The 70478-nt window shown below is 33.8% G+C and overlaps 9 protein-coding genes and 1 pseudogene across 10 annotated transcripts in view; 5 read left to right on the top strand and 5 right to left on the bottom strand.

Annotated features, from left to right (window-relative positions):
- The window catches only part of LOC120254808 (lachrymatory-factor synthase-like), an 828-nt gene extending 354 nt beyond the window's left edge, over positions 1-474 (top strand). Inside the window, exon 1 of the mRNA XM_039262835.1 lies at positions 1-474. This exon is cut by the window's left edge and continues 354 nt beyond it. Coding sequence (XP_039118769.1) covers positions 1-215 — 215 coding nt within the window. The 3' untranslated portion in view covers positions 216-474.
- A 693-nt stretch (positions 475-1167) lies between these two features.
- On the bottom strand, positions 1168-5973 carry LOC120254807 (monoacylglycerol lipase). Its single transcript, XM_039262834.1, has 7 exons — positions 5413-5973; positions 4185-4223; positions 3740-3810; positions 2514-2578; positions 2160-2249; positions 1985-2077; positions 1168-1801 (listed from the first exon to the last, which is right to left on the bottom strand). The coding sequence occupies exons 1-7, from the start codon at positions 5814-5816 to the stop codon at positions 1385-1387; spliced, it is 1179 nt and encodes a 392-aa protein (XP_039118768.1). The 5' UTR covers positions 5817-5973; the 3' UTR covers positions 1168-1384.
- A 3227-nt stretch (positions 5974-9200) lies between these two features.
- On the top strand, positions 9201-15442 carry LOC120254805 (phosphoribosylaminoimidazole carboxylase, chloroplastic). Its single transcript, XM_039262828.1, has 17 exons — positions 9201-9463; positions 9823-10038; positions 10147-10258; positions 11030-11092; positions 11164-11302; positions 11383-11438; positions 11564-11637; positions 11742-11889; positions 12044-12217; positions 12713-12800; positions 12897-13007; positions 13608-13705; positions 13820-13937; positions 14054-14148; positions 14817-14923; positions 14999-15111; positions 15187-15442. Exons 1-16 carry the CDS (start codon positions 9267-9269, stop codon positions 15090-15092), a joined length of 1890 nt encoding a protein of 629 aa, XP_039118762.1. The 5' UTR covers positions 9201-9266; the 3' UTR covers positions 15093-15111; positions 15187-15442.
- A 6541-nt stretch (positions 15443-21983) lies between these two features.
- On the bottom strand, positions 21984-22517 carry LOC120254803. Its single transcript, XM_039262827.1, has one exon. The coding sequence runs from the start codon at positions 22515-22517 to the stop codon at positions 21984-21986; it is 534 nt and encodes a 177-aa protein (XP_039118761.1).
- Positions 22518-40168: 17651 nt separating this feature from the next.
- LOC120254801 lies at positions 40169-40979 on the bottom strand. Its single transcript, XM_039262826.1, has 2 exons — positions 40881-40979; positions 40169-40807 (listed from the first exon to the last, which is right to left on the bottom strand). The coding sequence occupies exons 1-2, from the start codon at positions 40977-40979 to the stop codon at positions 40169-40171; spliced, it is 738 nt and encodes a 245-aa protein (XP_039118760.1).
- A 1364-nt stretch (positions 40980-42343) lies between these two features.
- Positions 42344-43719, top strand: LOC120254800 (annotated as a pseudogene).
- Positions 43720-46562: 2843 nt separating this feature from the next.
- On the top strand, positions 46563-50001 carry LOC120254809 (glutamyl-tRNA reductase-binding protein, chloroplastic-like). Its single transcript, XM_039262836.1, has 5 exons — positions 46563-47110; positions 47952-48032; positions 48215-48319; positions 49130-49279; positions 49600-50001. Exons 1-5 carry the CDS (start codon positions 46694-46696, stop codon positions 49822-49824), a joined length of 978 nt encoding a protein of 325 aa, XP_039118770.1. The 5' UTR covers positions 46563-46693; the 3' UTR covers positions 49825-50001.
- A 38-nt stretch (positions 50002-50039) lies between these two features.
- Positions 50040-52487, top strand: LOC120254810 (N5-carboxyaminoimidazole ribonucleotide mutase). Of its 2 annotated transcripts, none has more exons than XR_005534760.1 (6): positions 50040-50166; positions 50774-50871; positions 50970-51087; positions 51174-51268; positions 52123-52235; positions 52309-52487. XR_005534760.1 is itself a non-coding variant. In XM_039262837.1 (6 exons), exons 1-5 carry the CDS (start codon positions 50058-50060, stop codon positions 52002-52004), a joined length of 474 nt encoding a protein of 157 aa, XP_039118771.1. In that variant the 5' UTR covers positions 50040-50057; the 3' UTR covers positions 52005-52047; positions 52123-52210. The 2 variants fall into 2 exon arrangements, 1 of the variants encoding a protein (XP_039118771.1); XM_039262837.1 differs by lacking the exon at positions 52309-52487 and adding an exon at positions 51951-52047 and having other exon boundaries at positions 52123-52210.
- A 55-nt stretch (positions 52488-52542) lies between these two features.
- Positions 52543-53140, bottom strand: LOC120254799. The gene is made up of 2 exons (XM_039262825.1): positions 53093-53140; positions 52543-53007 (listed from the first exon to the last, which is right to left on the bottom strand). The coding sequence occupies exons 1-2, from the start codon at positions 53138-53140 to the stop codon at positions 52543-52545; spliced, it is 513 nt and encodes a 170-aa protein (XP_039118759.1).
- Positions 53141-59301: 6161 nt separating this feature from the next.
- LOC120254798 (thioredoxin-related transmembrane protein 2 homolog) lies at positions 59302-68604 on the bottom strand. The gene is made up of 10 exons (XM_039262824.1): positions 68402-68604; positions 68273-68317; positions 67043-67099; positions 66731-66800; positions 65248-65289; positions 64350-64423; positions 62742-62812; positions 62406-62488; positions 61972-62072; positions 59302-59512 (listed from the first exon to the last, which is right to left on the bottom strand). Exons 1-10 carry the CDS (start codon positions 68576-68578, stop codon positions 59450-59452), a joined length of 783 nt encoding a protein of 260 aa, XP_039118758.1. The 5' UTR covers positions 68579-68604; the 3' UTR covers positions 59302-59449.
- Between the last annotated feature and the right edge of the window lie 1874 nt (positions 68605-70478).

The raw sequence follows: 70478 nt of genomic DNA, 5'->3' as shown, positions 1-70478 counted from the left end.
ATGAGATCACAGAGAACAACATGGGTTTCACAAGATACGTGGCAACGTTGAAGGTGGTAGGTGGTAGTGGTGGTGGTGATGATGATGGATGTAGCTTGGAATGGTGTTTTGAGGCTGATCCAGTGGATGGATTCAGTGAGGAGAGTCTTGTTGCTTATCTTCAGAATGGACTTGATGGCATGGCTGCCAAGGTTGAAGATGCTCTTCATGCATGAATGATCATCACATCTTGTGAGCTTTGATTTATGCACTTGATTACTTGCTTTAATGGTTTGAGAGTTTTTTCTTCTTTTTCTTAATCTGTGTTTGTGTGTGTGTTTTTTTAACTTAAGTCTGTTTTGTTGTCTCTGTTTAGAATTCTTCTCTCTTAGTTTGTTCTTGTTTTAGTTTCTTTGGTCTGTGTACTCGTTCCTATAAATTATGGTTTATTTACTGTAAAAAAAATTAAAAAAAAAAAAAACTGTGTTGGAGATAGCTTTTTTTTATCTTAGCTTTGTTCATGAATTGCACTTTGATATAAATTTGTAGAGGTATATGATTTGGTTTGGGTGCTTGGGTTACAGAGTTCTAAACAGCTTGTAATTGATTTTGGGAAAAAATAATTATTGATGATGGAAAAGGGCAACAAGAAGGAGAAAAGAGATGAGGAGGAATATGCTGTCTTTGTCTTAAAAAAGTCTGAAGATTAGGTAGTCAAGACAGTTACTGTACCTTGATTTAAGTGTCAATGGAATCTCATGATATTAAAAGACTAAAAAAACATGGCAGACATGATGCTTACGTTTCATTTTGAACCAAAAACCATTAAATGATCATTGGCTTTTTATCATCATCATAATAATAATAATCACAAACAAACATGCAAATCACTGAGCATTGGCCACAAATCTTCATCCGTTCTAAACCTCATATTTTCAATCTTGATAATTAACGTGGACAACACTCCTTGATTCTCATGTCATTGTCGCAACAAAATTAATTTGGACCTTTATGGTTTATATCTCATTTGATATATCCACAATTTAATTTTAATTGTTTAAAAAGAAAAAAACAATTTAAATTTCAAAATATAATTTAGAAAAAGTTGCATGCATACCCCTGTTCAAATAGGTGATTGTCAAGCACTTTCCTAATCTGAATCAAACAAATACAAATTACGAAGATACATACATATATATATATATATATATATATTGGTTTATATTGTTGATGTTTCAGAAATGAATTACAAGCCATTTCATTGAATTGAATTAACAAAACACATAGAACAAACTTGTACAGCATCCAACCTAACCCTACACTTCAGTGTCACCACCAACAACCTGGCCACTTTGTTTTGACAGTGGTGAGGTCTGTAACCGAGAGGGATGTTCATCTTGACTTATTACAGGCACTGGTGCTGGAGTTTCTTCTCCATCCAGTGAATGATGTCGGTCCCGATCTCGTCACGCTCCGGCTCAAAGAGAAGATCGTGTAAAAAGCCATCATAAAGTTTAATGTCCTTATAACTAGAGGAAGCCACATTGTAAAGATCCTGGGAAGCCAAGGGATCGGTTACTCTATCAGCAGTTCCGTGAAGGACTAAGAAGGGGACGGTAACCGATTCCATGTTCTGCATCAGATATGATGATATGCGGAGGATCTCGTGGCCGGTTCGGACCCTAATAGGCCCAGTGTACACCAATGGGTCTGAATACTTGGCTAACATGGCAGCAGGGTCCCTTGATACAGGGATGCCTCTCTTGTTAGCCCCCTTGAACTGGAATTTGGGGGCGACCATTGAAAATAGTGGGGCTACAGCCTGCAACAAATAAGACAGCTGGATTTAAGTAATTGTTGTTAACTTTATATATATCTCAGAGCACATAGGAACTTCCACATGTATATAGGTGTGTTTTGGAATTATCTGTTGTTGATATCTAAGTTTAGAAAGCAATGTTGGGAAATGCACACACGGAAGATGTTGTTTGGAAATAAATGTTACCCCAACTATAGGATGGGCAGGCTTCACACGCAATGCTGGAGAAGTCAGCACAACTCCTTCAAGCATGCTCTTGATGTGTGGATGCATTGCTGCCTGTAGATATAAGAATTGATAAAGAAACAAAGAAAATGATAAACAAAACTGAAACAGTGTCCGATAGCTTTGTTAATTATACCTTTAAAACCACAGCTCCCCCTGTAGAATGACCAAAGAGGAAGCATGGAATATTAGGATTTTCTGAATTGATTTTCTCCAGAAATATTCCCTGTAAAAGTGGAAATAACACAATCATTAGGAAAGAGTAAAACAAAAAAAAAAGTACCATATATCAGGGGGTGAATGTACCCGATTATAAAAATAGCATCAGGTTGGATAACATGAACTTATATAACAATCTGTACATAAATGCATGGAATAGCGCAAGTCAAATGCCAAATGCCTTGATTATAAAACCAAAGCTTACAGCATCAGCGACAAAAAACATTCAAAGATAAGCAGATTAAAAGAATATGGCAATAATTAAACTTACAGTGTCTGCGGCAACATTGTCCAAGGATGGCACATAGCCATGCAATCCATCACTGCCACCATGACCTGTGTGAAAGATAATCAGAAGTACATTATTGGCTTGTTTAAGTAAATCTGGAGAATGTTTTAAACTTGAAAACATTCTAGTCATGAACAGGAAGCATAATCACTAACATCTTGGAGGTCCATTTATCACTTCAAATTGAGAAAATGAGCATAAGCAGAAGATGATAGCAATGCACAATATACCATGGGCAAATTGCTCAAATGATCAATTAATTGTAAGTAAACAAGAAAGTTTTACTTGGAAACCTATACAAAGTGTCAAATATCTAAGTATATAAAAAAAAAATCTGACTCTAGAATTTAATGAAAAATGCATACATATGATACACGGACATGGGTGTAAATACACACATATAAATGTATATATGCAAATACATCACTCACATTATTTTCATAAGAATATTATATCAAAACAAGTTCTTCTTAGCTGTCCATATATTTATATATAGACACTGTTAATCATATTGTTTTTTAAGTGCAAAGAATATTGTCATAAAATAATTTGTTTAATAGAAATATAACTTAAGACAAGGGATGTAAAGTAAATAAAAATCAAAATTAAAGCAAAATACAACTCTTAAAATCATGAAAATCATTATAAAATAATTTGAAAGATAAAGATTCAGTTTATAAACATAAGAAAATATAAAAATCATGAAGTTTTAAAAGATAAGATAAAAATAAAATCATTAAAACAATCATGATTGAAATTTAGAAGCAAAATTAAAATAGTGTAGAATGAAACTGTGATAAGTGAGCTATTGTTCAAATAAACTAAAGAAAGTAGGATCCCATGTGATACATAAATTTTTCTTGGAAGAAGATCGGCATCTCTTATAGATACATAAATATTTCTCGAAAATACCCGGACAATGCTGACACAAGCACAAATGCAAAGACTAATTGCTAGTGCCAGGAAACAAATGACTCGCACTAGGCTGCTTTTGTTTGACAGAGGACATATTTAAGCATCTAGAATAAATTCTTACAAGCTGGACTCTGATCTTTACATCATAATTGAAATAAAAAGCATCAGCATTTTATTCCTAAACCAATTAGGTTTTGTGGGAAATCACATAGCCTAAAGACAAGACAACAAGGGCAACAAATATAAATGAATTCTAAGAGACAATCAACAGCCCAAATAAATACAATACTCACCTGTCCAATCCATTGCATACACTCCAAAGTTGCATGAGGTTAACTGCCTGGCAAAATGAGCATATCTTCCACTGAAAATCAACAAGAACACAGTCAGATGTTAACGGTGAAACATAGCTGATTAGTGGCTATCTTCCCCACGAGCTGGCAGGTAGCAACCACCTAGTGCACCTAGCATACAGTTATTTGGTGATCAGTGGCTCAACCAACTGACCCCACAACAAGAACACAAAAAACATTTAAGGCAACCAAAAATGGCAATAAACAGACTTTTAGATCAGGTCAGATTGGTGGTTATCAAGTTTTAAATACTGACACAGTCAGCTGTCTACTTTGAATTTTGACTGTGCTGAGAATGGCGCTGTGTTTGTGCCAAATGAATAATCAAGCTAGGAAAAGAGGAATGCAAAAACTAGAAAACAAAGTTAATTGACGCTCTTCTAACCTGTGCTCATTAAGGCCATGAATAATCACCAAAATGCCCCTGCAAGGTAAAAGGAGATTGTTAAGAGTGAAAATCACAACTTGCATAAAAAATGATTGTAGGAAGTTAACTATTTATTCACAGTATCATGCTAAGACATGTCTACCACATGCATATATTTACAACAACCTAAAATCAATGGCTCTGTTTATGTAGAATGCTAGACAAATGATGAAGACAATAAACAGGTCCTGCAAAGTCATAAAAAAAAATGCAAGAAGGAAAACAGAGAAGGGGATAGTGACAGATACCCCTAATAGGTAAAATGAGGAAAACGTTACTATGGCACAAAATAGGTAAATAAGCAATTCAGAAGAAGTCAGGACATGAAATTTCAGCACAAGTTCATTTCATATCTTTCACAAGTTAGAATCACTGGGCCAATGGCACTAAAATGCAGCAAAAAGTGAATAAGAAAAAAAAATAATATCAACTGTATTTTGGCATAACATAACTCGATTTAAGGTATCATATTGACCTTACACAATCCTAGATGCACAAAGTTTCTTAGTCCAAACTTGAATCAAATCGGTCTACCGGATACAAGTAGAACCTTAAGGTAGAGCATATTTACATCGCTAAAATTATATATCAAATAAATAGTGGTCTGGAAAACAAACAATTTTTCTTTCTCTTTTTGGTTTGTGAAAGAAAGAAAACTATTTTCACCCGCTGTTGAGGGCATCCTGAAGACTAATAGCTGCATTATCAGGCGGGCAAGAGAAACAATAGATTTATATATGAAAGCGAAATGTTCCAGTCTCCCATAAAGAAGTAAACCCAAATTCTAGGCCCAAAAAATAAAAATAAATAAAAATAAAAAATGAACAGTTTAAATTTCACAGATCTCTTTTTTTTCTTTCATAGAGCAAATCATCAAAATACTAAATTTAATCAAAGGTTGACAGTCCCTCAACACCCTTCATTCCATAGGGACAGAAAACCATCGCTTTCAATTAACCCAAAGGAATTATTCAAAATAATCAAAGCATGTAGAAAAAAAAAATTAAAGCAAAAGAAATTCCAGATCAATCCGATTATTGAAGACGATCACCAGCAAATCAGCAGAAAATTGAAAACCAAAATCAAAACCCCAATCACCTTCTCCGTTAAAAATAAATCCGGGATCGCAGTACTAAACCAAAACCAAAATCCCAAATATGCAAATCAAAACCGGAAAAAATCTTACTTCATCTCTCCAGAAACCGGCACCCACGACCTACAAAAGAGCGCGTTCTTCCTCGTCCCCAAGAAAACCGACGTCTCCCAACGACACCCTTCACAGCCATCCATGTCCACCATTTCAGCCAACGCCCTCCTCCTCCTCGCATCCTCCTCCTCCGCCCCAACCCTCCATCTCCCCCCTCCCCTCTTCCTCGGCGACGACACCGACGCACCAGAATTCCTCACCAAAAAGGGACTCCTTGCGATTCCTCCGCTTCTCCGGAGGAAAAGGAGGAGCCACAGAGCGAGAGAGTGGAAGAAAAGGAACAAACGGAACAGAGAACGCCGCGACAGCATGGAGCGGCACACAGGGATGATCCGGCCACTGGCGCCGGACGTCAGCTCCCCCACCGGCAAGCTCCGGTCCATCTCCGTCGTCGTATTAGGGTTTCGTCGATGCTTCGCGGAGGAGACGATGATCTTTATAGAGAGAGCGCAAAAGACGGAAACGAAGAAACGCGGGGCTTTAATATCTTTATTCGAAGAAGAGAATGCATGTTCGATGTCTCGCGGAACAACATAACAACAAGAATCATTTCAATCATTAAGATGACACCTGGATCTTAAGCTTCGGGGAAAGTCTTTGAAAGGATTTCTTAAAACTGTTCCGCAGATGCAGTGTATCGTGTCAGCCGGACCAGGATTACAAAGACTAATTCTGTGATTAGTGAAGGCTTTAATTATATAATTTTAAAACTGAGCTTTTTCTCAAAACACCCTTGGGAAAGTTTGAAATTATTTTTTTAGTACTTTAATTTCTTAATTTTGGATTATTGAAAGTAAAACCCCTTTCTAAAATTTTGAGAAATTGTATTTTATATATATTTAAACCATTAATTTGAATTATAAATTTAAATTATGTTAGTCTAAGTCTTAATTGCAGTCTTTGGGTTGGTAATGGTAATGAAATTGTTGGTTGTGGTTGACCAGTTTGTTCCAGGCGTAATCATGGTGGACCAGGTTGCTTTGAAAGCAAGCCAATCTTTGCTCCTTTTTTTTTTTTCTAAAAACCAAGCCAATCATATCTTTTGTTTTCAAATGCGCATTCAAAACTTATATAATTATAGAAACTTTGATTTATTCATTTATTTATTTATTTATTTAAATATTGTGTGTAGCGATGCCCTTCTAACTTTTTTTAATTACATGGGTCCGCTCCTCCATGATAACAGTGATTCAGGAAGGTTTCAGTTTAAAAATAAAATAATATTTAAACATAAACAAAAGTGGAGTTTTAAAAATAATATGTATATATATTTACAAAATATAGATAAGATACATTTTGATAGTGCATAGACACAAAATTAATCTTTTAATTGAGCGGTGTTTTTATCTTAAGTGAGTTAAAATTCAAATATCAGCATATAAATATTATAAACAGGGGATTTGTATTAATAAACCACATGTGATCTGCTTAATAGCAACATCACTCTATAAAGAATTAATTTTTTGCAATAAAAACAGTTTAGGAGTATTTATTCATATTTTGTAAGTTATTGTATGTCAATGACTTTATTTTTTTTAATTTTAATGTAAAATCACTAATAAATTAATAATCCCTAAGTAGGGATCATTGCTTGTGTTCATCATTTACCTTTTCATAATTCAAGCATATGACAATCATATATATTAGCATCATGAAAATTAAATTTTATTTATTTACTTTTAAATGTCATGCCTAATTTCAAACCTTCATAATGTCCCATGTCATGTGAGCATATATAGTGAATATGGGCATCATATATAGTATGATTTTGAGGGTTAGCTTGGACCAGGAGTTTGTGCACATAAAAATCTATAATAATTGAGGTGATTTGATTTGAGAATCATATCAAAGTCTAAAACAAATTAAAATTAAAGTCATGTGCTCAATTAAATAAATACTTGGGAAGAGGTTTTAAAACACACACAACCAAACTACATTAAGCATAATTAGTGTCCACCTTTCACAAAGTAATAAAATTATTTTTTTTATTAAAAATATCTGAGTTTAGGTGTGTGACATTTTTTTTGAAAATAACTTATTCTCCATCATTAATATATATATATCATATGTTGAATTTCAAATCCGTCTTCTTGATAAAAACACTGAGGACTTGATGGCTTTAGATTAAGGGGTGATTCTCTTCTATAGTTGATAATCATATATATATATATAGAGAGAGGACCCATCATCTAGGGACGTCTCTAGATTTTAAATCTAAGGATATTCATAGTAGTTATTGGATGGTAATTTGATAGTTTTTATCATTATGAACAGTAAAAAAAACCGCGTTCTACAGTATTGTACAGTGATAATGAACAGTATAAATATGTACAATGTTTATGTAAACAATCAACCATCGGATGATGATCCAACGACTTAGATTTAAAACATCCCTAGATTTGAAAATCTAGGAACTTACCTAGATGATTTTTTTTTTTCATATAATTATGCTTTATTTATAATTTTTACATTTTTTTAATTATATAACGAATTGAGCCGGACAAACAAATCATAGCCACAAATGAAGGGGGTAAAGTATTCCTGTCTTTATTGACCTTTGTGGTTAAAATAGTGCCTTGATTGGGAAATTGGGAGGGATTTGGTGCCTCAAATTTCAACGTCACAAAAAGTATAAATTCAATTGTGCCAATAAAGAGCATAGCATCCAAAAGGAAATGGAGTCTCTTTATGGATTTGATCCCCAATAATGGCCTTTTATTATCATCATTATGTGTCATCGCTTTCAACCAGTGGAGCAAAAAATGAAGGCAAATGATATTCCACAAACTGCCACTGACATTCAAACAAGTTTGTTAAATTAATCAGTCATTTTTTAATAATTGTGTATAACCAGACTTATATAGATATTGAACTTTCTGTCTATTATTATTATTATTGTTTTACATAAAGTATTTATGTTATACTAAGGAGACAGATTTGAACATCAACTCACGTAAAGATGAGGATACAAATGTATTGAGAGATTAACTTTATATTTGTGCACTTCTTTTATATATATTTTGACAAAAAAAATCTTTGATAATGCATTACAGCAACCATATAAAAAAATCATTGTTGATAACTTGATATATATATATATATATATATAATTATAGATATAAAATTGAATTCTTATTTGAATGGGATCTTCTGTGAGAGTGGTGGTCAAATTTATATCTCTATATTCATATATTTTCATGCAGTTCTTTTTTTTAATTGTTTTTTGTAATTCTTTGAACCGGATCATCGAATTGGATTTTCGGTATCCGGTTTAAACCGGGTTGGATACAGGTCGAGCTTTTGTAGATTCAAAAAATCGGGTATCCGATCCGGTTTTATACCCGGTTTTGCTCACCCCTGATAATCGTGCAAATTAAAACCCTAGAATTGAAATTATAAGATTTGTAATTTTTTACAACTTTATTATCATCAATATTTATCTTAATCTCAAGTATAGCAACTATTAAAATCCTCTAATTTTGAACCTCCATTGAAATATATTCTAACATCTTAATATTATCAGTCTCACATTGAAAAGTGTAGTTAAAAAATGACCAAATCATATATACAAAAACAAATGCACGCATTAAAGTTTTTTTTATCCAAAATTTCTTTATTTAAAGATATTTACATGATTTCCTATTCCGAAGAAATCCCAAATTGGCCACATTTTTAGTATTTTTTTAATGCCTAGATTGCATCCGACCCGATAAGTGCTTAAACCCGAATCCGATAAGAACAGAGTAAAGAAGCGGACATCTCTCCGCGAAAACCCTGGTCTCGATCGCGCGCGAGCAAGACATTCGAAACCTCCGACCCGCCGGCCACTCACGATGCTCTTGCACTCCTCATCGGCGGCTTGCTTATCCTCTCTCGGCGATCACCGGAGCTACTCGAATCACTCCGCCTCGGCGACCCTCTTCTTGAACTTCAATCGGAGGTCTTTCCCTTTGCCCGCTCTAAAGCTCCGTATGAGTTCCGCCCCTGCACGCTCTTCTCAAATTCGTGCTTTGACTATATCATCTGAGAGGTATTCTCTTCTTTCGCACATCAATTGATGGCGTTTTTAGGAAATGTGTGGAATTTGGGTGATGGCTTGTGTATTGTTTTCCAGTGAGGCATTTCATCGAACGCTTTTCGTGCAGGTCTGGGGATGTTTGGGTTTTTTTGTATGGCTTGTTTTTAAATCTCTCGAGTTTGATAGTCGTGCTTTGTTGCCAAGATGAGTTTTTGCATGATGTTGCTTGTGTTTTCATCTTCTTTGCACATGGATGCACCTATATATGCTTTAGCGCTATTCTGGAGTTCTCAATCTTCAGTTTTGTACTCTAAGATAGTTGCTGATTGCTATTGGACTATTTCATGGTGTCCAATGCTACTGGCTTGCAGGAAGGATGATTTGCCAATGCATGTGGTTACTGGCACAAAAGTTGGTGTATTGGGAGGAGGTCAGTTAGGTAAAATGTTGTGCCAGGCTGCATCGTGCATGTCTATCAAGGTGCTTACTTTAGACCCTCTTGAAAATTGCCCTGCCAGTGGCATATCCTATTGTCATGTTGTTGGAGACTTTAATGATGGTGAGGCCGTTCGTGATTTTGCAAAAAGGTAGGTTGTTTGAAATGTAGAACATATGCTTGCTCTTGTTTTAAATCTGTTATGTGTTTTTAGGAGTTAGTGATTCATACGCCTTTGAATGACATGTCACTTTTGTAGATGTGATGTGGTGACTGTGGAAATTGAACATGTAGATGCTGTTATGTTGGAGAAACTAGAGCAACAGGGAATAGATTGCCAACCGAAAGCTTCTACAATAAGAATAATTCAAGTAAGTTTTGCACTTTAATAATGGGATTATTATTGCAGCTTTGTAAATTGAGTTTTTGTTGGTATTTAGGAGTTATTTTCTGTTTGTTGTCCGACTATGATCCTTTTTTTGGAAAAGTGTGTGAAACAGTTTATGTAACATTAACTTCAATATTACAAAAGATAGAAGTTGATCTGTACCTGCATTAGATTTTAAATAGTATAAAATACACTTTAAATTGACGTTGACAAGTTTATAATATGAAATGTTGTTTTGATATACTTCTTTCCTCTGAATTTCTAGAGTTCTTTGTTTGAGGGGAAGAAACATGCACATTAAAAATCGTGAGCATCACTGCATGCGCAATTTTTGAATTATGTGATTGCTCATCAAATTGAATACATTAAATTGATATAGAAGTATCTACTTAACAAGACTATAATATTGATCCATACTTTGGTCTTCCTTATTTTTTCAATATTCCAGTTCATTAACATCCTTCAAATATATACATGACATACTGGCCATCTTCGATACCTTTAGTTTTTCTCTGATGCCATGTCATTCAAAACTCCAAACTTGTAAAATTCTTTTGTCGTTGTCAACTGCTTCCATTGTATATTACCCTAAAGCATCTCAGTTCTGGGCAGAACTTTTAGACTTTTTAAATTCTATTTGGTTAGTATAATGCAATGCTGCTGCTTTAAAAATCCTTTTGACATTCTTGACCACCTTCTTTGCTATTCATTGGAATACACCCATTAAGTTTAATGTGTTTCACATTTTCTACAGGACAAATATCTTCAAAAGGTTCATTTTTCACGGCATGGGATTCCACTACCCGATTTTTTTGAGGTTACATATACTTGTTGGTTGTTCATCATTCTTGATTCGCAAAATTGTGATTTCATACCATCTAAGCGCAGATAGATAACATTGAAAGTGCTGAGAAGGCTGGGAGCTTGTATGGCTATCCTCTGATGATCAAATGTAAGAGACTAGCTTATGATGGCCGTGGCAATGCCGTTGCTCATAGCAAAGATGAGCTTTCTTCTGCTCTTACTGGTAAATTTGCCATTTCTAATCTTTGATGCTTGTTTTGGTATAAAGTTTCTCTTCAAACATCTCATTTTTGTTTTTTTCAGCATTGGGGGGCTTTGGCCGGGGCCTATATGTTGAGAGGTGGACTCCATTTGTGAAGGTCAGTTGATTAGAACCTCTATACCTGACAACTAAATGGGTTATGCTATCATTGGATATTTCATATTAGTAAGTTTGTTTTTACTTCATATAATCTAAATGAAAATTCTCGTATTGTTGATCTAGGAGTTGTCAGTCATTGTAGCGAGGGGCCGAGATGGTTGTATTTCATGCTATCCTGTGGTTGAGACTATCCACAAGTAAACTGGATCTTTTAGTTTCTTTTTGTAGCATTTATTTTGTTCGACTTGTATTATGATGTACTTGAACTTTAAGCCTAAGTAAAAGAAAATTTTTATTGCAGAAACAACATCTGCCACATTGTGGAAGCTCCTGCTGATGTGTCTCAAAAAATAAAGGAGCTTTCCCTTGATGTTGCTCAAAAAGCTGTCGGTTCATTAGAGGGGGCAGGTGTATTTGCTGTTGAATTATTTTTGACAGGAGATGGGCAGGTTTGTTTTCTTCAAATGCAATCATTCATTTTTAATATAGACTTTTTATTCATATGCGTTTTGTACTAGTTTTTCTTGTTCCTATTTATTTCCTTCAAGGATTTTTTTAGTTGATAGAATACACTCCTTTTTAATTGATTTTAAACTTATCTAGGTTTTGCTGAATGAAGTTGCCCCCAGACCTCATAATAGTGGACATCACACAATTGAGTCTTGTTATACTTCTCAGTATGAGCAACATCTACGTGCTGTTTTGGGTTTGCCACTTGGTGATTCATCAATGAAAACACCAGCTGCAATCATGTATAACATATTGGGTGAAGATGAGGTAATTTTATCAGCAGCTCTTACTTTTGAACATACGCAACCATTCATGTCAAAGTTGCAGAGTATTTTCCTTTGGTTACAGTTACATGAGAACTCAGAAATTTTTTCTTTGTGAAGCATTCTAGCTATTGCTTAGCTGCCCTATAGTTTGGGTGCTCAAATAAGGACTCTGTTCTTTGACAGCGTTATAAGATCTTCTTACATTGCATATGCACGCAATTGTGTGTTCTGTGATGTCAAAGTGATGAAATTGGAGGAGCATTATACTTGCTTCCCTTTCACTTTAAAATTTCACCTTTTCATTTCCAGTGATTATAATAGCTGTTCATCTGGTTGTCTCTTTTAGTGTGTTTTCTTGCATTATTCTCAATCATTAGGCTAAATTCTGTGAAGTTTGAATCCCATCTAATATTACCATCATAATTGATGCAAGCTAATGATTTCAATTCCATTTCTAACCTGCCATTTAAGTTGTTCTTGCATGCCTTGTGTTTAGGGAGAGCCAGGGCTCAAGTTAGCTCATGACCTCATTGGAAGAGCTTTAAAAGTTCCTGGAGCTTCCATTCATTGGTATGATAAGTCAGGTCAGGCAATGTTGTCTATTTTTTCGATTGGAATATTGACTTTTGTCTATTCCTTTATTTATTTGTAATAGCACAAATATTTGTAATAATGCTCAGATATGCGGAAGCTACGAAAGATGGGTCATATAACAATCACAGGATCTTCCATGAACATTGTGAAATCACGCCTAAACTCCATGCTGAACAATGATCAGAGCCAAACTGCAGGTTTTATATCATATTTCAATTATGAAAATATATTCCTTTTCCTTATGCTTCATATGATGTTTTGAGAAATATTTCCTTTCATCTTTACATTGGGGAGAATGCTTGTTGCATCCTTTTAATCACATTGATTTTATACCTACGTATCATCTTTATTCCTGTGTTCTGTAAGGAATATAAGTTGACATTCAAGATTAGGCTGGTTATCATAATGCTCATGCTAATACATGCATTTTAGTCATGGACCTTATTGTGATTTGTTCAGCTGAAAGTTTCATTTTTCTGTCATTATGTCCTTGTTCTTTTCTTCTTTTTCTTTTTTCATGTAAAACAATTGCAATTGTCCTTGATTAATTAACCATCACCCTAGTCTTAATGGGCAAGGTTAGGAGAGACAATTTACTCTGATATCTCCATTGTGATATAGGCAAACTTTTGCCATGTAATGAAGTTTATTTGGATTCCTGAGTTAAAAGGCTTTACAGGATTGTTTTTCCTGGCTACATGGTCTTCCCTTCTCTTATGTTAAAATTGAACATTTTCAGAACAGTACTTCTGACCAAATCATATTAAGTTGATAATGTCAATCTTGTGTGTCTGCAGTCATTCCTCAAGTTGCCATAATCATGGGCTCTGATTCAGACCTTCCTATAATGAAGGATGCAGCAGTGGTCCTGAAGAACTTTGATGTGCCATTTGAGGTTGAGCTTGTCTCAACAAAATTATGGTTTGGAGATAACATTTGTGGAAAATTTTGATTTATCATTAGACATCTCATTTAACACAGTGTCTGTATGTATAAAAAAAATTTACAGGTAACTATTGTTTCGGCACACCGGACACCTGATAGGATGTACTCTTTTGCTTCAGCTGCAAAGGACAGGGGAATTCAAGTCATCATTGCTGGTGCTGGTGGTGCAGCACATTTGCCAGGTTAGTTTTGCTAGATTATATGAAGTGGTTAAAGGTTGCAATAGTTCTGTTGTTTTACCAATTGGTGTTGTATTTTATTATTTTTATTATATATATATATGTATTTTTTTTTTAAGGTATGGTGGCCTCATTGACCTCTTTGCCTGTAATTGGCATCCCCATTAGAACTGCTTCACTTGATGGGGTTGATTCCCTCTTATCCATTGTCCAGGTAAGCTAAGCACATTTTTTTCTTTACTTTCTGTTACATTTATTGCATTCCTTTACTTGCCTTGTATAGAATGGAAGAAATGAATATTTGGGTAAGGGTTTGCAGTTATTATTAGTTCATGCAGGTCAAGTCATACTTGAGCTTCTTCCTTTCAAGGGATATGAAATTCTGATGGCCCTTGATGGTACTGAGTAGTGTTGGTATAGAACTTCATAATTAAAGGCCAATGCGACTTAGGTATAAGGCAAGTGTATCTGACATGTTTCTCTTTCCATTATAGATTAAGCATAGCTTAAATTTGCAAAAGCAAGGATGCCAATATATATTAAAATAACACAAGGATTCCATGTTAGCCTGGGTTGAAGGTTTTAAGTGCAGTAAGTATTACCATAGATATGACCTCCTTTAACACAATAAAGGAAAGATAAGATTTGTATTGAATGAGATCCCCACAGTTCATATGTTAGTAGCAATCATCGGTAAATTCTTTTCTTGAAATTGAAGACTCAAACATATGAAGAATTCTGACAAGAATTAACAATGTAACAAACTTGTAAGATGTTTGTGACTTAATCATGTTTAAATTTCTTTTGACTTATGCGTCACCTGACACCTTGAATGTGTGTGAGAAATCTGAAAACCAATTGATTTTTCATTCGAAATCATAGATGCCGAAAGGAATCCCAGTGGCCACCGTTGCGATCGGCAATGCAGCCAATGCAGCCTTATTAGCAGTTAGGATTTTGGCGAATGGAGATGCTAAGTTATGGGACAGGTATTGTTAATCTTGTAATTATGGTCAAACAGATGATTTTCAACACCTTCTAATCTAATGTCATATAATATATAGAGTTGTAAAATACCAAGAAGACATGAAAGAGACTGTACTTACAAAAGCAGAGAAAATTGAGCATGAAGGCTGGGAAGAATATTTAAAATCTTAACCTCAACCTGCTTATCAAGGTAGAATTTTATCATTAGTACATCTTGTAATTTTTCAACTTTTAATTGTTGAATTCCTACTGCTTGTGGATTCAGGTTCAAGGATGAGGAAGAATTGAAAACCAGGCTGATCCAGAAGGGCATCAACAATGGCCCTGCGTTTAATTATAAAGTTCTTTTTCTGTTTATGAGTTATCAATAATGCTGATATTGACAAATCATCCTCATATGCTTCTTTCTTACCATCTGACTTTTTTTTCAGTTAAAAGCTGACTGCTGCTGTTGTAAAATAGGTGTCAAACTTTGTCATTCTATATATTATTAGAAAGATGATCTCCGGACCTTGACACAACTCATAAATGGATCACAACTCATAGCTCTGGCAATCTTAGACTCACAAAAATCCTTAGTAGAGTTCCTATTCTGATAGCTCCTCCTTGCAATATCCCTCATAGCACCAGCAAGTGAGAGCTTAGGGTTGATCCTAATGGTCTGATTGAACTGCTTGCAGAAAGCACCGTGATTCTCCAGTGCTCCGTCAATGGCAAGATCCGGGTTTCGCTTCATCTTCTCTTTCACAGCTTCAGAGCACAACCCGCAGATCCATTTCCCACCGAAGGAGTCCTTAATACTCATTATGTAAGTAGGAGTACATTCCTCGCACAATCCACAACACTCACACTCCACCATTTCAATTTCATTGTTGTTAATCTTCAAGCTTAAGCTGATGTCAAAGCCATTGATGAGCTTACCAGCCTCAGTAACAACATCAGAGCAGGCTCTTCTAAGGACTCGATTATTCTATGCAAGTGATCATGCAGAGATAAAGTAAGTTTCTTATGCTCAAATCAAACCATTAAGTGTCAAAGGTGAGTTTTCATTTACCTTGTGTGGCACTTGCTGTTCTTCATGGTTGATCATTTTGGACTGCATGGGTACTTGCAAGTTTAATGAACTAGGGTTTTGCATGAAAACCCACCCTTTTATAGAATATTAGTAAGACAAGTGGATTATAAAAGGTGAGAAGATGATTAATTTGTGGATAGGGTGCTTGTGGATCTCCAATTAGTATGACCAACTTTTGTTTAGTTAGGGTTTGTGGTTAGGGTTTTGCAAATGGCTAGTAGACATGAGTGGAGTGAGATACAGGGAACCTTGGATTGACACCTAGGTTTAGTTGTGTATGTGCTTCAATTATGGATATATTTGCATGTAATAGGGGATAGTAGAGCCTTGAAGAACATCTAGAAGAACATCTAGAAGAACATGTTGCTTGTGAGTTGTAAGAAGGCATGGAATAAATATTGCTTTTTTTGGATATTGCGGCTTGTGATCAGTCACATGCTGAGTCTTTTCAAGCTTTTGGGAGTTAAGAGGGCACTGTGTTTTGTTACATTTAGACCCCTATGACATATTGATATTATTTGCATATCCTTGTAACAAATTTCATATATATATATATATATATAATATTGTATATGTGTATACCCTCGTAATAATATCGATATTAGTTGTATTTTCCTGTTAACAAATTTCAAATATAATAATATATAGACGTGAGAGTTAATTCAACCATATAAGGAATGACACAAGATTATGTCAAAGGATTCATTAGCCCAATGGTATTGGATCGATTGCTAAAAGTGTGTTGTGGGATTTTCAAATGTCTTGAGTTCAAATTTCACTGAATATAGTAGTGGTAACGGATTTTTAGTTGTGGATTTGGATTTGCAGTCCAACTGTGTATCACTGGGTGAGGGTGTGTTGGCTGGATGATTTGTTTATGTTTGTATGTTCGCTCTTGATTAATTATGTTTATATTTAAAATAAAAAAGAAGAGTAAGGTGGACTATAATTAAGGTGAAAAACTTATTTGATTGTGTTTGGCCATGGATTTGCAGTTATTAGAATAGAGATTATAAGTACATGTTTCTTTGTGTCGAAGTGGAAGTATAGAGGTGAACTATTTATGATGGTTGTTTTAGGGAAATGAAAATATTTATTGCATCAACAGTTTTATAGACTATTGGTACCAAAACTCCTTAGACTTGTGGGTAACAGGGATTGAATCCCTACAGGCGTAAGGTGAGGGTGCCATTACTACAGTATCAAGAGTTTATCTATTTTGTCAATATCAAAAGATATTTTTATAAAGTATTGTGTTCATGAACATTCTACATTACCACCTAACAATGGATGTCCCAACCCACAAAGAACTTATCAGGGGTTCAATCCCCCTCACCTTGATATTTATTAATAATAGATGAACCTTGATATCAAAAGTATTGTGGTAATGGCAAGGTGAGGATGCGAGTCAATATTAAAGTATTTCTAAACTCTTTTATATAAGTTTATTTTAGAAAATTTATATGTTGTCATTACCATAATAGTTGAACAGTAAAACTCTCATATGATTTTGATTTTTTTTCAATACATAGTTAAAGTGAAATAATAAAAAATGTATAGAGTGATTTGTTCACAGTTAAAAAACAAAAACAACATAAACATGGGGGACAAATAAGATTAAATGACAAATTTCTAATGGTAGAAGACAAGAATTAAATTTATTTTTAAAGTTAATATCTAAATTCCTGGAAATTTCCTTATTCCGAGTAGAGTTCAGTGTGTGTTTAATCGTGTTAACTTATTCATCTGATAAGAGCCAAATGGCCTTAATGCATGAGCAAGAGAAAAGGAGTAGTCATTGACCGCTAGACAAGTTGCAAACTTAACTTGACTTGCATGAACTAACTGTTTGATGTGTTTGTGTTTACTCGTGTTAAGTTATTCATCTGATAGAAACCAAATGGTTTTAATGCATGAACAAGAGAAAGGAGATCTCATTGACCGTTAAACAAGTTGGGAACTTTGACTTGACTTGCATGAAATAACTGTTTGATCTTCTCAAATGGCAAGCAAATAACAGAAGAATAGACAAAAGATAAGAACAAAAATAGCAACAGACGTAGACCAATGATTCATAAATGGATAAGAAGTAGTAAGAGCAGGCATAAGTTGATGAGAAAGAACACAAGACATCCGTGTTACCAGTTGAGAGGTTTTCTAAGGCAAGAGCCCACATGCCTCAAGTAGCATGGGTTCCTCTTAGACAAACACCTTCATTACCAAGGATTGATTAATTTCATGTGACTAACAATATTGCTCAACATGGCTCCTCTTAAACATGGGAGTTGAAACAAATGCAAGCAAAATTAGAACACTATTAGAACATGGGATTTTTATTTTTATTTTTATTTTTTTTAAAGATTAAAAGGATCAGTTAAGGGTATACATTACATCTTATAACAATAAACTGAAATGTGAATCCTATTCATCTGGTCACCTCCATGATCCATTGTGAATCATCCCATTAGGTAAATCAGGCATTTGGAAAGAACACAACCTTTTCCAAGCATTCGATACAACTTTTTTTTTGTTTTGCCAAAATGAGAGCATCTAAGTCGCTAAAAAAGGCAAAGATATGCACAAACTTTGGTTGAGCAAGTGAAAGTGGGCCCTATGCACACGTGGGCATTGAAACCAAGGTTGTCACAGGCGCAAGGCGCATCTAGGCGCAAGGGGGTCCTGGAGCCTAGGCGCAAGGCACAAGGTGCAGTGCTCGCCCGAGCGACACTAGGCCCACTTAGAAAAAAAATGAAAGAGTTTATAAACTGTTCTATAGATTAATATCATAGAAGGCACCAACATGCATAATGACATAATAAGTTCAAATGTTCAAGACCAAAATGCAATAATATGATATAATGCACCCATTGAGTCCTAACTCCTAACTCATAATAAAAATCTAGCCACTAATGACTTTCATCATCAAAATATTCAAAACCATCAAGTGCTTCATAATTATCATCATCACCAACTCCAAATTTCTCTTCAAATTCATCATTCTCTTCATCAAAATAATCATCTCCAAGATTTTCTTCCTCATCATTGCCATCTCTAGAAATTAAGGGGGTTCTCAAACTAGCAAATGATGGCTTCATTGCCTTCTCTTTCCCCTTTGATGGCCTTGAACTTGAAGCACTAGTATTTATTCCCTCTCCTCCTCCTCGACCTCGAGTAGTATGTGCGCTTTCATCAACCCCTGCCGCTCTTTCAACTACATCCCAAGTAAGGTCATCATCACCAAACACTAGTTCGTCATCTCCTTGCTCTTGTTCTAGCGTACCCATTAACCACTCATTTGCATCATCAATATCTTGTAAAGAAATGGGGTCAATATGATCACGGTCATCATATCGACGCTTTAGTGCTCGGTTATATTTCACAAAGACCAAATCTTTCAACTTTTGTTGATCAAGTCTACTCCTTTTTTTAGTATGAACCTGAAAAAACAAAGACAACATTATATATTTATTATAGTATAAAGTTAAGGGCCTTAGGGGTTAATCTACAATATTAAAAGGAAAACAACAATATCTAATATATTATATAAGTATAATTCTTACATGTTCAAAAAATACTCCAATTACGCTCGCAACCGGATGCGCTACAAGTTAGACTGAGTACTTTGATTGCAAAATCTAGCAACTCTGGAGTTGAGGCTCCATAAGATTTCCACCATTCGACTATTAATGAAATTAATTAATAACAAAGTTAGTTACACACTTACACAATAGTATAAGTTAAATCTTATCAATTTATAACAAAAGTTACAAAACTTATGTACCTGGTGATTTCAAACTTTGATTCCTAATTGCCAAGTTTCTTCCAAATATGCCACCCGCATTTTGATATATACTCATTTGATTGTTGATTTTGTCTTGACATGAAGCATCAGGAACCAATCTCTCTAGAGTTTCAAGCACTCCATCCATTATCTCACTAGTCCTGATAATCTCCATTGGGTTGGCATAAAAAAAATTCCGGATTAAGATAGTGCCCAGCCGCATGCAAAGGTCGGTGAAGTTGACATTCCCATAGTTTGTCAATGATATCAAACACATCTTTGTATGGTTCTTCATTTTCTCCAAACGACTTTGCTATAGCTTCCTTAGCCCTATCCATGGCTTCGTAAATGTATCCCATAGCCGGTTTTTTCTCACCATCAACCAATCGAAGCACATTAACTAGAGGGCCGAAAATCTTTAAAATATATACAATGCTTGTCCAAAATCTTGTCATCATTATACTAGCTTGTGTTTTTTTCCCGGCAATTTCCTTTAACCACTTACTCTTTTCCCATTCTTCAGAAGTAAACATTTTCCTCAAACAATTCTTCAATTTATGGATTCGTTGAAGTGTGTCAAGGGGTGTATTTGAGCCGAGCCGTTCGTGAGTAGCTCGGTGTTCGGCTCGATAAAGGCTCGTTCGTGTTTAGCTCATATTGTAAACGAGCCAAGCTTGAACATCATTTTCAAGCTCGATTAATAAACGAGCCAAGCTTGAGCAGCCAAAAGCTAGGCTCGTTTTGGCTCGCGAACACAGCTCATGAACAAGCTCGTTTATAAGCTCGATTGTGAGCTCGTTTATATATATATATTACATTATATATATGTATATGTATATTAAGGTGTATATGTGACTATGTCATTGTTGTCAATTTGAGTTACACATATAGGGCTATAAACTACTATTCGAAGGCTAAGCTCATTAAAAGCTCAGGTCAACTAGTTCATTAAGTTAAATGAGCTCATAAGATAAACGAGCCAAGCTTGAACACCACCAAACTCGGCTCATTAAATCTTGTGAAGAACTCGTTTATTGTATAATTAAAAGCTCGTTTATAGTATCATTTACAATTTTATTTGTAACAATCATTAATATAATCAAACCCAAATCGAGTTGAGTCACACTTGATAATGATTCATTAAATAAGTTTACTAAATAAAAAAATAAAATATAAAAAAAATAGTCAAGCCTTAATCAAGTTAGCTAGCTAAGTCTAAGTTTCGAATTTTCTTAACAAGTTGAGCTCGAGCATGAAGCTCGAAAGAAGCTCGATTAGAGCTCGAGCTCGGTTAAAATAGTAACGAGCTAAGCTTGAATATAAAAAATGAAGCTCGAAGAAAGCTCGGCTCGAGTTCAAGCTCGATTAAATAGTAACGAGCCAAGCTTGAACAAGGCAAAGCTCGGCTCGGCTCGGCTCGTTTACAGCCCTAAGTGTGAGAAATGCCGTGGCAAACCTTGTAACACCCGGCCTAACAAGTTCTCTTTGACCGGTAAAACTCCTCAACATATTAACCATGCCCGGTCGAACATAAATGAAGGAGTTTAAGCTGATTGCTCTTTGTACAGTTCTTTTCACATTTGATATCTTACCAATATCTTCCAAAATCAAATCCAAACAATGTGCTGCACAAAGAGTCCAAAACAAATTCTTATATTTTTCTTCCAGGCGCTTACCTGAAAATAAATTCAAAAATCATCAAATAAATGAACACTTTGAGTTAATAAAGTAATCAAATAACATGTAATAGGATACGATGGATAGATTAATTCTATACCTGCAAAGACATTAACGGATCCGCTATCAGTAACTACTGGTATGACATTTTTCTCTCCAACACGTTGAACCATGTGATCAACCAACTCAAACATTTTTTCTCCAGTTTCTGCATAACCCGAAGCATCAATAGATTCTAAGAACACAGTTCCTTTTGGAGAATTCACCAAAAACTTTATCAATGTCCTATTCCTCTTGTCTGTCCAACCATCAGCCATTATAGAGCAACCATAATGTGCCCATTCTTCTTCATAGGACTGTAATATCTTTTTGCTAACCTCCATTTCTTTATTAAGGAAGGAGACACGGACCTCATGGTAGCTAGGTGCTTTCATGCCAATACCATATTGACCAATTGCATCGATCATTACTTGAAATTGAGGATATTTAACGACATTAAATGGAATCGCTGCATCATACAACCATCGAGCTATTTCTCTACATGCTCTTCCCGCAACTCCTTCTTGCAAGTATCATTGATTGTTGTTTGCTTTAGATTTCTTTCCTTTTTTCTTGAATTTTCAGCATTTTGTGTGAAGTATAAATCTATTGGTCCCTTTTGTCGTTGTCGTTTCTTTGCATTCAAATTTTTACTACTTCCTTGGTGCGAGCTCATCATAATGGTTTTTTCATCTTCATCTTCTTCATCACCGCCAAAAGCATCTACTTCAATAATATTATCCGGAAAATTACCTTCAAACATCTTGCTTGCATTAACCTTATTTATCATAAAAGATTGAATCTCTTCTCGCATAGGTGGTGGGCATCTTTGGCAAATGGTTGTATTTCTAAAACCTCCCACAATATGTTGTTTAGCTCTAAATATTCCACCTTTTGTAACTTTATCGCAAAAGTTGCATTTCAAATCATTCTTATTGTTTGGATTAATGCATTGAACATATTTCCAACATGGATCACTTTTTCCACTTGATGATGAAATAGTCTTCTCATTTGAAGAAGCCATGTACCTATAAACGATAAAATGGTTGAGCATTTAATTATATATGTATAACTGCATAAGTGTATAACTAAAACATCAATCATTTAACTAACACATTTATTCTCATATTAATTCCTTCTAACTTGTATTGTTACTTAATGCAATGCAATTATGCAAGAAGCTTTAAGATACAATCATACAAAATAGTTAAAGAAATATATTAGTTTTAATTCTTAATTGTTGAGATCCCTTCATTTTTCTTGCTGCATAATCTTATTGATGTCAACAGTATTACAAGAACAATTTGATGAACTACAGGCTACAGCATATCATGGAAGAGAACATCAACCAATATATATATATATATATATATATATTTCTTTAATATTTAATACACAAATTATAACAAAATTAAATTTAAAAAATCAACAATTACACAAATCTCAGATGAGGAGGTGGTGTTGATCCAGCCGGATGCAAGTGAGATGTAAGGGAGATGAGGCGGTGTCGCGGTGCTGATTCAATCGGATGCAAGAGAAAGGTGACGGTGCCGCGGTGCTGATTCAATCGGATGCAAGGGAGAGGTGGCGGACCTGGCAGTGCTGATCTGGATCCAAGGGAGAGGTGGCGGTGCTGATCTAGAATCCAGATTCAAGGGATAATTCGGGGTGCTGATCCAGCCAAATGCAAGGGAGAGGAGAGGAGTGACGAGGGTTTGGAGATTTTCTATGGATAAGATTGGTTGATTGGTTGATTTGTTGATATGTGGATTAGATTAGGTTTCTCCAATTTAAATCATCAAGATGCAAATATGTGGATGAGATTAAAACTTTAAAACAAGATGTGTGGCCATGATTTAAAGTAGAAATGAATGGGAAAAAACCTACTGCATATCATGGAGGCGCGCCTAGGCCTTCGCCTGGCGCCTGGGCTCAGAGGCGCGCACCTCCTTGACACCGCCCGCCTCATGTGGATAAAGGCGCACATGGGTGAGCCTCGTGCGCCTGGCGCCTCAGGCGCGCCTGTGACAACCTTGATTGAAACCACCTGTACATAACCACTACACATTCTCAAAAATGTGTCCTCACTTGTTATTCGAACTCTCTACTTATAAAGTGTCACGCCCCGAACCTGGAGCATTGACAAACGGCCGCGTACCTACAAGGTCGTGACCAAGTAGGCACGCAAAGCCTCAAAACCTGTCTCACACTAGATAAAATAACCTTTAACAAAGACATTAACTTTAAGACAACATAGAGGCACAATGCCCGATATATAATGGAAGCAAGTAACAAGTGTCTCACAAGACATTAAACATAAGACATAAGTTCTAGGTTCACAACAAGAAAGTTTATTAACTTGAAATATAACTAGGCGGCGACTTGCTCAACGACCCCGCTAAACTATCCACCACCCAACCCTACTCCTGATCTGAAAGATAGAGAGAACAACTTAATGAGCTTGGGAGCCCAATAAGCAACCACTAAAAATATCGGGATCACAAAAATGTTCAATAGTTTCTAAAAGTGTACAAAATGTAACAAAGCGAAATAAATATCAAAGTGAAATCCAGAAATCAGAATTAAATCATAACAGGATTAGTTTACCAAAATAACAAGCATATATGTCCCTCAAACAACTAATGCCAAAACAAAATATCATAGCTCATTTATTTAAACTCGGTGACCCGAGTCGGATTTCAGAACTCATAGGTTTACCCTCGGTGACCCGAGCCAGAATATCATAAGCCGTTATTCTTCACCGACGGAACGGTGCGAAACTATAGTTTCTATGTCAGAAGTACGTGTCGACATGGTCAGTGTTTAACCCCCGATGTGACGTGGGTTATTGCATTGTTAATTGGGGGACTATGAATTTCTATACAAAAAAATATCATGTCCAAAAATTATCAGTCAACACAACAATGAAATTTGGTGATCCCTGCTTTTTTTCTAATGAAAAATAATTCTAATTATTTCAAAATGAATTAGATGCCAATATGTGGTAAGAATAAGTAAAAATTTAATAAAAGCGGGTAACCACATTATTTAAAAATATAAGTAATCCATAACAGAATGGATATTTAAAAATTATAAATCAAGATTTATGCAACCATTTCAATCTTTAAATAGCCATTGTCTCTAGAAGTTCAAAGTAAAAATAAAAACAAGAATATATAATATATTAACGTAACAATGGCGATCAAATTTAGAATCAATTAAATAAACAAATAAATATATAAATAAAAAAATCTATAAATTCGAAGATAATGGTAGATACGATGATTTTTAACCCAAAAACATTTAAACATAACACCATGAATGGTTTTAACAATAAAAACCCAAAAGTAATTAAATAATTATGTGAATCATTTCGATAATTAGAAATTTATATATACATATATATAGGTTTATATGCGGTTTACTTACCTGACTAGCTAACACCAAAACTACAAGCACCACGAAATTAGGCTTCCACAGAACACCCTATATTTGAGAGTACATTCCAATGTATTAAAACGCGAAACATGCTACAAACACACAGGAATATACAGTGGATCAAATTTCTACACTATCATAACACTTAAACATCCAACAACCCAATATATATATATTTACATAGATATATATCTGTGTGTGCTAACTATTCACGCACAGAGCTTCTTCACAATTCCCTGTGGAATTAAAGCAAGCACAGTATCTGAATCTTGAAATCCATTTAATATCTATACAAGTTAAATTAAACACACAACACTCCAACTAACCATCCTAAACATAAAATTTCAACATTTAGATCACAAAGCACAGAATAGTTTCTTACATATAAAGACAAAATCATTGATATTATCCTTATCATAATATGGTGTTGACAAACTAATTGGAAACACAAGTAGCAAATAATTACTAACGACCAAACCTTGAACTCCTTGAAATCAAGCATGGCTTCTAAAATATAGAAAATGATGAACACAGCCATCCAATCCAATAAATTCAATATATATATATACTTTTGTTAAATTTGAGAGTGCTAAAGTGGACGCCAGCACCAATTAATTCCACATTAATTTAAAAAAAAATAAGACTAACAATTTTATTATTTGTTTTCAAATAAAAAATAATATTCTTAACACATAATTTGATCATGAACATAGGCAACAACAATTTGCAAATCAATATAGAAAATTTACTATTCAATGGCTAGTTTCATCATGAAAGAAAAAAAAATCAATCCACCACTTAATCCCTAAATAAAACATTAAACAATACCACAACAAGATCGAGGAAATAAAATTACACCCTTAACCCTAGATCTAGGAAGAGAACGCTTACCTCACAACGATGACAACACTACCCTTGACGAAGAGGCCTATCTCCGTTCTCGCCGCCGGCACCACACACCAAAAAGTAAAAAAAGAAGAGGAAAGAGGCAAGATCTCTCCCTCTTTCTTGGTCCAAACGAAAATCTATATCGGGAGAAACAAAGAGGTGGCGGCTAGGGTTTGAAAACCTAATAAAATATAAAGATTAAGAAAAAAATAAAATTTAATAAAAATGAAGGTTTCTATTCCTCTTCCGTAACAACCATGCATGTAAAAATTAAATGAATTAAATTAAAAACATGTGGGGCCCACATAAAGAGTTCTAATAAACATTCAACTATCAAATTAATAGACCACCTGATCATTGGTGTTTAATAGTGTCATCCTTAGTAGAGGGGGGAATCTCCAGAGTGGCTCATAAAGATATGCAATAGTTTTGGTTTTAACTCATTGAGTTTTAAAGAAGAAAATTTTGGAGGCTAGCATTTAGTGTCGATAAAGATTAATCACTTTATGGGGCTGTTTGGTTACCCGTAAGTGGGTGTAATGTAATTTGACTTACAGGTAAAATGCCAACATAGGTTATTTGATTTGCTATGAAAGGATATTTGTTGTGATTTAAATCACTAATTTTGGGCTTTTTGCTGCATTTGAACTTACGGCCAAATTGGCCATAAGTCAAACTGTAGGGAATGGGTTGGATTAAAATCACCTTTTTGCCAAGCCTGTGAGACCTTCCTCTTCGTTCTCTTTTCCATTCCTAGCTACTTGGTTGTCAAGCCCTCCTTTCTTCAAAGCGTTGCCCACCAGCCGTCGCTCCTCTGATCTCATCTCCCTCGCGTTGCCTCGCCGTTGCTCTTGCAATCCCATCTCTCTCAGGTCCATTGACAAGGTGAAAGAAGGAGAAGAAGAAGGAAAAGAGGAGTTTTTCTAGATCTAAAGAGGTTCTTTGATCTATTTCCATCTTTTTTTTTCTTTGTTTCTTTGGGTTTTCTTTGAATTATGGGACTCTATTCATAATATTCTCATTTTTTTGGATGTTAATTATTATTTGATCAAAGCTGAGAGAGAGTTTGATTGAATCTGTGGATTAATGTTCATAGATCTTAGTATTTACAAGCTTCAAGATTTATTGTGATGGTTTGTTTGATTCTCATTTTGTAATTGGGCTTTATTTCACAATCTTAATGCTCTCGTTGCCCATGATTTCTATGTTTCTTCATTGATAAGATTCTTGTTTTACGGACTTTTCTCATGTTTGACAACTTCTGTGAATTTCTTAGTTTTGATGATTGGTTTTAATTTTTAGTCAATTTGGTCAAATATAAAATTTATCTTGTAAAAATCTAGGTGGTGTGGGACCTTTCATTTCAGGACCATCCTTTAACTCAAAGAATAGAATTGATTCCTAACTAAAGCTAGGTGTCATGGCATTTTATTGGATGTAGATAAGAGTTCAACTTAAATTTTAATTTGTTTTATTGGTTGCATTCTTATATCCTTCAGTATTCTTAAACTTCTCTGAAGCCTTTTTGTTTTTGAAGTTATTTATCAGGATAAAATTTATTTGTGCTCACTTTTCTTTTAACCATTTTCTTAAGATGCTTTAATTGGTGGTGGTAATTTAGATGCCTTACTTGTAAAGCTTGCATGTTGGGTTGTGGGGATTGCTGGCATTTCATAACACAAACCATACCATGTGAATGAGTAAAAACTGATCCTTTTTTTTTTTTATGTGTACCACTCAAAAAAATTCTAAAGACAATAACAAGGAAATGTATTAGTAGGTTAAATTCAAGAATATTAAATAATTAATTTAAAAAATAAAATAAATTTAAATAAATAAAATTCATTAACTTAAATCTATTTAAATAAAATGTATTAACTTAAATAAATAAACAAATTTTAAATGAAATATTAAAGTAAATTATAAATTATAAAAAATTTTGAAAATAGGGGTAATCTCACCACTTAATTTACATGATGATTCTAACCCACAACTTACATCAAACCAAACACTTGAAAAAAAAAATGCAGCATTTTCATTTACAGGCAACCAAACAACCATGATGTAAGTGAAAATACAGTAATTTCAATTATGGGGTTGTTTGGTAACCTGCAACTAGCTGCAACTAGCTGTATTGCAAGTGGAGTTACATGTAAAACATTGTTTGGTTACCTATGAAAAGCATTTTATATGTAAAATATTTTACATGTTATTGTACTATTGCAGGATTTCAACTTATAGCAACTTTTGCTGTAAGTTGAAATCCTGCAAAATAACTTGGTTAAAGTCACTTTCTTTTTAACAAAAAGCATGACATTTCAACTTTCCGCTCTCTTGCTTGACCAGCCCCACCGAAAAGCTCACCGCTCCGGCAGCCTTGAGCTCCAGTCCCGCCTCTCTCTCCGGTAAGGTACTCCTCCTGTCTTGCCCTTTAGATTTGGCCTCAATCTTTGCTCGACCTCTTTTGGGACATTTTGACTGTGAAAACATGTAATGCATACCTGGGAGAAACTAAATGTTTGCTTTTTTTTTTCTTGAATCTGTACGGTTTGAGGATAAATTTATTCTGATGGCTAGTTTGAGGTGGAAAAATTTATCCTGCTACTTGTTCACTTGGTGTTTGTTCCTTTGATTTAGCCGATCTTCTCACTTTGTTTATCCTGTTGCTTGAATCTCAAGAGAATATTTTGAAATTTCATAGCTTTTCTGTATCCCTTTTAAGCTTTTAAAAGTATATATAACTCTATTTACCTTGATTTCATTTAATTGGAAGAGAGGCATGTGGATCTTCACTTGGTTGCTAGCTTCTTGCTCTTTTAATTACAAGCATAAACAATAAGCTGGTATTACACAGGATGTCTAACAACTGATATTTTAGCTATAGTTATAAGTTATAACCAGTATTTAGCTATTACAAGCCATTAAACAAATGCAAAGGTATGGATATGCATAGAGAAATTAGAACTTTAGTGGGTTATGCAACATACCTGTTTGCTCATTTATGGCATTTTGTGTATCCTAAAAACTAAAAGCATAAGATTAAGAGCCAACACCAGGTACAACCACCCAAAAAAAAATGTAGTGGAACAAAAGTTATGTTTTTGGAAAATCCATCAATACACTTGCTGGTTTCTGAAGGAAACAAAACCAAATCCTCTAGAATGACCAGTCTTTTGATCCCACATGACCCTTACATCTCTGCAACATATACAAAGCATAAGTCAGACCAATAAATATATTCCATTTTAAATAAAATAAGAATAGCCATTGCTAATATTTAGCCTGAATGAGCATACCCATTAAAATAAGAATATCTTTTATATTGCACAAACTAAAATCATTGATGTTAAAATGACCTTTATATGATAACAAATATTTTAGGAAAGTCATAAGCATACCCATTAATTTGGGTAACATCATCAATATTCTGGTCTGAAAGTAATAAAAAGTTAATACCAGAAACCCACTGGCATATGCCCAATTAACTTTAATTGGTTGGCAAAACCTGTGATTCATATAGTATAAGATATAGAACTATATGCAAAGCTAAACTAAACACACCCACCCCGAAACCCACAAAAAAAAAAAGCACTTCATTTTACTATGTCATTTTACTAGTGGGAATTATTTGCTAACCATAAATGATCCTATATTATTTTCTTTATTTTTATTTGGTATTGCCAATTACGATACCTGTTTATTGCTAGGATCAAGACTATTATTCCAATGAAATTTGCAAAAAAGTTCAATAGAATCCCACTATTCTTTCATTAAGATTTGTCATACTTGGACGTATTGATTCTTTCTTTGCATGGTGATACTTATATATATATATATATATATATATATATATATATATATATATTTTAATTATTTTAATTATTTTAATTATCTTATTTAAATGACTATTTCAATATGACTTATAGATGGAGTCAAAGTCTGAAGATTAATATGCCGCAATTTCTTCCACTTTATTTACCACCATCTTTGTGTTAATGTGGTTTAGGAGAAGAAACCTTAGTTTGCCATGGGAGCCTTATTACAATAGAGATGCACAACGAGCAAATTATATTTTAAGAATAATATATAGCTCTGATGAGGCTAGTATATCTATGTTGAGAATGAAAAGAACATTATTTTTTGGATTGTGTGATCTTTTAAAAGCGAAAGGATTTCTATACAATACTTTACATGTAAGTGTGGAAAAGCAAGTGGCTATGTTTCTTCACATAGTTGGTCATAATGTGAGAAATAGGGTCATTGGAGTTAATTTTCTAAGATCGGGAGAAACAGTTAGTCGATATTTCAATCATGTCTTGTATGCTATTGGAGAACTTCGGGGTGAATTAATCCAACTACCTAATATAGCCACAAGTCCAATCATCACTCAAGATCCAAGGTTTATGCCATACTTTAAGGTAAGAAATATAGATTTAACTCTAAATAATTTTTTAACTAATACATGCAAGGTGTTAATAATTTTTCATTAATTAATAGGATTGCATTGGAGCACTTGATGGTACACATATTCACGCATCTGTTCCACACGATATTGTAGCTCGTTTCCGTGGAAGAAAGCCTTACCCTAATCAAAATGTATTAGCGGTAATTAATTTTGAATTAAAGTTTACATATGTACTAGCCGGTTGGGAAGGTTGAGCACATGATGCACTTGTCCTTCGGAATGCTTTGGAAAGAGAAGATGGGCTTGTAGTGCCGGAAGGTATCATAAAATTATTTCAAAATTAACATAGTTAATCTAATACAATTGTGTAATTAATAGATTGTGTCTATTTTGTTATAGGCAAATACTACCTATTAGACCCTGGAAACTCCACCCTACCCGGTTTTATATCACCATTTCGTGGTGTCCGATACCATCTCAAGGATTTTAGTGCACGAACTCCATCAAATAGCAAGGAGTTGTTAAATTATAGGCATTTCTCTTTGTGTACTTCAGTGGAACGAGCCTTTGGTGCTTTAAAAAATTGGTTCAAAATTCTAACATCTAGATCATTTTTCTCATTTCAAACACAAGTGGATATTGTCATTGCGTGTTGCATACTTCATAATCACATTTTACAAAGAGGTAATGATATATATGTACCAAATATTGAAGATTGGGAACCAAACACAAATGTACACGAGGTGAGAACGCAAGCCCAAGATCGTGAAGAAACAAGGGAATGGTGTGCAATACGAGAAACAATTATGAATGATATGCGGATTAATAGATAAAATCTAACTTCCTATGTTTTCTTAAGGAAAAAAATTGTGGGCTTATGGAACGCTATATGTTATCCAAATTTTGTTGTTTAATTATACAAAACAAATCTTGTGGTGAAACTTGTTTATGTGTTGTTTTCGTTTGTGATATTATTCAATGCCTCCTTACATTTTTTAAATGAGTTTGTTATACATTGCCCATTATTGGATAAGATCAATTTTGAAATAATTACTTCAATGCTAATTATGTGATACAGATGGAGTCTCAAGACTTAACACAAGAAAGCCATGACTCTATTGGAAGGAAAACATCAACTAATTTCTGATGGACAGCTATCATGACATCTTTCATGTTGGCATCTTTGGTTGAGCAAGCAAATTTTGGCGTTAAATTTGACAAGGGATTTAAAAGTGTTGCCATAAATGTTGTTGCTAGGGCTGTGGGTGAAAGGTTCAATTTAGCCATAAGTGACACACATGTTTTCAATCGGCTTAGGTATGTAAGAAAAATATGGCTAATAATAAAGAAGATTAAGAATTTAAGTGGTGTATCATGGGATGATGTGGAGAAAAAAATAATCATGGGAGAGGAGGAATGCCGAATATACATACAAGTAAGTAGTGACTTAGAGTTTTTATAATATATTTTCAATATTTGTGCATTGACTTTAATTAGAGAATGCGTATTTATCTTCGTAGGCCCACACCGGGGAAGAGATTTATATTAATAAGCCAATTCAGGACTATGAAGAGATGGCAATTGTATGTGGAAATGATCAAGTAACGGGATCTTTTGCGAGAACAGGTGCTCAAAGTTCTAGAAGCCTAGGCACACAAATGGAACCACCACTACAAACGCCAATAATCAATTTTGATGGCCAAAGTCAAGGCTTCGATGATTTTGACGACATTGGACAAACTCAACCTCCTACAAATGACACACCGATGAGCTCCACCTCCTAAGCCAAAAATGGTAAAAAACGAGAAAAAAGTGCTAAAGCGGATGAAGAAATCATGCGAAATGTTGAGCATCAATTAGGAAGAATTGCAAATGCATTAGAGGGAGACAAGAGTCAATTTATTAGTAAGCAATTGCTTGATGAGATTATGACTTTAAGTGAGCACTACACCGAATATGGTCTTGGACTGGCATATGACTATTTGCTTCAAAATCTTCCTTTAGCAAACGGGTTTATGAATAAAACTCATTCACTTTGTTGCTTTTGGATGGATGATTTTATTGATCAATTAAGGGGTGGTCGTCGAGCATGAGTTGTTATAACACCATATCATGTTGTTTTATCTTAACTTGGGATGATGTCTTTGGACAATGTTATGTTTTGTTTTAATTGTACAAGTATCATGAGATGATGTCTTTGTTATTTATTTATTTATTTATTTTGTTTTTGTTGTTGGATGGACAATTGTCATGTTATATTTGAACTATGAATGTTGAATGTCGTATTTTGGAAGAACAAGGCTTCATATTTGTGTTTTTGTGTATCATTATTTTGATGTGTATTATGAATGTTGAATGCCATATTTTTAATTTTTATTTTTTGTTGTTGTTAGATGGACAATTGTCATGTTATATTTGAACTATGAATGTTGAATATCATATTTTGGATGAACAATCAAAATAAAATTAATTAATTATTTTTTATATATAAAGTATTAATTAAGTAATAATGAATAATAAATAATTTATGTATTTTTTTAAATGTAATCACTAATTTATTAAATCAACTTATTAGTTTCAATAATTAATTTAATGAAATTATTTATTTTAGTTTAAATTATTTTTTATGAAAAATATTAATTAATTAATTAATTAATTAAATAATAATAATAATAATAGGGGTAATCTCACCCCTTCACTTACATAATAACCGTATCTTTTAACTTACATCAAACCCAAAAAAAAAAAGTAAATGCAACATTTTCAATTACAGCAAATCAAACAAAAATGATGTAAATTGAAATGCATGATTTTCACTTACACTGTAATTCTATTTACATGTAATTTCACTTACAGGTAACCAAACAACCCCTACATGTAGTTTGACTTACACTGAAATCATACATGGCCAAATATTAACTCTAACACATCAAGTACTGAAATGATTACATGAGAATTCATGGAGTATTGTATAGTCGTGGCATGCTCACAAGATGTATGTTCATAGATTTCTTAAACTGGAAAAGGGAAAGAAAAGGAAGGAAAAAAAAATCATGAACTAGTTGATTATCCAGTATTTTAGTTGATCTCTTTTTTTATATGATCTCCTTCTCTCATTTCTCTCTTCAATCCAATCTCCTTGTCTTTGATTTCATTTCCTTCTCTTTTGTGTCTAATTTCATTTTCTTCTTATCTTTTTCCTTTTTTAGATTTATTCGTCTCTTCTTATTTGTTTCTCTCGGATCGTCTATGTTGGATTTCCTTCTCCCTAATTTTTTTTTGTTTTCTCTCTTTTCTCCCTATTTTTTAAGTTTCAAGTTTTCCTCTTTTCATCTCAGTTGCTCTTCTTCTCTTATGAACTTTTCTTCTTCTTTTCTTTTTCCTCTTGATTTTTTTTACTATGTTTCCTTCTCCTTTTTTTTCTCTCTCCTATCCTATATGGCTTTTTTTTAATCCTTTTGATCTTCGTCTCCTCTCTCGAGCATTATTTCTCTTTAGGATTTTCATCCTCCTTGAGTCTTCTCTTCTTCCTTTTCTCCTCTTTAAGTCTTCTTTTTTTCCCTCTTAGCAATGTCTTTTTTTTTCTTCTTCTTCTCCCTCTTCATTTTATTTTGCTATCTATTTATTTTTTCCTTTCTATTTTTCACAAGTCATCTTCCCATTCATAATTGTTCACCAACACTGTTTGTTTGTTTGTTTGTTTGTTTTTGTTTTGTTTTTGTTTTTTTTTTTTACATAAATCTCCGCTCTTGTTACAAGAGATCGGAGATTTTTTTTTTTTGTATTTTATTTTTTAATTTTGAATTTAAAATTTTATTTAAGTCAAAATTTGATTGTTTTCTAAATATAAATATAAATATAATTTTTTATTTTTTATTTTTAATTTACATAAATTTGTATAAATATGAACTATAAGACCCATTTGGATTCAAGGAGACTCCTTTTGATGCATGCCCATATTTGGGATGCATCAAATGGCATGGGAAAGGCATGGAGGAGAAATATATACTCCCCTCAAACCTAGCATTGTAGAGGAAGGAGATAATTGTTTATTGATGATTATTGTTATATATTATAAGGTGTGGGTAAAGAAGTAATATCATGTAACATATACAGGTGTTCTAATAACCCTAATATACCCCCTCAAGATAGTGTACATTCTGTAACACCAATCTTGTGACAAAACATAGTTAGTTTAGGCCATGGGAGATACTTGGTGAGAGCATCTGCAAGTTGATCAACAGAAAAGACATGAACAATGCGAAGTGTTGAAGACTGAACAAGATCACGAACAAAGTGGTAATCAACAACCAAATGTTTCATCCGAGTGTGGAAGACTAGATTAGCACACAAATAAGTAGCCCAAAGATTATCTGAGTAGATAGTAGGCACATGTAACATAGGGATCTTAAGCTCAATAAGTAAGGATCAAATCTATTGTAACTCAACAATGGTAGCAGCAATAGCATGATACTCAGCTTCAGTAGAAGAGCGGGCAATGGTGGGTTGTTTGGTGGAGCGCCAAGAAATGGGATTGGCACCAAGAAACATATCATAAGCTCCAGTAGAGGTACGGTCGTTAGGATCACCAGCCCAATCAACATCCAAGTAACCATAAAGTGTAAGAGGTGTGTCAGATAATAAGCGAATCCCAAGATTTTGAGTGCCACTAAGATATCGAAGAAGACGCTTAACAACACCCCAATGAGTTTCGGATGAGGCATGCATGAACTGAGAGAGTTTATTCACAGCATAAGCAATATCCGGTTGAGTCATGCAAAGATATTGAAGACCACCAATAACCTGTCAAAAATGAGTGGGATCAGTAGCTAGAGATCCATCAGATATGGATAATGAGGCACCAACAGCAATAGGTGTAGGAACTGGTTTGGAATCAAGCATGTTATGTCGCAAAAGGAGATCAATAAGGTACTTGTGCTGAGTAAGAAGTAAACAAATAGAAGTTGGGAGAACTTCAATACCATAGAAGTAGCTAAGAGTGCCAAGATCTTTTATACAAAACTTGGCATGCAACTGATGAATGATGTGGTCGGCCAAGGATAAATCAATGCCTGTAATAATAAGATCATCCACATAGACCATAAAGTAGATTATGTGATGATTCCGCATGAGAATGAATAGTGAGGTATCATCCCGAGAGGCAACAAAACCAAGAGTGTGAAGAAAGCCCGTCAGTTCATTATACCAAGCACGTGGAGCCTGTTTAAAGCCATAGAGAGCTTTGCGTAAGCGACAGACATGGTGAGGGAATTGAGGATCAATCATACCATGTGGTTGTTCCATAAACACCTCTTCAGTAAGATGCCCATTAAGAAAAGCATTATGGACATCCAGTTGTTTAAGAGGCCACTGATAGTGTGGGGTGATAGAGAGGACTGTACGGATGGTAACAGGATTGACAACCGGGCTGAAGGTCTCATGAAAATCGATGCCAGGATGCTGATGAAATCCTTTGGCAACTAGTCGGGCCTTGTATTTATCAATGGAGCCATCAGAATGATGTTTGATACGAAAAACGCACTTGTTACCAACAAGATTTTGGTTTAGTACCGGAGAGATAAGGTCCCAAGTGTGATTCCGAAGAAGAGTGTGATACTCATCATGCATGGCCTATGCCCACAGTGGATTCTGCATTGCTTGGGAGACAGTAAAAGGCTTAGTGTCACCAGAAACTAAAGTAGAAAAGACCATATTTGGGATTAGGCTTCACGATGGAATTCTTGAGTCTAGTGATTATAGGATGAGAATTCTCACAAGAAGAAGGTGTGGGATCCAAGTTAGAGGTGTCAAGAGTAGGAGAAGCCAGAGGAACAATGATGGAAAATGGGGAAGCATCAGATAAGGCACACTCAGCACCCACGGCTGATGTGACTGGAGAAGGAAGTGTCAGATCACTTGGTGCCAAACAGTTAGACGAAGACAAGTGTGGTACTGGAAGCCATGAGATAGCATTGAGTAGGGAGTCCGGGGTGGAGGAGGAGGATGATTGGTAAGATGGATATGAGAACTCATGTTCAACAAACTGATCATGTCTAGAAACAAAAACGTGATGATCAGAAAGATCAAAGCATAGAAAATCACTCTGAGTGAGAAAATAGCCAAGAAAGAGACAAGGATGAGACCGAGGAGATAGTTTGTGAGAACTGTAAGGACGTAACCATGGAAAACAAAGACTACCAAAAACTCAAAAATTTAGTGGACAACACCTGTTTGTTGAAGAGCTTTTGGAAGGGGGACAGAAAAAAGAGGTTCTCCTCGAGCATTCAATTAGTGAGATATACACTTGTGGTAAAAGCATAGGACCAAAATGTTATTGGGAGAGAAACACGATGTAATAGTGCAAGGCCGATTTCAATAATGTATCGGTGGCGATGTTCAAAGTAGCCATTATGTTCAGGTGTATGTGCATGGAGTGGTGAGATGAATGATGCGACTAGTGGAAAGGAGTGAGCGAAGAGCAACATATTCTCCGCCATCATCTGTAAACAAGGTTTCGATAGTGGAAGAGAAATAATTTTCAACAAGAGCTTAAAAGGTAATAAAAATAAAGTAAACATCAGATTTATGTTGGAGGGGATAAAACCAAATATATTTGGTAAAGTGATCCACAAAAATAACATAGTATCTATATCCATCAACAAAAAGAACAGGTGAAGTCCAAACATCATAATAAATGACATCAAGAGGAGCAAAAGAGGTAATAGAAGATGAAGTAAATGGAAGCTTGTGACTTTTATTAATATTGCAAGAAGAACAAGAGAATTTTTTAAAAACAGACTAAGGAAAAGAAACATTAAACAAAGACAACATTTTCTTAAGAACTTTAACGAAAGGATGCCCCAAATGGTTGTGACATTGCAAAAGAAAAGAGGATGATACGACAGATGATAAACTGAATACTGATGGGTGGTAGATGAGTGAGAAGATGATTTGGGCCAAAGGTAAACACCATCATGGCGCTGACCCGTGACCATAATTGTCCCCTACGACTTTCCTGCACCTGAAAGCAATCATCAAATAATGCAATAGGCACATCATTAGTAGCACATAAGCAGACACCGAGAGTAGATTCATAGACATAGCTGAGACATGCAAAACTTTATCCAAAATAAGTGTTGTAGAAGAGATGGGTAACTATATAGTGCCAGAGTAAGTGATGGAAAGACATGTACCATCACCAAGGACAATGCTGTCAGAACCTAAATAGGGGAATGCAAAGAGAAAATGCTTAGATCGTTGTGATGTGGTGTGAAGCACCAGAGTCCAGTACCCAGTCGAATGAAGTAACGGGCGAATAATAAGTAGCTGTGTTAGCCTGTGGTTAAGACCGCATTGGCAAGCGACATGGAGTAGGAGGTAGAGAAGCCCAGGCAGACTGCGGTATAAATGAACATTGGCAAGCAGAGTGACCAACAGTGCCACATATCTGACATTTACCAAGATATCTCCGTGGTGTTGACCCAGGTGATGCAATAGGAGGATGAGTCCCACACTGCACTGGTGAGCAAAATGATGAAGTCAGACCTGATGGTGATGACCAATGGAACTGAGGTCTAGGAGTGTGAGTGGACCGATGTTGGAATCCAGAGCGCGAAGGGTTGGAGTGTGATGGCCTGGTAGAAGTAGTGAAAGCTGTGGCAGGAGTAACTTGGTGCCGATTCAGAAGTCGTAATTGAGTTTCATAGTTGAGTAGGATTTCAAACAGTTCTTCGAACTCAAGAGGTGAATCTCGAACTTGAAGAGCATGAGATAGATTGGAGTATGCTAGACCAAGCCCATTAAGAATGCAGATTGAGAAATCATCAAAGTCAACGGGCTTGTTCATAAGAGCGAGGGAGTCAATACAGGTTCTGATGTCCTGCATATAAGCAGTGATCGTCTGAGTGCCTTGCGAGAGGTTAGCAAGACGAGTGCGAAGTTCCATGATACAACCACGAGATGGAGAAGCGTAAGTTTTTTTCAAGATTTTCCAAGCATCACGTGTAGAGGAAGAGGATGCAATAAATGGTACTAAGGCAGGAGAGATTGATTCAATGATGGCATTCAGAAGTAATTGATCTTGACGAACCATGAGTGCAAAAACTGGATTAGGTACAGGTGAAGTGGAATCAGAACTTGTAACAGTGGCAAATGGACATGGATGTGTGTCATCAACAAAGCCCAACAGATAATACCCAATTAACAAAGAGTTAAATTGAGCACACCATGTAGTATAATTTGTAGAAGTAAGCTTGAGAAGAGCCTGAGCACTGACATTGATAGCAATGAGGGAATGTTGCTGATCCTGTGAAGTGGAGAAGATAGAAGAAATTGAAGAGACAATAGCAGAACACTATGTTTTGAATATAAGACATTATGACAGTATAATGTCTAGTAAGATACACTGAAGTGCAACAACTTAATATATATTTGTCTCCTTAAAGAAGGCCTAAATATTTTGAACAAGGAGAAAAACATACATGAAAAGAAGAAACAAAATTATATATAGAAATATATATAAGACTGGAATAGAGGAAGATAGAAAGAAAATTGATTTTTTTTGTTTTTTTTTTCTTTCTTTTCTTTTCTTTTTCTTTTTTTTTCTTTTTCTTTTTTAGGAGACTTCAAACCCTATGTCTACCGATAGTGGAGATTGACGGCACCGGAATGGATGACCTGATCTAGTTTGTTGATGGCCGGATCTAGAAGGAGATGATCGGATCTTGAGAGGATTATGGTGGGAAAGACAAGAATGAGGATGGCCGGATCTTGAGAGAAAATGCAAGAATGAGGTCGGATCTAGCTTGTAGATGGGCAGATCTAAAGATGAGAGAAGGCAAGGAGAAGATGGCCAGATCTAGCTTGTAGGTGGCCAAATCTTGGTTGATGATAGCGACGTTGACGTTGTTGATGATGTTGCCGGTGTTGGAGGGGGAGCTTTGGATGGAATCTGACAGGCATGCGGCGTGAGGATCGTGAGTGAGTCTATGTTACCCTTAAGGGCTCTAGTACCATGCAAAGGAAGGAGATAATTGCTTATTGATGATGATTTTTATATATTACAAGGTGTGGGTAAAGAAGTAATATCATGCAACATATACAAGTGCTCTAATAACCCTAATAAGGGCATCTCCAACCCAGCGTCACATTTGACGTTTTGGGTTGGATTTGGCGCCCAAATTCTCCAACCAAGCGTTAATTTGGCGCCGAAAATGAGATTTCGCTTCTGATGGCGCAGCGAGGATATTGCGCGCCACTGTAGCAACGTTATTTTCATTTTTTATTTTATTTTATTTTTTTGTTTTTGATTTTTCGGTTTTGATTTTTCGGTTTTTAATTCTTTTTTTAATTTTATTTTTTTAATTTTTGCTTTTTAGTTTTTTTAAATTTATATGTTTTATTTTATTTTTTTATTTTTTTGTTTTTAATTTTTCGGTTTTTGATTTTTACTGTTTTTAATTCTTTTTTTAATTTTGTTTTTTTAATTTTTGCTTTTAATTTTTTAAATTTATATTTTTTTATTTTTGTTTTGATTTTCGGTTTTGATTTTCTGTTTTTAATTCTTTTTTAATTTTGTTTTTAATTTTGCTTTTAATTTTTTAAATTTATATTTTTTATTTTATTTTTTATTTCTATTTTGATTTTCAGTTTTGATTTTCTATTTTTTAATTCTTTTTAAATTTTACTTTTATTTCTTTACAATTTATATTTATAACTTTATAATTTAATTAAATTATAAAGTTATAATTTAATTTTATATTTTTTAATTAATAACGACATATCAAATTAAAGAAAATAATTTACGAATTACAAATTCATTAAATTAACGAAAATTACATAAGCTATAAGATAAAAACATAGAAAATAATCTTAAAACATATACTATTAGCGATATATTAAAAAAAAAACTACAACACCCAAAATAAAGTTTGAAGTAGATGGGGCTAATAGTCCGGCATGTTATCGCCACTTCCACCAATATTGCCGAAGATGTCATTAAACATATTAGATCCAGAAGGAGGTGGTTGTTGAAAATGCCCTCTTTTCTGTAAAATTTCTTGTTGTTGTGCTTGTATACAAGCACGAATATTTGGATCAGTGATAGAATTCAAATCTCGCATCAAGATTTTGTCCTCATATTTCATTTGTTGAAAAGCAAGATTTTTATTCTGCATTTCTATGAACATTTGTCGATCAGCATTAGTCTTCTCTAACATCTCCATAATCTTAGAGTTATCATCTTTTAGACGACTAAGAGAAGTTGTCACTTCGTCATCCATTTTTTTCTTCAGTTTGGCTTTCTTCTGTCCGATTGGGCGTTCAGAAGGTGAGCCACCAACACTATCATCTAAGTTAAGAGAAAATTGAGAAAGTCCAGGAGATTCCGGTGCATGCGATTCTGGCGTGGGATTTTCAGATTCTGATGATAAATAGTCAAATGCATGCTTTCGAGAAATTTGTCTAGATGTCATGACATTATCTTTAAACTTCTCAAAGTTCCTCACAATGTGCCACACATGATCAAACTTAAACCCTTTCTTGTAGTTAGGATCATCCAAAAGCATCCTCTTTGCTCGATTCATCTATAAATGATTTCAGAGTTATGTATTTGTAAAAATATAAACTTTTGAAGAATAAAATATATAAAATACTTACAATATCTTGGTCTGATGCACCACTTGGATTCAAATTTTTCCACTGTCGAATACATCCGCTCAATTTTTCAACGCCTTTTCTATTGTTTGCATTCGACATTGTAAAGACCGAGCAGAACGCTCCACCCAAGCTTTATCTCTTGTCAGATTGTATTTTTCCTCAACTCGAGCCCATAATTGTTCTAAGGACTGGTTCGTACCAATAATGGGGTCTTGAGTCATTTCCATGTAAATTTCACAAAGGTGGACATCTTCATAAGGAGAGTATCTCGAACTACGAGATTGTTTAGACATTTTTTTCGTGGGTTACAATGAAAGAGAGATTTTTTGATAATAATGGTTGAAATGAGAGATGACATGAAGTTGTTTATATATAGGCAACACAATAATTGAATAATGTGCTAGAATATAAGCAATTTGAATAATGAGACACTCCTCAATGCAAGAAGACAAGCAAACTCAATAATGCACCACCTTATCTTTCTATCAACCGTCGGATGGATTTCTTCCACATCAAAACCGTTGGATTTGAGTTCATCATATCAAACCCTATCTCATTACACTTTCCAATACAATAAGATAAGCAATTTAAATAATGTGGCACTTCCCAATGCAAGAAGATATACAATTTGAATAATGAGACACTTCCCAATGCAAGAAGACAAGCAAACTCAATAATGCACCACCTTATCTTTCTATCAACCGTCGGATGGATTTCTTGCAGCATCAAAAACCGTTGGATTTGAGTTCATCATATCAAACCCTATCTCATTACACTTTCCAATACAATAAGATAAGCAATTTAAATAATGTGGCACTTCCCAATACAAGAAGATAAACAATTTGAATAATGAGACACTCCTCAATGCAAGAAGACAAGCAAACTCAATAATGCACCACCTTATCTTTCTATCAACCGTCGGATGGATTTCATCCACATCAAAACCGTTGGATTTGAGTTCATCATATCAAACCCTATCTCATTACACTTTCCAATACAATAAGATAAGCAATTTAAATAATGTGGCACTTCCCAATGCAAGAAGATATACAATTTGAATAATAAGACACTTCCCAATGCAAGAAGACAAGCAAACTCAATAATGCACCACCTTATCTTTCTATCAACCGTCGGATGGATTTCTTGCGCATCAAAACCGTTGGATTTGAGTTCATCATATCAAACCCTATCTCATTACACTTTCCAATACAATAAGATAAGCAATTTAAATAATGTGACACTTCCCAATACAAGAAGATAAACAATTTGAATAATGAGACACTTCTCAATGCAAGAAGACAAGCAAACTCAATAATGCACCACCTTATCTTTCTATCAACCGTCGGATGGATTTCATCCACATCAAAACCGTTGGATTTGAGTTCATCATATCAAACTTTTTCTTATAAATTGACAATTTTATAAGTTTTTCCATCTATAGAACCCATAAATATATACACAAAATGAGTTACAACATTGGAGGACCGTCAAATACTGAAAATAACATATTGTCATCATCATCTTCTGATGATGATGATAATGACAATATGTTATGGATGTATGATCTCTTTTCAATGGAAGAAGATGCAATGCATCGGGTTATTCAAAATAATAGCATGATATTAGAGTTAACCCTTAGTCATTTGAACAACCGTCGATCCCATGGTGGCTCTATTCCAGGCCATGTTGTTATCAATCGTAATCGAGAAGCGGAGATGGCAATTTGTGGAATGATTACTTTTTCGGAGAACCCACGATATAATCTTTGAAATGTTTCGATCGAAGATATCGGATGTCACGAAGTTTATTTCTTCGCATTGTTGGGGCAGTTAAGAACCATGATAGTTACTTTCAACAACGTTGTGATGGTCTTGGTCGAGGTGGGTTATCTACTTTTGCAAAAAATTACTCGCTTTTCGAATGTTGGCATATGGTTTACTGCCGATGCTATGCTGACGTAATATATCAAAATTGGTGAATCAACTGCAATTGAAAGCTTCAAAAGATTTTGTCGAGCAATCGTAGAGATTTTCACTGAGCAATATCTTAGATCACCTAATGCTAATGATATTGCAAGACTCTTATACATTGGAGAACAACGTGGCTTTCCAGGAATGTTAGGAAGTTTGGACTGTATGCATTGGAAGTGGAAAAAAATTGTCCCACGAGCATGGGGTTTGGACAATATAGAGAAAGGTATGGATGCCCAACCATTATTCTTGAAGCAGTAGCAAATTATGATCTTTGGATATGGCATGCTTATTTTTGGTATGCGGGCACCGACAATGACATAAACATTTTGGAGTCTTCTAATTTGCTCTCCAACCTAGCACAAGGTATTGCTCCTCCTGCTCATTATATCATTCAAGGAAATGAATACAATATGGGATATTATTTAGCTGATAACATATATCCAAAATGGTCTACTATTGTACAAACTATTCATCAACCACGAACTCCGAAGAAAAAATATTTTGCAATGAGACAAGAAGCATGCCGAAAAGATGTTGAGAGAGCATTTGGTGTTCTACAATCTCGTTTTGCAATTGTGGGAGGGTCTGCACGGTTTTGGAGTAAAAATGTTTTACACGACATAATGACTGCATGCATTATAATGCACAACATGATAGTCGAGGATGAACGAGATATCAATGCACCAATCGTGGATGTAAGAGAAGTGACGACCCCAGTAGTTGAATTGGTACAAGATGAAGATGCTCGATTTGAACAATTTCTTGGTCGTTACAAGCAAATTAAGGACAAAGACGCTCATATTGCACTTCGCAATGCATTGATTGAACATTTATGGTTGCGCTATGCAAATAACGAAGATAATTAAAAACTTGTGTGTTACTCTAGTTTCCAATAATGTGTTGTTTTTACCAATGGTGCTTGTTTGTATGTTATATTTTTATTAAGTAATTAATGTAATATTTGTTTTTTTGTATTTGCATTTTTTTAACCAATTGAATTTTTATTTTATATTTAATAAATATTTATAATAATTATAAAAATTAAAATCAAATTTTAAATAATTCATTGGTTAAAAGTGGAAAAGATTTAAAGATGATTAAATTTGTGGATAGTATTAGGGATGGCAACGGGTAGGGTATGGGTAGGGTATGCCAAAACCCTTACCCGTGCACCGTAACCCCTACCCCATACCCGCATTTCTTCACCCGTACCCTTCAGGATAAAAAAAATCATACCCTTACCCTTACTGCCAGAGTACTGGGTATACCCTGCAGTGCACCCGCTTACCCGTTGTTACCCATTGTTCAAATTATCGAATTAAATTTAAATAATAATAAAAAAATAAATTAATTATACATTATATTACAATCTTTAAACACATGTCCATAAATTCAAAAATTACAAGTTGATATATATTTGTTTATCTTAAATTATATAATCACATAAAAAAATGACATTTATTTAGAACTCAATGGTAACTCTACCTTTTTGTTTTTGTTCATGTTTAACTATCTTGGTTTTTGTTTTAAATTTTTTTCATATATCTACTATTTATATTTTTATATAGCTTCAAATTTTTATAAATATCTAGTAAGATTTTTGAATATAAAAATATTATAAGTAATTCTCATAAGTTATATCCGATTGATTTTTTTATTAGTATCTTATTTTTTTCGGGGATGTTTTTATAATTTATAGAATAAATTATTATAACATTATTTTTATATTTGTTTATTTTTAAATTTAATTATGATTTTTTTAATATATATCTAAAAATTCAATTTTTGATAATATTATCAAATATAAATATAGAAATTAAATAAAAATTTAAAAATAATATATTAAGAGAAAATTTGAAGTATTATTTTCAAAATTAATCACCATGAAAAATAGATATTGAGTAAATGTTTAGTTTAATAAAAAAATTATATATATATATATATATGAAAGGGTAAGGGTCAGGGTGAGGGGTTTTCACCCGCACTCCTCTTCAATGGGTAAGGGTAAGGGTGCGGTGTAGGGTGAGGGCATGCCCTACCCGACCCTGCACTCGCTCAAAAACTAATCTGATGTACTCACTCACGTGCATGTCCGATCGAAGAGGTAATACCCTCTTTCGCCAAGATGCATGTCTGATACCTCGATCGGGTAGGGTACAAATTGCCATCTCTAGATAGTATGAATATATAAATTGTGAAATAAAAAAGAATATTCATAGAATATTCTATTTTAGAGTTAAAAATAGAGATGATGGTTGGAGAAACTTTCACTGTAGAAGCTGTATTTTTGAGTACTGAAGCGCTAAATATAGAGTTTTGGGTTGGAGATGGCCTAAGCACAACGGTTCCCTCAAAATTGGGGGGATTGGACGTGCCTAGGTAATATAATTACTTTATTACCCCTAACAACTAAAGAAATGACATGATTTAAATTACCAAATGCCACATGTATCCATCATGTTATGTCAAACTGCACATTTAATTAAAAATTAATACTCTACTTAAAATTAAATTAACCACTTATTACTACTTAAAAATTAATTTTAAAAACTAATTATTTAATTAATTGGTGAGAACACCCTCCTTATCTATTATTATTACTAATTATTTAATATTATACTTTAAAATTAATTTAATCTAAAATAATTTAATTAATTTAACTTAATAAACTATTTATTAAATATAAAAAATTTAATATTTTTTTAAAAATATTTTTAACCGTTAATTTTTTTTAAAAAAAATATCTTCTATTTCACAAAATTAAATTTACAAATTGTCATAAGTAGAATAACATTATTTTGAGATAATAACTACAATCACCACATTGCATAAAAGACGCACATAATAAAAATAAAAAATAAAAAATAAAAAATCTAAAAGATGGGGGATTAATAACCCCATGCGGGGGTTACAATGCATTGGGGTTATTGTTGTAATCCCCATTGTCGAGGTTACAAAGGTAACCCGATGCTACAAGGATGTAACCCCGGCATTGGGGTTAGCATCGAGGTTAACCTGAGATTGGGGTTACTATTAACCCCAACATAAAAATTAAAAAGAAAAAGTCTAATGTCTTTTTAGTGATAGTGGGTTAGTAATCTAGCACACGGGTTGCATCTTTGTAACATAATTAATTTTATTTAGATGTTTATCTAATGTGAAATGATTAGATAAAATCATATTTATTCTGCCCCGCAAATTTTATCTTTAATTTTTAAAATAATATTAGTTATTTTATGAGTTGATGTCAAAGGAAAAACTCTCATTCTAAGAATTCAAGTGCAATTTCCTCACTTGAATATTTATTTATTTTAAGTAAAAATAATTAAATTATATTCTTAAATTAAAATATATAAATTTAAAAACTAAATTAGAAAATGAATAGAAATTAATTTTAAAATTTTTCAGTAAAATTATTTTGTACAGTAGAAATTAAAATAATTTAATAACTATTTTTAAAAAACATATTATTGATTAAAATATTAGACGGTATAAAAGTCATTTGACCCAATTTCTCTTCTATTTCTATACCTTCTTTTATTTTTATCTTCAACTAAACACTAATATTGTTCTCATCTCTAGTCCTATAAAACATTTTTTTTTTTTTAAAGAATCATTGAAGAGCTAGCTCTTCAATGATCATGTGTAAAAAGTACTATTATGTGAAATCTTCGGTCTTTTTCCTCCAAGTACTGACCCTCCCAGCCCGGTTGCTTTGGCGCGCCCAATCCCATTCCATTCCATCCCATCCCATCCCTAAATAACAGTAACGAGAACTTCAAGGTCCCTTTTCTTCTTTCGCTCGCGCTCTCTCTCTCTTTCTCAAGGTCTAAGGTCTGAATGTCCTCGGCGACCATGCTTTCCACTTCCTTGTCACTATCAGCTGCTGCCTCTCGCCTTCCTCTCCCCACAATCCCCAAATTCCCACTTCCAAACTCTGCCACAATTTCTTCATTTTCCCTGCATCTCACTAGATGTTCTCTCTGTATAGCCACCGAGCCTTCGCCTTCGCCTTCGCCTTCGCCTTCGCCTTTGAAAGAAGATCAAGAACGCCATGTGAAACCTTCTCTTGCGGAGGTCTCCAGGACTATTATGGAACTCGCCTCTGTTGGAACGCTGTCAACCACGGTTGACGATGGGTGGCCGCTCGGTATTGGAGCTCGGTTCGTCGTTGACGCCCAGGGACTGCCGGCTCTGTGCTTGAATGACAGCGAGAGGTTCTTCCAGGCTTGTGGAAAGTCAAGTTTTCATGTTGGGGTAATGACTCTCAAGCTTTGATTTTGTTGGCAAGTTTTAGGGGGTCGTAGATTGACCCTTTCTTTTTCTTTCTGTATGCCTACTATGTCGAATTAAGAAATTTGTGAATTTTGATTTCATTTTTGAGCAATTTTATATGAGTTTATACTAATGTTGCGATTTTTATGCTGTCTACTGACACTGACGGATAGATAGAGCTTGTAATTATGGTTTGCCAAATTGTGAGAATTTGGTGGAAGATTTTTTAGGTTAATTACTTAGAGATTTTTGTGTTCTCTAGTGTATGAATACTTCAAGTTAGGATTTTGAATGAATTCTGGAAATGTCAGGGCGGGCACATGCGTGGAGTTTGCAATAGCAAACTCAACAATACATGTGCCCTCACCTTGCACTGTTGCACAAGCTAAGCTTCGAACCCCCTTCTTTAACAAGACATGAACACCTTAAGCAGGGAAGGGTGGGGGATCTTTTTGAGAATTCTTATGTGGTTTGCAGTGCTTGAAATTTTTTCTAAATTATGGAATTAAGGGTGAAATACATTTCTTATCAGTGATTTTGTTTTGTTATTTGGAGAGGTGAAGGATTTCTCTTTACTCATCTTTCCGAGAATTCTTATGTGGTTTGCATAAAGTTAATTGCTTGACAATTTTTCTGAATTTTGGAAACATGGGTGAAATACATATCTTGTCAGTGATTTGGTTTTGTTATTTGGAGAGGTGAAGGATTTCTTTTTATTCATTGGTTGCTTCTTTTATTATGCCATGTTTCAACTTTAGCATTGAGTGATTGTTCTAGTTTTCACTAATTGATAATTTTGTTTATGTGCAACTTCGAACAACAGTTTGAGCAGAGTGGTTTGCGCACCCCACAATGCACTATTTTGGGGAGCTTAAACAAAACTGAGGATGAATCGCTCTTGAAGGTAATGCCCTTGGTGGTTTTAGAGAAGTCAACAAGTCACTAAGGATTTGGTACTCGAAAATGTTTGTCATTCGACATAAAGTGGGTTCTTTTTCATGTTGCTTAACTTTATAGTAATGTTCAGAATATTTTCTTCAGTTTGCATTTTAGCATCTTGAGAGATTAAACAGGATTTTCCTGCAGAGGCTTTGCACGAAATGGGAAAGAAAGTTTGGTGAAGAAGTGGATAAGGACTTTTTGTATGTGATTTCAGTTGAACGTGTCCTTCAGGTGGAAAATTTCAATGAGGTATGCTTGGAATGAAAGGATATTTTGGTTTTCTCAATAGTAATTGAATTGGTCCCATACTCTTTTTTTGAGGAAATTCAGACAATATCCAATTGCTCATTATGTGTTTTAAGTATGATGAGCAAGTGCAGTAAGAATTTTAAATTTGGTATTGAACTGCATAACATGGGAAATAAAAAATTTATATATATGTATATAAAATGCTCAAGAAAGTTGGTGAAACTGCATCCTGAAGCTACCAGGCCCAGATAAAATCTTCACCAAGTATATTTTTTTCATACTAGTGTAGCTAATTTTTGATGTAGAAATCCAAACACAGTGAATTAAGTATAGCTAATGTTTGATGTAGAATCATTACATGGTGAATTCAATATTAACTTTTCTGCTCTTGCTACCATGTGTTAGGAGCACATTTGAATTTATTTTCTTGTACTTTGTTTCTTTGCTCACAGCTTCAAGCATTTCCCCTTTTTGCCTTTCTGGTTGTAATCGACTTCGGTTATGTGTATTTATGCTACTTACTAATTAAATCATTACTTATTTAAAAATTAGAACAAACATAATCAAGACACGCTGATGTAGTTCGATATTTCTAATTTTTAAGTACCATTGGAAGTTTTATTAATCAAAATCTGCTCATATACACTTACATAAATTTGTCATCCATCGTATTGAGAGTTCAATGATTTATTTGTGCTTGTTACTTCTTCTGATAAGCTAAATTTTCAGTAGATTGTCAGCGGGAATGTTTACTTAATTTGTGAACAACCCAGATATTCCTAAAAACTGTTATGGGCCTTCTTTTTCCAGGGTGGCCTCTGGGTAAACTCATTGGAATATATAAATGCTGAACCTGATCCACTTAGGAACTTTGCTGCAAAGATCGTCAATGAAATGAACTCTGTACATTCTGAAGAAGTCCGCCGATTGTGCAACATTTATGTGGACACAGAATTTCAGGTTTGCATCAGTTAATACGTCTATCTATTTCTAAAGCTTTGCCATTGTGCAGGATGATATGTGATTGGAGAGTATTTTCTCAGAGTCTTGCAGCTTTTATTAGCAAGAGCCTGGAAACAACAATAATTACTGATAGTTTCACAAAATATCCTTCGATTATGTTTGCCAATAGGGAACATGTTCAAAGAACAAGCTCATATTTAGACAAGCATAAGTAAACTAAGTTGCACATTTATATGGGCCATCTTTCATGATATTTTTCACTCTGTGATTGATCCTGAAACCGTTTGCAAAAATGATGCATAATCTCCACATGGCAGGTTAGAGACACAAAGATGATATGGGTTGACCGGCTAGGCTTTGACTTGTATGTATATTCTGGCGACAGTGTGTTTGCAGTCCGCATCCCATTTCCTAGTGAAGTCACAGATGAGAAGGGTGTGAAATCATCGTTCAACTCCATGTCTCACTTGGCATGGGAGATAGAGAAGAACTACATCGCTCTGGATTTTGAAAAAGTCAAGACTCTGAAGAAGATCAGATAGTCTATCCATAACAGACTTTCCCACGGCTACTTCTATCCAGTTTCAGAGCTGTTATTTATTGTGCTTTTTCAGCTGTAAAAGACAGCAACATATTGTATTCTTTGGCATGGTTTTGCTGTATCAACATTCAACAATCTGTGGCAGAATTTTTATTAATGGAAATGGATTGAAGATACAGCAGTAATGTGATGACTCTAATTGTTGTAGCAGCTTATATGTAATAATGCTCAGATATGTGGAAGCTACGAAAGATGGGCCATATAACAATCACAGGATCTTCCATGAACATTGTGAAATCACGCGTAAACTCCATACAGAACAATGATCAGAGCCAAACTGCAGGTCTTATATCATATTTCAATTCTGAAATATAATATATTCCTTTTCCTTATGCCTCATATGATGTTTTGAGAAATTTTTCCTTTCATCTTTTCATTGGGGAGAACGCTTGATGCATCCTTTTAATCACATTGATTTTATATCTTGGTATCATCTTTATTCGTGTGTCCTGTAAGGAATAATTGTTGACATTCAACATTAGGCTGGTTATCATAATGCTCATTCTAATACATGCATTTTAGTTGTAGACCTTATTGTGATTTGTTCAGCTGAAATTTTCATTTTCTGTCATTATGTCCTTGTTCTTTTCTTTTCTTTTTCTTTTTTCATGTAAAACAATTGCATTTGTCCTTGATTAATTAACCGGTAACCTAGTCTTAATGGTCAAGGTTAGGAGAGACAATTTACTCTGATATCCCCATTGTGATACATGCAAACTTTTTGCCATGTAATGAAATTTATTTGGATTCCTGAGTTTACTCTTTACAGGATTGTTCTTCATGGCTACATGGCCTTCCCTTCTCTTATGTTAATAATGAACAACATGTGCAGAACAGTACTTCTGACCAAATCATATTAAGTTGATAATGTCAATCTTGTGTGTCTGCAGTCATTCCTCAAGTTGCCATAATCATGGGCTCTGATTCAGACCTTCCTATAATGAAGGATGCAGCTGTGGTCCTGAAGAACTTTGATGTGCCATTTGAGGTTGAGCTATGGTTTGGAGATAACATTTGTGGAAAATTTTGAATTATCATTAGACATCTTATTTAACACAGTGTCTGTATGTATAAAAAAATTTACAGGTAATTATTGTTTCGGCACACCGGACCCCTGATAGGATGTACTCTTTTGCTTCATCTGCAAAGAACAAGGGAATTCATGTCATCATTGCTGGTACTGGTGGTGCAGCACATTTACCAGGTTAATTTTGCTAGATTATATGAAGTAGTTAAAGGTTGCAATAGTTCTGTTGTTTTACCAATTGATATTGTATTATTATTATTAAGGTTTGGTGGCCTCATTGACATCTTTGCCTGTAATTGGCATCCCCATTAGAACTGCTTCACTGGATGGAGTTGATTCCCTCTTATCCATTGTCGAGGTAAGCTAAGCAATTTTTTTTTCTTTACTTTCTGTTACATTTATTGCATTCCTTTACTTGCCTTGTATAGAATGGAAGAAATGAATATGTGGGTAAGGGTTTGCAGTCATTTTAAGTTCTTTCAGTTCAAGTCATACTTAAGCTTCTTCCTTTCAAGGGATATAAAATTCTGATGGCCCTTGGTGGTTCTGAGTAATGTTGGTTTAGAACTTCATACTGAAAGGCTAGTGCTACTTAAGTATAAGGCAAGTGTATCTGACATGTTTCTCTTTCCATTATAGATTAATCATAGCTTTTTTGCAAAAACAAGGATGCCAAAAGAAAATTAAAATAATACGATCGAGGATTCCATGTTAGCCTGGGTTGAAGGTTTTAAGCACAATAAGTATTACCATAGATATTACCTCCATTAACACCGTAAAGGAAAGAGAAGATTTATATTGAATGAGATCCCCCACATGCATATATAAGTAGTAATCATATGTAAAATCTTTTCATGAAGTATTGAAGACTCAAACATATGAAGAATTCTGGCAAGAATTAACAATGTAACAAACTTGTAAGATGTTTGTGACCTAATCATGTTTAGATTTCTTTTGGCTAATACGTCACCTGACACCTTGAATGTGTGAGAAAACTGAAAACCAATTGATTTTTCATTTGAAATCATGGATGCCGAAAGGAATCCCAGTGGCCACCGTTGCAATTGGTAATTCAGCCAATGCAGCCTTGTTAGCAGTTAGGATTTTGGCAAATGGAGATGCTAAGTTATGGTACAGGTATTGTTAGTCTTGTAATTATGGTCAAACAGATGATTTTCAACACCTTCTAATCTAATGTCATATAATATATAGAGTTGTAAAATACCAAGAAGACATGAAAGAGACTGTACTTACAAAAGCAGAGAAACTTGAGCGTGAAAGCTGGGAAGAATATTTAAAATCTTAACCTCGATCTGCTCATCAAGGTAGAATAATCATTTGTGCATCTTGTAATTTTTAAACTTTTAATTGTTGAATTTCTACTGCTTGTGGATTCAGGTTCAAGGATGAGGTAGAATTGAAAACCAGGCTGATCCAGAAGGGCATCAAGTGTGCACAATGGCCGCGCATTTAATTATAAAGTTCTTTTTCTGTTTATGAGTTATCAATAATGTTGATATTGGCATATCATATACTTCTTTCTTACCATCTGACTTTTTTTTCAGTTAAAAGCTGACTGCTGCTGTTGTAAAATAGGTGTCAAATTTTGCCATATATATATATATATATATATTATTGGAAAGATGATCTCCGGACCTTGACACAACTCATAGTTCTGGCAATCTTAGACTCACAAAAATCCTTAGTAGAGTTCCTATTCTGATAGCTCCTCCTTGCAATATCCCTCATTGCACCAGCAAGTGAGAGCTTAGGGTTGATCCTAATGGTCTGATTGAACTGCTTGCAGAAAGCACCGTGATTCTCCAGTGCTCCATCAATGGCAAGACCCAGGTTTCGCTTCATCTTCTCTTTCACAGCTTCCGAGCACAGCCCGCAGATCCATTTCCCACCAAAGGAGTCCTTAATACTCATTATGTAAGTAGGAGTACATTCCTCGCACAATCCACAACACTCACACTCCACCATTTCAACTTCATTGTTGTTAATCTTCAAGCTTAAGCTGATGTCAAAGCCATTGATGAGCTTACCAGCCTCAGTAACAACATCAGAGCAGGCTCTTCTAAGGACTTGATCATTCTATGCAAGTGATCATGCAGAGATAAAGTAAGTTTCTTATGCTCAAAATCAAACCATTAAGTGTCAATGGTGAGTTTTCATTTACCTTGTGTGGCACTTGCTGTTCTTCATGGTTGATCATTTTGGACTGCATGTGTACTTGCAAGTTTAATGAACTAGGGTTTTGCATGAAAACCCACCCTTTTATAGAATATTAGTAAGACAAGTGGATTATAAAAGTTGAGAGGATGATTAATTTGTGGATAGGGTGCTTGTGGATCTCCAATTAATATGATCAACTTTTGTTTAGTTAGGGTTTGTGGTTAGGGTTTTGCAAATGGCAAGTAGACATGAGTGGAGTGAGATGCAGGGAACCTTGGATTGACACCTAGGTTTAGTTGTGTATGTGCTTCAATAATGGATATATTTGCATGTAATAGGGGATAGTAGAGCCTTGAAGAACATGTTGCTTGTGAGTTGTAAGAAGGCATGGAATAAATATTTTGCTCTTTTTGGATATTGCGGCTTGTGATCAGTCACATGCTGAGTTTTTTCAAGCTTTTGGGAGTTAAGAGGGCACTGGGTTTTGTTACATATAGACCACTATGAAATATTGATATTACTTGCTTATCCTTGTATATATTGTGTGTGTGTATATCCTTGTAACAAATTTCATATATATCTATATATCTATATGTATATATTGTGTGTATACATACATATATATAATATTTTATATGTGTATACCCTTGTAGTAATACCGATTTTAATTGTATTTTTCTTTCAACAAATTTCAAATATAATAATATAGATGTTTCAACCATATAAGGAATGATGTGGGATTATGCCAAAAGGATTCATTAGTTCAATGGTATTGGCTCAATTGTGAAAAGTGTGATGTGGAATTTTTTAAGTGATTTGGGTTTAAATTCTTTTACATGTAGTAGTGGCAACAGATTTTTGGTTGTAGATTTGGGTTTGTAGTCTAAATATGTGTCGTTGGGCGAGGGTGTTTGGCCGGGACAATCAATTCTCGTCTATATGCCCACTCCAGACTAATTATGCTTGTTGCATTTGTAAAAAGAAAGAAAAAAATAAAAAAAGTTGGATTATGATTAAGATGAAAAACTTATTTGATTATCTATGTATTTGTAGTTACGAGTACATGTTTTTTTGTGTTGAAGTGGAAGCATAGAGGTGAACTATTTATGATGGTAGTTTTAGAGAAGTGAAAATATTTATTGCACCAATAGTTTTATAGCCTATTAATACCAAAATTTCTTTGATTCGGGTGATGAGGATTGAATCTCTGCGGGCACAAGGTGAGTGTGCAAATAATATTTAAAAAAATTGCGTATAACCTTGATAAGTTCTTTATGGGCTATGATGTTCATTGTTCGGTGACAATGTAGAATGCTATAGCTATCTATTTTGTCAATATATATATTGCTTCTGCCTCTCATAAAATTTTAAACAATATAATATAAAATAAAATAAATAGGAATAGCAAATAAAGACTTAGTATATTACCATTTTGTGGCAAATAAACAATCAAAATCAAAAAAGTTGGTTCACATTTTGGGACTGATCTTGCCCACGTGTAGTCCGGCGAAATTTTTGAGTCCTTGGTAGTATAAGATCCTAATTCCAATTTATGTTTGGTTGTCTGTAAGTGAAATTACATGTAAGTGAAATTATAATGTAAGTGAAAATGTTGCATTTCTATTTATATCACTGCTGTTTGGTTTGTTGTAACTGAAAATGCTGCATTACTTTTAATTTGTTTGGTTTGATGTAAGTTAGAAGATATGGTCACCATGTAAGTAGAGGGGTGAGATTACCCCCAATATACTGTATTATTATTAATTATTTAATGCATTTTAAAAAAATAATTTAAACTAAAATAATTAATTTAATTTAATCTAATTTAATTTTTAAATTAAATTAAATGATTTAATAAAGTATTTATTACATTTAAAAATAATAATCAGAAACTCAAATAACTAAGCCAAATAATAATAAGAAACTTAAATAATTAAATACTAACTCTAAATAATTAATTTAACTCTCCCCATCTACTCTTAACACTAATGTAAATTAATTAATTAATTAACTTAATAATAATTTTATTAAATTAAAAATATATAAAATTCTTTAATTTTATATAAAAAAATATTTTTTTAATTAAAATTAAATACAAATTGGTATATTTTAAATAAAAAAATAAATTTAATAAAATATAAATAAGTATAAGTTTAATTATATTAACAATTGATTACATGTAAGTTTTTCATTTTCTTTTAATACATAATTTGGAGAGTGAAGAATGGTGATTTTAGATCAAATGTTTTCTTTGCATTTCAACTTACAGTGAAAAAATTTTTCGTCAGAAAGTTGAAATGCAGAGAAAAGACACTAAAATCGCAAAAATCTGTTATACGTAAAACCGATTTCACAAAGAAACCAAACAAAGATTTTTACATGTAAAAAATCGACTACATTACTGCTTACTTACAGCTAGTTGCAGGTAATCAAACAGCCCCTTAGTGTATAAGTTAATTTTAGACTTATATATATATACTTGAGTCTATATCAAAAGGTTTTTCTTTTATATAAGTTAATTTTAGAAAATTTATAAGTTGTCATTACCGCAATAGCTGAACAGTAAAACAGTTAACTCATGTAAGAAGTTGAGAGTTTGATTTCCTTCCAATGTATAATTGAGCTGAAATAATAAAAAATATGTAGGGTGATTTATCCAAAATAAATAAATAAATAAATAAATAAAACAAAAGAAACAAAAAAGGTGATTTGTCCAAAATTATGGTATAATCTGTACAATATACTATAATTTAATATTTTCTGAAAATTATGTCATATTGGTTGTTTTGGTACTTATTTTAAAATATAAAATTATGGCATAATATAGGTATTATGGCATAAAAAATATTCTATTAAGAGAAATGTTTTTTCATTGTGAAAGTCTCTTTTTCGATCTAACCACCGACCATCGATCCACCAGTGGTCTGGCCGGCCTCCATCAACCAGTGGTCTAGCCACCGGCTGGGCGGTCTCTGGTGACATGCCGGAGGTCCACCAGTGGTCTGGCTGACCTCTGGCTCCAAGCCACAGATCCATTGATGGTCCGGCCACTAGCTGGTTGGCCTCCGATGACACACCGAAGGTCCACCAGTGGTCCGGTCACCCATCAATCAGTCTCCATAATTTTTTTTTTTGTTAACCGAACACTCATTCTGAATAAAATATACCACAATTTCTGTAATAATCACTTACAATTCCTACATAATAAAATCATGCCATATTTTTTTTATTTTGCAACCAAACAAGCCCTAAATGATAAATTTCTAATGGTATAAAACATGGATTAAATTTATTTTTAAAAGTTAAGATCGAGTAGAGTTTATTGTGTGTGTTTAGTACTCGTGTGAGCTTATTCATCTGGAAAAGAACCAAATTAATGGTTTTAATGCATGAGCAAGACAAAAGGAGTACACCGTTAGACAAGTTGCGAACTTTACTTGACTTGACCAGCATGAACTAACTGTTTGATGTGTTTGTGTTTACGCGTCGTTTTAACTTATTCATCTGATAAGAACCAAATGGTTTTAATGCATGAGCAAGAGAAAAGGAGTAGTCATTGACCGTTGGACAAGTTGCAAACTTAACTTGACTTGACTTGCATGAACTAACTGTTTGATGTGTGTGTGTGTGTGTTTTTTACTCGTTTTGAAGTATTCATCTGATAAGAACCAAATGGTTTTAATGCATGAAAAAGAGAAAGGAGATCTCATTGACCGTTAGATGGGTTGGGAACTTTGACTTGACTTGCATGAAATAACTGTTTGATCTTCTTAAATAATGGCAAGCAAATTAATAACAGAAGAATAGACAAAAAAGATAAGAACAAAAATAGCAACAGACGTAGACCAACCAAATGACCAATGATTCATAAAATGGATAAGAAGAAATGGTAAGAGCAGGCATAAGTTGATGAGAAAGAACACAAGACATCCGTGTTACCAGTTGGGACGTTTTCTAAGGTAGTAACCCACACATGCCCACATGCCTCAAGTAGCATGGTTTCCTCTTAGACAAGCACCTTCATTACCAAGGATTGATTAATTTCATGTGACTAACAATATTGCTCAACATGGCTCCTCTTAAACATGGGAGTCGAAACAAATACAAGCAAAATTAGAACTACTAGAACATGGAATTTTTTTTTTTTTTAAGATTAAGAGTATTATTAGTTAAGGGAATACATTACATCTTATAACAATAAACTGAAACGTGAATCCTATTCATCTTGTCACCTCCATGATCCATTGTGAATCATGTAAGAAGGTTATCATAGGTGTAAGGCGCATCTAGATGTAAGGGGATCCTGGGACTTAAGCGCAAGATGCATGTGCGTGCCCGATCGACACTAGGCGCACTAGTCACCACTTAAAAAAAATTGAAAAATCAGAAATAGTTGTATCAAATATTATTTTGTATTAAAGTTTTAAAATGTTTTAAAAATTAATATCATAGAAGAGAATCAGACATTAGAAAAATAAACGTACATAATAACATGCAAATTAATCTTCAAACGTTGAATACAAAATGCGATAATATGATATAATACATGCATTGAGTCCAAATCCTAACTTGTATAATAGAATCTAGATTTTAGTGATTATCATCAAAATCATCAAGTCCATCATCATTATCATCACTACTGACATCATCAATTTTCTCTTCAAATTTATCATTCTCTTCATCTAAATAGTGAATCGGCCCGAAGAGGAGAGATGAAGTTTTGATTCTGCTTGGTTGGTTGTGTGTTGGTCACTCTAATTTTAAACGGCTTTGATTGTATGTGGGCCTCTTTTATTTTCAATCATCAAGATGTGTGGATAAGGTCAAAAGTTAAACTAAATATTTAAAAAAAAAAACAAATTAATTTGTTAATGTTATGAAGGCGCGCTTAGGCCTACGCATCGAGCCTAGACGCACACCTTTTTAACAGTGTCCGCCTGACACTTATAAAGGCGCAAGTTGTTGAACCTGTACGCCCGAGGCACGCCTTTGACAACTATGGAATCATGCTTATAAATTTGTACCCATTAGGTAAATCTGCCATTTGGAAAGAACACAACTTTTTCCAAGTATTTGATAGTGCCTTTCTTTTCTTTTCTTTTTTTTCTCTTTTTTTTTCAATATGAGCAACTAAGTCACTAAGAAAGACAAGGGTATGCACAAATCTCAGTTAAGCAAGTGAAGGTGGAGCCTACACACACGTGGCATTAGAACCACCTATACATAACTACTACACATTCTCATAAATGTGCCCTCATCTGTTATTCGAGCTCTCTACTTATAAAGAGTTCTAATAGAGACCCATCTATCAATAGACCACTTGATCATTGGTGTTTGATAATTTCATCCTTACTAGAGGGGATTATTTCCCAAGTGACTCATGAAGATAGCTATAGTTTTGGTTTTTAACTTCTGAGCTTCATTTAAGAAAATTTTGGAGACCAGAGAGTCAATAAAGGTTAATCACTTTATAAGATGATTAACAGCGGTTGAGATTATATTTTTACATTTTTTTTATCCCTACAGCCTTTGTATGTTTTCTCCAAATTTTTTTAAAAAAATTAAGAATAGATATATTAGTAATTTCTTTCTACTTGTTAACATTTTGGCCTGAAGATCATCCCTCACATTGTTTCTATTCATCAAAGCAAGGACACCTGATTCATTCACCTTATGATGCGTTTGGCAAGGGTTATGTACTCTATTTATTTTGTTACTTATTTTATTTATTTATTCATTATTATTCACTATTCTTTATCATCTTCGGCACTTGCAATAAATCATCAAAACAGAAAATAAACATACAGTTCACAAATATAAATTCCTAATCATGTGCTACCCTAAATATTTGTTTTAAGAGAATAACTAGACTTATTTTCATTTGAAAATCAGAAATATCTCGTGAAATTACTATTTGACATATTCAATATAACTAAAAAAAAATGAGAATTCTTTTTTTTTTTTTGGTTTGTATCAATGTAAAACCTTAGTACCAGAAAATACAAAAATGACATCAGTCCATCTCAAATCATGCGTAGAGAATAATTTACAAATAAAAAAATATTTGTTTTAAGAGAATAACTATACTTATTTTCATTTGAAAATAAGAGATATCTCGTGAAATTACTATTTGATATATTTTGTGTAATTAAAAAAAATGAGAATTCTTTTTTTTTTTGGTTTGTAACAACGTAAAACCTTAGTACCAGAAAATACAAAATAAGATGACATCAGTCCATCTCAAATCATGCGTAGAGAATAATATACAAATAAAAAAATTTAAAAAAAAATACATCACAAAAGATTACATAAAATAAACTGGAAGCAAATGTAAAAAGATAAATTCACACTGTCAGTTGATCTATTTTCCTGATATATATTCGATGAGACGTCGGTCTAGATCGAAATGACGACAAAGAGTACTCTGTGAAGGAAAAGCATAATAAGAAATTTAGAAATGAGGTTATGGTTCTGAAAATTGTTTTTATGTAAGGTCCATAAAAAAAGCACGTGAAGTACAAAGCAAGAAAAAATAAATTAGAAATGAGGTTATGTTTTAAACATTGATTGATGGAAAAACTATCAGAAAAGCATAAGAAATGCATAAGAAACAACAAGAGAGAAGTAAAAATTTTGGAAATGGGGTTCTGGTTCTAAGCATTGATTGATGGATGGTCTCCTAAAATGCATGTGCTCCCATCCCGGTATCAGTATCAGGATCAATATAATATGCTATCATTCTGATCTTAGTTAAACAAGCTTTTAAGATTGGAAAATGAGTGCCAGTGTTCCAGTTGCAGAAAAGAAATTAAAAAACATTCAATTCATAGGGTTTACAAAAACAGGGTCCAATCAGACAAGAAGCAGGGGGCAAATATATATATATATATATACACATACAAGGTAGAACAGTATTTTGTGCCATGGGTATATAAGAAATTAGAGCATATTTTGCCCCAAAAGTGACAAAGCTGAAAGAGAAGACAGTAAATCAAGAAGAAGGATTTGGGGATATAAGATCACTGAAATGTCCTTCATATAGAAATTGAAAAGCATAAAAGGAGAAAAAACTGATGATAGGTGAAGTTAAAATTTAGGTTTTAAAGTCACTGGTGATACTGAAGTAGGGTTAGGGTGATTATTCTTTCTTCCTTTGTATGAAATCAATAATTTATTGTGGTTCTTAAACAACACACATTTGTTTATTTTTGCCCTTATGCTTATGAATAAGTGACACATATCCAGGATATCTGCTCTCATGTTAGCTTTCAGGGCAAAATGAACAAATTAGACAAGTTCAAGGGCCAAAACAAACACATCTTTACTTTAAGGACCAAAATGAATAATGACCCTTAAGAGACCATCAATGATCGATGCTAAAATATTCCGGCTAGGGTGCAAAAGAAAGGGTAGCAAACAATGCTGATCTCAAGCTAGTTGACATTGAATGAAAAATGTTGGACGATAAAAGATACCTTGCCAGAAAATCTCAGCTAGATTAGTAATGAAGAGGGTGCCATAAGAAAAGGATAGTAAACAATGTCAATATAGAGCTGCTTTGAGACTTTTACTAGTACTAATGAGTATGTAACAACAAAGGCACTACCTAAAATTGGATGACAATGCTGGAAGATAGAGCGCATCTTGCCTTTCAAAAAAAACCGGCAAGAACAAGAAAAGAGTGGTCATTACTTGAATGTACATCTTGCCTTCCAAAGAAACTAGTGAAAATAAGCAAAGAGTATTACTTGGAGGATGGGTACATCTTGCCTTCCAAAGAAACAAGTGAGAATAAGTAGAGTATTACTTCAAAGATGGATACATCTTGCCTTCCGAAGAAATCAGATAGAGCAAGCAAAGAGTATTACTTGAAGGATGGGCACACATCTCACCTTCTAAAGCAAACAGAGAGAAGAAGCAAGGAGGGATCATTATTTGAATTAGATGGATCACCTCAAAGAAAAGTTATCAGGGGGCAAGTCTAAGGCAATTGTAATTATGTAAGAAAACTCAAATCAAGATGGGAAAGTCATAGGCAGTGAAATGAAATGTGACTTATAACTTCAGACCAACAAGCACCATAAGGAAAAACCTGGTAAACACCGCTTCTAACCAGTATTAAGACATTAAAACATGGCAAATACATCAATATCCAGCTGTGAAACAAAGAACAAGGATGGGGTACTGGTGTGAAGAACTGAAGATAAAACAATAGAAGTTGCCACTTGAGAGTGATAATAAAACTATGGATGATAGGTTTATCAGATAAAGGGTTACAGGAGATAAGAGTGGATTATGAATACTAGATAACATCATAAGGGGGTTGTTAACGAATGAGGTCAAAATGCATTCATTATTTGTCGCATGCCAAGAGGAAGCAGAAAAGCAACCTGTCTTGTAGGTAACATCCATTGCAGAGGCCAAGATTTTCACAAGCTTTTACAGAAAAGGACAATGTAAAATGCATAATAGTGCTTTTCCTAAACCAGTTACCAATTCTTGGAAACCATAACACTTGACAAGGATACAGTTAAAGCAAGATTAAAAAAGAAGGCTTGTGAGAATTCCAACACCATAACATGTATCATGAATGCATTTATGAAGAATGGAGACCTATTTCATGTTGAAAACCTGAAAACTTGATAATGCAAATGCTATCACGTGAACTAATTTAGAGTTCTCAAAAGTTTTTAGAACAATCAAAATTTGGATGTCAAAATACTTAAACAATTGAAGATGAATTGATTTACTGGTAGACAAGATATCCAGGCTAATGGAAGCTTGTGTATATCATGAAATCTTGTACAGAAGAATATTTAAGCGCCCAAAATGAAATGAGCTTTTAAAGCGAGCATGCAATGTTTAGGTTCAAAAGGGAAATACCTTGCTGATGGTTGGAGTCGAACCTTTCCCTTCACTATATAAAAATGGAAATCGAGCAACTTCCACAGCATTATCAAATAATATATAAGTAGGAAGCTGACCTGCATTTGAACATCCAAAATGAGGGAGGCATAGTTTAAACACAATGAAGATGGTAAGATTAACAAAACTCATTTCTCAACTTCTCGGTTTGCAAATGATCAGGAAAGAATTGCATGGAAATAAACCAACACCAAGCGGTGAACCATATACTGTTGTTCTACATGATATCTTTTAGACTAAAAGGTATCATGCTGTCCAAAGACAAAAAACTTTGAACTTTGTCACTATTACTATGCTCAAATATCATGTCAAAATTCAAATTGAAATATATTAAATTTAAAAACATTAAATGGTAAATTCTGTGGAAGAAATCTAGCAAAAGAATTTATCACCTAATTGTATTCCAATTTTTTCTGCAACGCCTGGGAAGTGCCCAAGATCAACAATCCCAAAAGATATGCTTTTGTTAGAGTATCTGCCAGAAAAATTGATATAATTAAACAAGAAGCAATTGAGATATGGAATTTTCTGTCACATCATTCATTATAAAAGAATGGCATCCAACAATACAACTATGTTGCTCCTTGGATATCACATTAACAACAAATCTTTAAGCAGTGGATTACACTCACAAACACTGAATACAGATAGCATCTGTCATGAAAAATCTAGAGCCTGGCACAAGGGATGATGTTGCATAATTTAATCACCTAGAGTAAGAAACTTACATGGTGGATAGATCATGAAATACGCGACTTGTCCGTATACAAGATGGAGAGCACGCAGATCGAAATTCAATCTAGACATAATAACTTCTAAATGTGAGTAATGTCGAATGAAAAAAAATAAGAGATCGATTCATAATTCATAGACAAAGCATGCTATCCTCAATGGTTCTGGCAGATGTTTTCTGTTGCTGAGAGAAATATTTAAATAAATATGTTGCATGTCAGAATTGTGAAAAATATGCTGAAAATATCAAAAATACATGAAAAGAGAAAGGTCAATGAATAATTTGACTGTTTCAGTATCTAATCATTAAGCTAAACTTAAAATATATAAATAAAAAAAAATGTTTCACAATGCAAACGAGAACACTAATGACCTGTGTATAAACCAAGTAGAAATTCCAACAATGAACACATTGAACTCAAGGAAAACCAAAATGTCTGAATACATAGAATAAAGAAATGCATAATACAGCACTCCAACATCAATCTGAAAACTTCTACAAATACTTATTTAATGTTTCTCTCTCATTCATGGACAGGAGCACCTGAAACACCTTGTTTCACAAATTTTTCACAGGTGTGTTTACCTCTCGCATGGACATAACCACTTGAAATACCTTCAGCTTAACAATATAATTATACTGAGTATTTTCACAGTTGTGTTAACCTCTCACATGGACATGACCACTTGAAGTATCTTAAACTTACCAATATGATTATACTAAGAGCATGCCACTATTTCCACAGTTCATTTTATGCTTACCGAGTTACCTCCCATTCATGTACATGGGCACTCAAAACACCTTGGATTAGTAATATGGTAAAGTAAATATGTTTCACTAAGTTTACAGCTTATTCAATGCTGACATCTCAGTCATGTCCATGAGCACCTGAAACACCTTGAGGCATACTAATAAGATTACACTAAGTGTGTTTCATAATTTTCATGGTTATTCTGAATAAATATGGCTACAGTTCAATATTACTCATTAATATTTTGACTTTAGAAAAACCAAAAGCAGACATTTACAGAAGGTCATACAATTCTTGAAGTACTAAAGCAAGATTCTTGTGCAGTAACCTTCTTATATTGGTACAAGATGTCTTAACCTCTATGAATGCAGGTAAGCTCTAAATATTGGGCTGCATGTTACAGAGTTGCTTTATGCCCAGCTTCATTCCATCCACCAAATCTTTTACTTTCTCTAATCATGATGCTTATTCTCTAACCAAAAGCAGACATCTACAGAAGGTCATACAATTCTTGAAGTACTAAAGCTAGATCTCTTGTGCTGTAACCTTCTTATATTGGTATAAGATGTCTTAACCTCTATGAATGCAAGTAAGCTATAATGTTTAAGTGGAAAGTTACAGAGTTGCTTTATGCCTAGCCTCGTTCCGTCCACCAAATCTTTTTACTTTCTCTAATCATGATGGTTATTCCCTCCCTTTCTAAGCCTGTGTCAACACATCTTGAACAAAAATTTGTTGCAATATAAGAATAACAGAAAAGAAGAGAGAGATCTGATAAAATACACTCCAAAGATCAAAGGTTAAAGGCCTCCATTAAAATAGAAAGTGGAAAGATAAGCATGCAAAACTAACCAGCCAAAATCTTGATATAGTCCCTTCAGTCAATACAGTTTCCAGCTGCAAAGGAGTCATTTGACTTGCATCACCTAAAATATTAGTTACAAAATTATATTCAGAAAGCACCAAATCATTATCCATCAAAGTTCCTAGCTACTGAACAATGCAGCACCTTGCCCAACTTTTAAAAGTGGATGACAAAAGTGCGGTAGTGATTGTTCTCGAAAGGAGTTTCAGTTTTTTGCTCTGTCTGAACTTTATGAAATCTATTTGGGAAAATTTTTTAATAGGGCACTAAACTATGGGCTTTTTTTCATTTTGGAGTCCACACTTCAATTTAAACAAAATGGTTACCCAACTTTAATTTAATTTCACTGAGTGGTCACCCGAGAGAATTCGGTCTATTTTTGATAATCTAATGTTAGAAATTCTCTATTAGAAAATGAGATAAAATTGCCAGCTAGGGGGACTATGTCATGTATGTCCTGATAGAGAATTTCCGGCATCCACATTATCAAAAAAATGCCGGAATCTCTTAAATAATCACCTGGCAAAACAAAAATGAAGTTGGGTAACCATTTTGATTCAAATTGGAGCTTGGACCCCAAAATGAGAAAATGCCATAGGTTGGTGCCCTGCCAAAAAATCTACCCAAATCTGTTTTTATCCTCCAATATTAACTTTTTAGAAAATGCATTTGTTAAGGGGTCACCCGATAATTCAGAAAGCTCAAATGGGTTTTGAAGAAAAAGAAGGCATGCATTCAGCACCTCATACATTTTCACAAACTATTATGGCATGTAACACTCATCCATGAATGGGCATGTAGCATCCCAAACAAGCACTAATTTGAGTAATTCTAAGAATTAATGAAAAAAGAAAGGTAGGGAAACAACATAAGGTTCAGCCATACCTGCACCATCATATGGTGGTTGTTGAGTTAAAACAAAAATAACTGCAAATCGAGAACAAGCAAACCGGTTAGATTATTTCCATAGTTTAGTAAAAGCATTCAATAGTGTACAGGAATATAAAAATTATCAATCCAAAGCAAGCGCATTCCACTTCCATCTTAATCATACTAGCAATATCCAAAAGAAAGGGCAAGCGAATATCAAATTGAGGCATACATGGAAGATATAGAAGAAATTCATATTGGTGGCTCAAAAACAAACATAGAACTCAACAGAATGAAAGGCAAAGTTATATAAATTTAAGCACCACAACAGCTAGATATTGTCAGTCAAATTTTACTGACAAACACGTTTAAATGTATCATAGCAATTGGGATCTTCATGTGCAACATACAAGACTTTCAATTGACCTAAAAAATAAGCATCCCTCATTCTAACACAGTGGCAAAGTGGTTGGACTATTACTCACATGCTGCATAAGGATGATAAAGGCAAGCAATAATAGACTTGGGTAACACAATTGAACATCACAGTTAGTTTCCTTATGTTATGTTACGTCTGTGTATGCCTCTTCATAGTAAAGTCAATCCCTCATTACCCTATGAAGCCATTATAATAATAGATTAATAGAGCATTAGGGCATCTAAACAACCCTTAAAGATATCCAGATGACAAGGTTTATCAATGTTTTCTAGATTTGGATTACTAATAGAGAATGATAACAGAGTCTCAGAAAGATTGACTAAAAATTAAATAAAAACTGTTCAGAAACTCACAAAAAAAAAAGGGAAGAAGAAGGGGAGAGAGAGGAGGTTGAAACCAAGTAAACCGAAACAAAAACCATACTCTTTCATTCAGAAACTCAAGAGGACAGTTAAAGTTTGGCCAATTAATCAGGAAAAAATTACATTAAATTTTCAAAAGACAAATTTAATTTGCCAAGGGAGCTCCAACGAAACAGAAAAAGGAAAAAAGCCATTGCTAGAAATTACATATCTCACATTTGTGGGGCTTGAAATCTGATGGTTTATGTGTAATATTGGAAAGACAGATCACTTAATGTCATATGTAACTCCATTTTTATGGTGGGTTGCATAGTCAGTTTTTGATCTAAGCATAACAACACTCTAATGTCTCTTGATTCTATGTAACAATAACAAGGTAGTATTGGTTAATTATGAGGGACTCTGATATAGAAATGCAGGCATGTTAACATTTGCAAATTGTTAAGCATATCAAGATATATACCGAGAAAAATGATTAAACTACATTTTAGTCATATAAAGTTTCATAAACTAACTAAAAATGAAAGTCAATTAAATAAAAAAAGTCAGAGGAAGCATGACCAAATTGTCAGTCACTATTTATCCTGTCACTCCTTTGATGTTTTGTTCAATCCATGTACTTATTTCTTGGTTTATCTATAAAACATTTGATGTCACCAACTTAATTTTTATGAAAAAGGATAGTATAATTGGATACCTAGAAAACTCACTAGGTAACAAATTGCCACATTATGGTTGATCACCATAGCAAGAGCGAAAAGAAAGCCCTGGAAAAAGCAAAGCAAAAGAAGAAAAATAATGGAAACATTAGAAAGGAAATACTACTATTAAGCATGAAAAAAACTATTAAAAGCAAATCTCCATACAAGTGTTGTTGAATGTTCCGTTATAATGATTTAGATCGCAACTATTTTTAGTTGCAGGAATCAACAAATAAGGGAAGCAAAATGAGAATACATACATCACGTGTCATCATCTCATCTTAAAAGAAGAGATTGAAAGTACACACCTTGGCATATAAAAATGTATCAGCAATGAAAGCTTCCCATGTCTCCTCTTTGACCATCTGTGCAACATTAGCAATAAGATATTATAAATTAAAACTATCTCTCACTTATGACGATGGAGAATTGTGCAATAATTTGATTTCCACATGGATTTTCTGTAAATCAACATGCAGAAGATTGTCAGATTGTTGGTTAACACAAAATTGAAAGATGCCTCTCTAACATATCTATACAAATAGAATAGTCTATTTGTAAAAATGGTAAAGAGGGCCCTCTATGATCATAAATCATGCAGACCAATACAAATATGAAACACTAACTAACTTGATCTTACTGCGCTGAGTTACAAGGATGCATAAACCATTTCATGAATAAAGTGTCCGGATGGTCCAAAGTCTTAATAGTTAGCTCTAGGTCTTCCAATCAAAAAACCAATAAAATAGCTAGATGCCATTGTTGTTAGCTTTAAATTATCTTTTTTAAACCTACGCTCTTTTAGCCTGATGAAATAGTTTTATATCTAGTCTTCATAAAAATTACAAGCTTGATGAAACATTAATATATAGACTCCAGCCTCCAATTGCAGAAGCCTAGTGCTCTCTTGGCTGGTTTTTTAAAATGCTATCGACTTAGTCCTACCCTGGATTATTGTTCATGTAACTATTTGCAAGTCTGAAACCAAGAACCTTTCTTTAAAAAAATAATAGAGAAGTATGACTGTTCTAGGTATCAATGTGGACTTTCTCCTTGCAACCCTAACAAAGACAATTTTTATAGAACTTAGCATTATAAATGAGAGTTCATAATATGATTCAACTATGTTGACATAGTGAAAGAATGCTCATTGCATATGCAGACCCATATATCAAATAAAAAACGCAAGCCCTATCATCCCAATACTTGATAAAATGCTATCCTAAGAGATGAGACAAAAAGAAAAAGAAAAAAAAAAAACAAAAATGGTAAACAATGCCCAAAATCTTAAGGAGAACAAGGAGAAACAACTACTCATCTTAGATTGGATACAATTATATAAGACACAATCAATACCAATCAATGCTCATTGCCCAACCACCCAAACATTCATCAAACAAGATTCCAAAATATACTCGCAACAAGAGATCCACCAATTGAGAATCATCATAAAGGAAATCCAAATCCTAGCTAAAATCACAAAATATATCAATATTCTTCACATAATAAACAGGATTAAACCTTATAAATCACCATACCTTCACCACAGCCAGCACTGAGAAGGCAAGGATCGCTTGAATCTCCTGCACATCAAGAGATCAAACAACAATCAATCAGAAATCTCAATCAATAGAAAAAAAAATTAAACCACGAAGAATCACTAATACCCTTTGGAGGAGACGGTGGGAGACATCAGGCGAAGCGGAGGCGCGAGCGGCGAAGTAGGACGAGAAGGCCGCGATGTGGAGAATGTAAAAGGGCTCCGTCGCCATTAGGTTCAGCCATGGAAGCAGAGCGCGTGAGCTCTGACCATTCGCCGTCGCCGTCGCCGTCGCCGTCGCCATTGATTCACTCCAAGGGAACCTCTGAATCCGCTGATTGCGAGGGAAATTTGCATATATACACCCATTAAAATTTATATTTACAAAATATATATATATATATTTATATTTACAAATTTATATTTATAAAAAATTTATAGTTTTTTTTTTTCTATTGTAAGTTAAATTAGAGTAAAAAAATAGAAAAAGGAAATGGTTTTTTAAAATTAATTTTAATTAACTTTGTTAACTAGAGAAAATATAGTAATCAATACAAAATACAAAATGTTTATTTCCCTTGCCAATAAAATTTATTTTTTTCTATTTTTGTTTTTTTGCTTTTACTATTTGGAAAAGATTTGATTAGCTGAACCCAATTGAAGTCGGTCCATTGGAATGGTCCATGAGTCCAACAACCGTTGAAACACAATTGCATGTGCTTTTTCGGTGAAATGTTTCTCACTTTTTTTGTTTTGAGGTGGTTGGGTTGGGCCACCAACTCACTTGAGCCACATATTTTTGTTTTATATATTAACAGTTTAAATTAAATTTGGTTCAATTATATATATATATATATATCAGTTTTTTTTTATGTGTATGTTTAAATACAAAGGTTTGCATGTGCTATTGCACCGAATTAATAGGTAAATATATGACATAGTAATACAAATGGATCTGCACCACTGAAATATCATCTTAATATTATGTGCCACATAATTGATGGTTTGAGTGCAAAACATCATCGTATATAAAAATCAGACATAAATACATTGTTGATTTTTTAAAAATATTTAAAAATAATAATTAAATGAGAACATATGTTTTTTAAAAAAATAAACAAACAACAATTTTATTAGATAATTATATAATAATTATAAACAAAACAAAAACATAAAACACTAACAATACAGAAATATGCTACATAATCATCAGTAATAAAATAAAATGTAGTGAAAGAAAACATTGATGATTTACTAAAAAAATGACTAATATCATCCTCGTGATAATTATTAGGAGTGGATTAAACATATTAACTATATAAGCATTTCTTGTTACTTAAAAAGTTGTGTTTTTATAAAATAATTAAAGATCTAATTGATTAAGAGAAAGTCACTTATAAGTGTATATATATATATATATATATGCATAAATTTTGTTTTCTATCAACTGTCATAGATCCAAAAAAATAATAATAATAATAATAATAATAATAATAATAATAATAATGAGATAAAACTGGTAAGAAAAGACAAGAAAGTTTGGATACTTTGAATGAGGTTAAGATGTGGCAATAAATTAGTGAGTCCCCCTCCCCACCCTACCAACCAAACCAAAATGGCTTCAATCACATCTTGACCAAACCATAATTTAATTTTTATCTATCCCATACCACATCATGTTTGCCACCAATACACATTCACAAGACATTATCTAAGATTTGATTTTATATATATATATATATATATATATATATAATTTTTTTTTATTTTAGTATTTTAAGTTTTTGTTGGGATTCAACTATGGTTTATTTATTTATACTTTAAAATTAAGTATAGGATCCTAGGTGTTGAATTTTATTCAATATTTTTAATCAATATGAAGCAAACAAACTAATGATCAATATTGTATAATAAAATCTTATTATGGTTGGCAATTGTAATTACAATCTTTGGTAATTAAAAGACTTTACATTGCTTTGTTGCTTTTCCTCTCGTAGGGATAATTAAGCCTTAATTATATATAATGAGTAATTACACAATTAATCTTTGAACTAATATTATCTTTTGACATTTTTTTTGTTCATAAATTTAAAAAAATTGAACTTTTGAACAATAAATTTTTTACTATGAATTTATTTTATTTTTAATCTTTTGACTTACATTTAAAGTATAATTGGATTTGTAGTTTAAAAAGAATTTTTTTT

This window comes from Dioscorea cayenensis, unplaced genomic scaffold (assembly GCF_009730915.1).
Source record: "Dioscorea cayenensis subsp. rotundata cultivar TDr96_F1 unplaced genomic scaffold, TDr96_F1_v2_PseudoChromosome.rev07_lg8_w22 25.fasta BLBR01000641.1, whole genome shotgun sequence".
NCBI lineage: Eukaryota > Viridiplantae > Streptophyta > Magnoliopsida > Dioscoreales > Dioscoreaceae > Dioscorea > Dioscorea cayenensis.
This window is presented reverse-complemented; position numbering and strand designations above follow the sequence as displayed.

Excerpts from the sequence above, each read along its gene's own strand:
- LOC120254799 (XM_039262825.1), bottom strand. The coding sequence starts at position 53,140 with ATGCAGTCCAAAATGATCAACCATGAAGAACAGCAAGTGCCACACAAG. Across the intron at positions 53,008-53,092 it reads AACAGCAAGTGCCACACAAG|AATGATCAAGTCCTTAGAAG; the intron begins GTAAATGAAAAC and ends TCACTTGCATAG.
- LOC120254801 (XM_039262826.1), bottom strand. The coding sequence starts at position 40,979 with ATGTCGAATGCAAACAATAGAAAAGGCGTTGAAAAATTGAGCGGATGT. Across the intron at positions 40,808-40,880 it reads GTGCATCAGACCAAGATATT|ATGAATCGAGCAAAGAGGAT; the intron begins GTAAGTATTTTA and ends AATCATTTATAG.
- LOC120254805 (XM_039262828.1), top strand. The coding sequence starts at position 9,267 with ATGCTCTTGCACTCCTCATCGGCGGCTTGCTTATCCTCTCTCGGCGAT. Across the intron at positions 10,259-11,029 it reads CTACAATAAGAATAATTCAA|GACAAATATCTTCAAAAGGT; the intron begins GTAAGTTTTGCA and ends CATTTTCTACAG. Across the intron at positions 11,093-11,163 it reads CACTACCCGATTTTTTTGAG|ATAGATAACATTGAAAGTGC; the intron begins GTTACATATACT and ends ATCTAAGCGCAG.
- LOC120254798 (XM_039262824.1), bottom strand. The coding sequence starts at position 68,578 with ATGGCGACGGCGACGGCGACGGCGACGGCGAATGGTCAGAGCTCACGC. Across the intron at positions 65,290-66,730 it reads TTACCTAGTGAGTTTTCTAG|TTATTTTTGTTTTAACTCAA; the intron begins GTATCCAATTAT and ends CTCGATTTGCAG. Across the intron at positions 59,513-61,971 it reads CGACTCCAACCATCAGCAAG|AGTACTCTTTGTCGTCATTT; the intron begins GTATTTCCCTTT and ends TTTCCTTCACAG.
- LOC120254809 (XM_039262836.1), top strand. The coding sequence starts at position 46,694 with ATGTCCTCGGCGACCATGCTTTCCACTTCCTTGTCACTATCAGCTGCT. Across the intron at positions 48,033-48,214 it reads AGGATGAATCGCTCTTGAAG|AGGCTTTGCACGAAATGGGA; the intron begins GTAATGCCCTTG and ends ATTTTCCTGCAG. Across the intron at positions 48,320-49,129 it reads AGGTGGAAAATTTCAATGAG|GGTGGCCTCTGGGTAAACTC; the intron begins GTATGCTTGGAA and ends TTCTTTTTCCAG.
- LOC120254803 (XM_039262827.1), bottom strand. The coding sequence starts at position 22,517 with ATGGCTTCTTCAAATGAGAAGACTATTTCATCATCAAGTGGAAAAAGT.
- LOC120254810 (XM_039262837.1), top strand. The coding sequence starts at position 50,058 with ATGTGGAAGCTACGAAAGATGGGCCATATAACAATCACAGGATCTTCC. Across the intron at positions 50,167-50,773 it reads TGATCAGAGCCAAACTGCAG|TCATTCCTCAAGTTGCCATA; the intron begins GTCTTATATCAT and ends GTGTGTCTGCAG. Across the intron at positions 51,088-51,173 it reads TGGTGCAGCACATTTACCAG|GTTTGGTGGCCTCATTGACA; the intron begins GTTAATTTTGCT and ends ATTATTATTAAG.
- LOC120254807 (XM_039262834.1), bottom strand. The coding sequence starts at position 5,816 with ATGGACCGGAGCTTGCCGGTGGGGGAGCTGACGTCCGGCGCCAGTGGC. Across the intron at positions 3,811-4,184 it reads CATGGCCTTAATGAGCACAG|TGGAAGATATGCTCATTTTG; the intron begins GTTAGAAGAGCG and ends GTTGATTTTCAG. Across the intron at positions 2,078-2,159 it reads GGGGAGCTGTGGTTTTAAAG|GCAGCAATGCATCCACACAT; the intron begins GTATAATTAACA and ends TTATATCTACAG.